This window comes from Mesocricetus auratus, unplaced genomic scaffold (assembly GCF_017639785.1).
Source record: "Mesocricetus auratus isolate SY011 unplaced genomic scaffold, BCM_Maur_2.0 Super-Scaffold_100009, whole genome shotgun sequence".
Classification (NCBI taxonomy): domain Eukaryota; kingdom Metazoa; phylum Chordata; class Mammalia; order Rodentia; family Cricetidae; genus Mesocricetus; species Mesocricetus auratus.
Window position 1 is genome coordinate 51756450 of NW_024429193.1, and position 68268 is coordinate 51824717.

Sequence of the window (68268 nt, forward strand, 5' to 3'; positions counted from 1 at the left end):
TCGATTTCTAGGATGTAAACTTTTCCCTTGCTCCATTTCCCCAACCCTTAGCCTTGATTCTTGCTCACATGGCATTTCCTGTTGCTAAAGCCTGTTACTCCTGGCCTTCATGGTGGTTGGCCTGGGAGGTACAGAGTTAACCCAGCTGGAGCTTGACCCTGTTTGGGGCATTCCCTACACAGGGTTAGACTGTGTGGCCTCCTGTGCGGAACCACTTAGAAGAACAACAGTGGCTTTGATACATGTGTAACTCTGGTACATTCAATATCTTTCTCGCTACCTCATTCTAGTGTGTTTTTTATTTCATTCCAGGGGAAAATAGGTGCAAGGCTTGTTTCGTGTTTGTTGTTATGGTAGCCCCACCCCCTTTAGTTTGTCTAAGCACATTGGTCTTATTCTTTTCCTAATGCTGCTGCTGCTAACCATTTATTGCCTAACATCACTGTACCTTGCTCTCTCGGGGTGCTAATTATATTTTGACGGCTGGGCAACCCTGACGAACCGCTAACAAGCAGTAAAGAGTAGCACAAACTGGAGTGCAGTTAGGTGCCCAAATCCATGGCTCAAGGGCAAGAATCTCCAACCTTGAGATATTGAAGCCTGTGTGCCCCAGAAAGCAAGGTCTAGGTCTTGGCAGAAGCTGTTGTCCCTCTCTCCCACACGTATACACCTTTATCTAGTGAGACACTTACTCGGCCTTCACCCCTCAACTTTGACTCCTGCCGTCCTCTCTGTGTCAGAAAGCCAGAGCAGGGAAATGGGGGAGGGGGCGTGCCGCTGGCTTCCGTACTGGTTTATGTCCCTGGCAGTCTGGGGGAGGTGCTGGACGAGCGGCCCCAGTCCAGCTGCTGCCGACCCATGTCCAGGGCTCTGCCCTTTGCTCTGCAGCTTTTCCCTAAGTCCCGAGGCTCTGGAGAGTGGGCGTGGGAGTAGCCCTAGCCGAGGCTCCAAGGTCCTGCCGGCTGTTTAGGGGGCCCCAGGCGATAGCCACGTTCGGATCCTGGCTAGCAGCCAGGGGAGGGAGCTTGGGGTAAGGGGAGGGCCCTGAGGGAGGGGTCAGACTCCTTAGGAAAGAGTTAATGCGAAGAGGGGGAGGGGATAGGACGAAGAGACCGAAAGGAAGGCTCAGGTAGGAGAGGGACGGAGGAGGGGAGGCTGGCGGGGAGAAGGTGGCTGGCAGGAGCAGACGTCAGAGGTGGGGGGCTTTTCCCCTTTGCACCCTCACCCCAGAGCAGCCAACTCTAAACCGCGGCAGCGACTTTCAGTTTCATTTCCACGGACCCTCCTGCCTGGGCCGCAGCCGCAGCCGCCGCCGCGATGCCCAGCAAGTTCAGCTGCCGAAAGCTCCGGGAGGCGGGCCAGAGGTTCGAGAGTTTCCTGGCCGAACGGGGACTGGACCTGGAGACAGATCGCGAGCGGCTGCGGGCGATTTACAACCGCGACTTCAAGCCCAGGTACGGGCCGGCCCACCATGGGCCCCAAGGCTCGGGGCCAGCGCCGGGGCGTTGGGGCCACCTTCCCGCCGCGGGCGCACAGGGATGCAGCCCCGGGCCGATCGGGCCGGGCCGGTCCTGGCAGTCCTCCTCCCGCTCCTGCCCACGCCCAGCCAGCGCCACCCCGAGCCCGCCCGCTCTGCACAGCCCGGCCCGGCGGGGAGGGGTCGGTGCCCACGCGCGGCTCGCAGCAGCCCGGGCTCAATGGTGGGGGAGGGGAACCCCACAGGGAAGTCGCTGCAGGCGCGGGCTAAGCGGGGATCCCCGCCCCCTCGATGAGGGGCAGCTGCCCTCAGGGTCCACGCTACGGGAGAGCTGAAGAGGCCCAGGGTAGGCAGGACAATCTCAGGAGCTTGGGGGAGAAAAAGAGCACAAACTGCGTAGGCAGTTAAACCTCCATTAGCACCTGTGGCTTCTCCATGGAGACCCAGGGCCAGGGGCTGCCTCCCGGAGGCCCCTTTTCCCCATGGCTGAAGATATTTGGTTTCCCTTTCCTGTTACCACCCAAGTGAAAAATCAAAGAGACTTCTGTCAAACCATAGACGTGTGCTTCGAAACACCTCTATCAACAGGCTGCTGCCTTGAATGGAAGATGAAGAGTTTAACTGGGATGGGCATAAAGAGTTTGTACTAATAAATAGGGAAATGGGATTGGAGCTTAACAGATTTTGAGAGACTTTGAGTTGCAGCTAACCAAAATACCTGTGTGAGTGAGTTGTGTCTGCTGTGATTTGGGACAAATCTTAGATGGAATTAGTAACGGCAGTGTGGCTTGAGGTTAGTGAAGAACATGGGGATTGTCCATATTGACCAGAACATTAGTTATTAATGATCTTACATCTTGAAAGGAACATCAAGAGGGTTGAGCAGCTTCTTGAAGAGAAGGCAAAGATGATGCTGACCCGCTTTATGGTCTACATTGTGCTGGGCGCTGTGGGGACACCAATGAAAGCTACAGTAAACAACAAAGGCTGTGACATGCATACAGCTTATAGTCTGTAGTATGCTGTACAACAGGGCGAAATGATGATGCTTGGAGATAGTAAGGAAAATGTTGACGGGATGTAAAGAGCATTCGCCACTGGATAGTCACATTTCCCCAGCCACGAGTTCACCTCTGTTCACCTATGTCCACAAAGCGCAGTGTGGCTCTGAACACAAGTCAGGTACTGTGGCGGTAGGAGAGAGTGATAGAGCTTAACTCCAAATACGCCGGATTGCTAGGGACTCATAACAGATGGGAGACATCAATGCATTGTTTACTGAATGGAAACATCACACTCCAAGAGCAGTTCTTACTATAGGCAGACCAGAGAGCTAGGTATCAAAGATGGAGGGTGGGAAAGTTGATCAGATCATCAGAGCAGGGGAGTGTCTCGCTAAATTAACTTAGGCTTCTTATTAAAACTGAGGTGGGCAAGCCTAAAGCTAAGGGTGTAGGGAGCCAACCTCAAGGCCCAGCTCAGAGGAGTTGACTCAAGTTTAACCTAGGAGGCTTTGTCAGCTCCAAAGCAGAAGGCAGCTATGTTGGGATGCATACAAAAAACAAAAACTATGTGTGATAGATATAGGGACTGATTTGTTTATTTTAGCCAAGTTTATTAGTGTCTAGGCTAGCCTCAAACTTTTGAACTTCTGCCTCAGGCTCCCAAATCCTAGAATAGCAGATTTGACTTAAACCACCATTCCTGGTTATTATAATGTGTTGGATTTTTATCTTCCTTTTTTTGTTGTTGTTGTTGTTCTTGGGGTGTGATGGTATTTTATTTGTACTGTAACAAAGCTTGCCTGAGGACCAGAACACAGAGCTAAGCCACTGGCTAGCGGCGCACCTAGTTAAGAGCTAAGCCACTAAGCTAGCTATAGAGGACAGGCAGTGGTGGCCACACCTTTAATTCCAGCTCTCAGGAGAGAGAGACAGACAGATGGATCTCTGTGAGTTCAAGGCCACCCTGGGCTACATGAGAGTGAGTGAATCAGTCTAAAAGAGAAACAGAGCTCACACCTTTGATCCCAGCACTTGGGATGACACATCTTTACCCACAGTGCTAGAGAGGAATGTAAGGCAGGAGCTCAGTGCAGTCTAGGCAGTCTGAGGAGTGCAGTTTGGAGATGCAGTCAGAGGCCACGGTCATCTCTTTGGTATGAGCATCGGTAGAGTTGTTGGCGGCTTTGCTTCTCTGATCTCCAGGCAAGCTTTATTTGTTAGATTACCAACATTGGAGTCTGACGTTTTGTTTCAAGATTTATTTTATTTGTGTGTGCCTGTGCACACTGTATGTAAGTGCCCACAGGGATCTAAAGAGGGCATCAGATTCCCTGGAGCTGGGGTTCCAGGCACTTGTGAACTTCTCAACATGGATTCTTTGAGAATCTAACTCCAGTCACAGAGCCATCTCTCCAATCCCATTTGGCTTTTGAAACAGGATTTCATACATGAAAATTACTCTGTCGCCTTGAAACATGATTTCATGTACCCCAGGCTAAACCCAAAATTACTCCGTAGCCAAGGCTGACCTTGAGTTTCTGATTTCTCCTTTCTCCAGCTCTCGTGTGCTAGAATGATCGGCATGTGTCACGGCAGCTAGGGTTTGCTCCTATTTTTTTTTCCCAATTTATTTTGCAGTGCTGGAGATTGAACCCAGGGCCTTGCATTTGCTAGGCAAGCAAACCCTCCACTGAACGGCATCTGTAGCCCTAAGGTAATTTTTACTGTGTGCACTTGTATTTTGCCCAAATAAAACTGGGAGACTGACCTTGGTCTTGGAGGAAAGATAAAGTTTTAGTACAAGAGAAGAAGAAGAAAGCCCTGAGTATGGGTTTGTATCTTATCATGAGACCTACTCGACAAAACTGAGGAGTATCTGACCTGGGTATTTTAGAGATTGTTGTGGTGAGAGTGTTCCCAAGTCACTGGAAAAAGCAGTAGCGGCGGGTTTTTAGCATACGTCCTTCTCTGCCAGCTGCTGGAGATTTCTACTTGGAAGGAAGCGTAAGTCTTCCTCGTGTCCCCCACCCCTTCCTTTTTTTGTGTGTGGTTTTTTTTTCTTTTTTTTTTTTTTTCTGAGACAGGGTTTCTCTGTGGCTTTTGGAGGTTGCCCTGGAACTAGCTCTGGTAGACCAGGCTGGTCTCGAACTCGCAGAGATCCGCCTGCCTCTGCCTCCCGAGTGCTGGGATTAAAGGCATGCCCCACCAACGCCTGGCCACCCCTTCCTTTTTAATAGGGTCTTTTGTATCCCAAACTGGCCTTGATGACCTTGAGCTGCTTCCACTTCTATCCTAGGAGTCTCCCTCTGAGGGCTTTGCGTGCTAGGCAAACACTCTACCACCAACTGAATTACATCCCCAGCCCCTTCCTCCTATGCAGTGTGTGTGTGTGTGTGTGTGTGTGTGTGTGTGTGTGTGTTGAGCTGGGTTCATCGGTTTGCTTGTAAAGCACAATCTCCCCTTCAGCCATCTCATCAACCCTACTATGTGCTCTTTAAAGCCAGACCATGATTAATTGCTTCTTCCTCTAGATCGTCATAGCTTTCTCTTTGTACACTGAGTATAGCCTAATAGCCTATTTACAACCGGATTACGCTGCTTCTCATTAAAACTCTACTGCTGCCCCCCCCCCCACTTTCAGGTCCCCTGCCTTTAGTTGTGTGTCTCAGCTCTCAGCATAGAGTTTGCATATAGTAAATGCCCAGTAAACACTTGCAGAATCCAGTTGACCAAGAGTGAACATAGAAATTCACCCTTCTCAGGAGTTCTTGGGACCTTCCTACTAGGAAAATAACTGCTTTCCAGGTAGGTGACTTTATATTAAGTGAGCAAGAGGCAGGAGTTGAAGCCCACAGAGGTGATGGAAGGAGTTAGTTTTGTTAGTCTTTTTTTTTTTTTTTTGGTAGGGGAGGATGATGAAGCTGGGTCCTTCTAGGCTGTAGGCTGGTCTAAAACTCGTTGTGTAACCCAGATTGACCTCAACAACTTTGAGACAATTCTTTTGTTTCAGCCTTTGGATAATCCTCCTGCCTCAATTGCCTGCATGCTACTGGTATTATAGATGAAAACCTTCACTTCAAAATAAAAGACTGGCAGCCTGGCCTAGTGATGCAGGCCTGTTATACCATCATTTGAGAGATAAGAGATAGGATGATCAGGAGCTTAAGGTTGCCTTTGGCATATAGCAAATTTGAAGCCAGCCTGGGCTATATAAGACCCTATCTTCAAAACCCAAGCACCTCCTACCCTAAGTTCAGGGAACATCTTTGAGGAGGGTGGCTGTGATGTGCTCTCTCTGGCCCTGACAAGACCTTGAACTCACAGCAGCTGTCCTTCCTGCTGCAGAGTTTCTGCATTGGTGGGGAAGGCGGCCCCACCCCCAGCTGAGGACAAGTGCAGGTTGATGGCTACCGGAGAAGGGAGGATTATTTTTCTCCTTGGGGCAATGGTAACTGGTATTTGCCCATGCTCCAATGGTGGCACCACATTGGTGTCCGTATGGGACTTGGTGGATTATATTTTCAAGGCAGGGAGCAGTCTGAGGAGATGGCTCAGCTGGTACAGGTACTTATTACCTAGCCTGACAACTCAAGTTCAAGCCCCAGGACCTATTTAGTCTAAGGAGAGAACCAACTCCCACGAATTGTCCTCTCACCACACACACACACACACACACACACACACACACACACACACACACACTAAAGAAAAGTGAATGCTTAAAAGAAAGATTATTAAAGAAGACATGAAACTGAGAGGAAGATGTATGGATAGAAAATTCAAGGAGTTGGAGGTGGAGTGGGGGGTGTATATGATCAAAATATATAGTATGTATGTATGAAATTCTAAAGGAATAACTAGAATATTATTCAAAAGTAGGGGCTGGAGAGATGGCTCATGGATTAAGAGCACTTGATGCTCTCACAGAAGACCAGGGCTACATTACCAGAGCCCACATGGCACCTCACAATTGTCTATAACTCCAGTTCCAGGACATTGTGACACCCTCTTGTGGCCTCTGCAGGCACCAAGCACACCACAAATGACGCGCAGATGTACATGCCGAACAACACCTATTCACGTAAAATAAAAATCAAAAGCAAATCAACATAGACTGATATAGTTAAGGTTTTAGAAATATCCTTGGCTTTTTGCATGAATGGTGGTTTGGTGTCTTCCCTGAAATCCCCAGTGAAAACTGCACTATACTTGGTAGCCTTGGAGTATACGCACCCTTCATAAGACAGTTTCTGCATAAAACAACAATAGCCATCCATTCTGTCCTCATTGTGACTCTCTAGTGTGTGTGTGTGTGTGTGTGTGTGTGTGTGTGTGTGTGTGTGTGTGTGTAAGAGAGGGAGAAAGGGAGGGGGAGAAAGAAAGAGAGACTAGGTCTATGTAACCTAGTTTGGGTTCAAACTAGCAACAATCCTGGCTCATGTCTATAATTGCAGTGGTTGATTGAGGCAGAAAGCACACAGGTTTAAGGCTAGCCTAGGCTACATAAACTAGGCTTTGTCTCAAAAATCCAAAATAAATAAATAAATTCAAACCCGAGTTTGTAAAACTAATGTCTCTTTAAGATCACTCCAAATCAGATACCAGATTCCTGGTTTGGGCTTTTTTTTTTTTTTTCTTTTTTAATTAGCTGCCATTTGAGCAACAGGCAAATGGCGTGGAGAGGGCAGTGGAGCCTAAGGATGTCTGCAAAGACAAGAAAACCTGCTGAGGAGCAGTGATACAAGTGGCTGGGAAGGGTCGACGTGCCTTCTGGATACGTGACTAGAGTCAGCATGGGTGGTGGCAATGGCTACTGTTGGAAAGAGTTGTGAGATAGGTAAGCCACACACGTGGTACTTAGCATAGGACCCAGTAAGTACTCAGAAAGGTGTTCTGTTGGTAGAAATGATGTTGCTGCACACGCTGTCATTGTAACTGTAAGTGTGACAGGCCGAAGGGTCAGGTGGATTTGTGCACTGTGGAGTTGTTAGTGGGCATGTGGTTAGGTCTGCGTTTGGGAACACTGCCTGTGTACGGGATAGACCATGCATGGAAGGAGAGCTACAAAGCCAGAAGTAGAGTCAGCAGTAACGGAGCCTAGAAATAATGACAGCAGATATGACCAAGCTGGTTTCAGAGGCATTGCAAATGACATGCTAGGCAAGGTTCGTGTGAGATGTAATCTCGTCGCTTGGGAGATAGTAGGAGGAGGATCTATGCCTGTTCAAGGCAAGTCAGAGCTACACAGTGACACCCTGTCATCTATGCCATTGACCAGGGAAGTAAGAATTAAAAAAAAATGGTTTTTAGTTAAAAATTTTTTTAAAGATAGCAAAAACTAACCAGGAGTGTTTCACATACCTGGTAGAGGCAGGAGGATAAGGAGTTTTAGGCCCGCCTGAGCTACAAGAGAGCTTGTCTCAAAATGGAGACTATAAAAACAATGTAAACAATTAGCCAGGTGGTGGTGACAGGGCGCATACCTTTAGTCCAGCAGAGGCAGATGGATCTCTGAGGTTAAGGCCAGTCTGGTCTACAGATCTTTCCAGGACAGCCAGGACTGTTACACAGAGAAACCCTGCCTTGAAAAACTAGGAAAAAAGTAGACAATTGAAAATTTCTGGTGTTAGGGACTGGAAAGGGGGCTTTCTGAAGCTCTTGCTGATGAGAACATAAATTTGTATTACTGGTTTAGGAGAGGCAGTTTTGCAGAAGTTACCAGTTGTGCTGGGTATGGTTGCATAAGCCTGTAAATCCAGTGTCTGAAAATCCAGACAGTAGGATCATGAGTTTGAGGCCAGCTCCTATCTCCAAAAGAAAATCACCTTTTTACTAAAGTTGTAAAAGTTCATTCATTCTTTTTGGCTCACCCCGAAATTCTGTTTCCAAGAGCGTGTCCCACTGGATTTGTTTAAAGTACAAGCTTTTTTTGTGTGTGTGTGAATGATTATTATTATGGCATCAAAAAGCATGAGCAGCCTGCCTCTGTCATTGGAGAATTGACTACCCCATTTAAATTAAAGCTGGGCTACTTTCTGTAGCTGTTCAGAGGAAGAAGATGGCACCATAGAGCACTGTCACAAATCGTGTCTGTCTGTATATGTATAGTTAAGAGGAATGCTTACCAAGTAACAATTGCTGTCCTTCCCATATCAGCAAGAGCTTGGAGTGAAGGCCTTTCACACTGCATGTGCTATGCAGTCTTGCTTAAATGTCTCACGCTTGCTGAATGCCTTCTTCATTTCTCCTTATGCATGCATACTTAAACCTAGGTAAGTTTACCCACAGAGGGCCATTATCTTCTGTCCTTTTCTTTCCTTTTTTTTTTTCTTTTTAGTTTTTTTTTGAGACAGAGTTTCTCTGTGTAGCTCTGACTGTCCTGGCACTCACTCTGTAGGCCAGGCTGGCCTTGAACTCAGAAATCCCTCTGCCTCTGCCTCCCAAGTGCTGGGACTAAAGGTGTGCGCCACCACTGCCCAGCTGTCCTTTTCTATCATTCTTTTCATTGTAAACTCCTCCATACTATCCCATTTTTGTTCCTTTGTAAATTATATTTATTTAGTGTGCGCTTGTGTGGGGGTCAGAGGACAATTTATGGGAGCCGGCTCTTCCTTCCACCATATATATGTAACTGGAAGGTGGACCAGGCACCTTTACCTATTAAGCTGTCTCACCAGCCTTCTGTTTCTTTGGGGTGTTTCGTTTGTTTGTTTTTGAGACAGAGTCTCGATGTGTACCTTTAGCTGGTACGAACTCACTAAGTAGGTCAGGCTGGCCTCAAACTCACAGAGATGCACTTGCCTCTGCCTCACAAGCCTCACACATGCTGGAATTAAAGGTGTGTGCCACCAAGCTCAGCCCAGTTTGTTTTTGAGACAGTATCTTACTGTATAGCCCCAGTTACTCTGCACCCTATTATGCAGACCAGGCTAACATCAGATTTGGGGTGGTCTTCAGCCTCTGCCTTCCAAGTGCTGGGATTATGGGTATGAACCACCATGCCTCTTTCTACCATGCTCTCTTCTGATTCTTCTCCCTCTTGAGGCTTCTTCTGTTTCCTCTTCCTCCCTGGCCTGTGTTGGTCTTGGCTATTCTCAGACTACATCTCCCTGGGGAGGTCCCAAGCACGAGTCCTTGGTTGTTAACTATCACCAGGGGACTCCCTAATATTGACTTTGATGTGAGATCTCAGCTCCTGCCTCACATAACCAGGGCTGCCTTTGGACCACAGGCATCTCAAACCCATCATGTCCAATGCAAATGTGATGGTCCTTCTGGCTACCTACCTCCTGCTTCTTTGGGGACAGTTGCAGAACTAAAGTCCTTGATTTGGGTATTCCAGGTGCTTCTCTCCTTCCACTCTCTATTCTCCCTCCCGTCAGTCACCAAATTCTGCTAATTTGCGTTCTCAATATGATCAGATCCAACCCCTCCTGTTTCTACCACTGCCCCATTCAGGCCTTTGGTATCTCTTAACCAGACAACTGCAGTGGCCTTCTTCTAACTGATCTCCCTGCCTACAGTCTTGCCTCCAGCATATTCATCCTTCAATCCTGATGCCAGAGTGATCTGAAATGCAAATATGATCTTGCCACTCCCCTGCTTAAAACCCACCTGCAGTGGTTCTGTAACTACAGGGTAGCCTCTGACAAGGGCTGAAAGTAAGTTGTTCCTACCCCTGCTGTGATTAGACCTCTTCCCACTAATACAAATACTAACTATAGCAGCTAACATTTACCAAGCATTTCTCACTGTGCTTTCAAATGACTTACCATCCTTTTAAAAGAAACCATAGTCTCTTCAATGTTGTCTGAATCATACTGCTCTCCTTTCTTGGGATGAAGGAGAGAGGCAGAGTTATAGGTATGGGACACAAGATGTTCTGAGCCACAAAGGACCTTACTGTGTCCTCTTTTAAGCAGCCGTGCTGATTTATCCCCAGTGATAGGTTACTAAGAATCACCACACTGTTGCTAGGTTATGCTGTGATAACCCAACAGTCCCAACGACCATTGAGGGAAGTTATCACTCCTCCAGATCTTGACTGTTCATCAGCTATGTCATGTGTTTGGGAGCATCCTCAGGCTCCTGGGTACCAGAAAAGGGAAGTGGAGGACTACTGAAAGTCAGGGTCGGGTCCAGGCTCCTTGCCTGTCATGTAAAACAATCTGGATCTGCCCATCTCTGCCACCTCCTATCATCCCTTCCCTTGAGCCTTTCACTGTAGTACAAATCAATTGTATGTGACACTAACCTCCACTCACCCTTACTGAGGTCTGCTTCGTGCCAAGCACTGGGCTGATGGTTCCCTACAATGTCCTGTCTCAAGTGAGCCTCAGGGTGGCCTTTTAAGCAGGTCTTCAGTTCCCATATTATTTTTTTGTTTTTGTTTTTTGGGTATTGGGGTATTTTGGTTTGTTTGGGATGTTTTGTTTTTGTGTTTTTCTTTTTGTTTTGTGTTTTGTTTTGGGGTTGAACCTCAGGCCTCACACATGCTAGGTAGAATTCTTAACCTCTGCCCTCCGTAGACCCCAATAGCTCAAAAGAGGAAGAAAGCAACGTGCTGGGAGATAGCCCCCTGAAGCCCGCTGAAGCAGCTGGCACGCACAGCCCGTCACCCATACCCATGAGTTTGCCCACTTTGTGTTCCTCTTGCCTGGGGAATGCCCACTCATTCCTCAGAGACCTGTCCCTGCCCCAGACAGTCCTCAGTGCCCAGGCTTAGCCCACTGAGCTGCTCGGGGCAGTCTCAGCAACCCCGCCCCATCACCATGCTGGAACGTCTGGGTTCTCTCTGAGTGGTCCTCAAGGCTGGATCTAGGGTAGGCAGCTTGGAACCAGCCGCAAGTGCAGTGTCGGCACCTAGCATGCCTCCGTAAGTGTGTGGAGTGGACTACACTGAACACCAGGTGCTGAGCCTGAGGTCGCCCTGCTGACCACTCTTCCTGTCTTCACCTCTCTAGGCACAAAGCCAGGCTATTTGATCTCGGGAGAAGGATCCTTTCCCTTCCTGCTTGGGTTCCACCTGCACCCTTTGACTTCCGGTGGAAACTGCTGTCCGATCTGCCACCTTGCCCACACTCTGGACATCTCTGCTCTCTATGACCCCCTTTCTCAGCCCTCCCTACAGCCTGGGACCTGTCCATTCCTATGAGCCATCGTTTTCAAATTCCCTTTAGCCTTAGCTCTTCCCGCTGCACTTTTTTTTTTGATGTCCCAAATAGTCATGTCCCCTCCCCCCTTTTAAAAAAAAATCTGTTTCTCTCTTTGTCTTCCCAGCCAACAGCCCAATATTGGACTTTTCTCCACAGTGCTGTTTAAGCCAGTTATTTTGTGTTGGAAAGCCCCAATGCCTTGCTTTAAGTTGTTAAAAATTCCTCCCATCCCTAGCCGGAGTCTCTGCCTCTGAGCCCCATCCTGTCTTGAAGCAGGGCTGGTGTGTCCCTGCAGAGAGCAAGCAGCCCTTGGGCCTTCCCCAGCACCCTCTCCACAGCCACCCTGCCTTCCCTCACTTCCCAGTGTCCTCTGCTTCTGGCAGCTATGGGACCCCTGCCCCTGGCTTCTCCTCCATGCTGTATGGAATGAAGATTGCAAATCTGGCCTTCGTCACCAAGACTCGGGTCAGGTTCTTCAAACTAGACCGCTGGGCTGATGTGCAGTTACCAGAAAAGAGGCGAATAAAGCCAGGCTCGAATGTCAGCAAACAACACAGGTCATTGTTGGCCAGGATCTTTCATGACAGGTGTGTGAGCGCATGCCCTGTGAGTGGGCAGGGGAGGGCAAGGGAAAGGATGTCTGGCTTGAAAACCAGTGGATTTCCTTGGTAAGCTCCCCCTCCCCCAGGAAGGAAGAGACAGGGAATTAATCCAGGGAGGAGATGGGTTCCCAAGCACTCCTGATACCTTCCCCAGGGCAATTTCCCAGTCCAAGGTCCTCTTGCCCCATACTCCCTTGACTCCCACTCTTCCCCAGGGCTGAATATCTTCATGGGAAGCATGGGGTGGACGTGGAGGTCCAGGGACCCCATGAAGCCCGAGATGGGCAGCTCCTTATCCGCCTGGACTTGAACCGCAAAGAGGTACTGACCCTAAGACTTCGAAACGGAGGAACCAAGCCTGTTACCCTCACTCATCTCTTTCCACTCTGCTGGACACCCCAGTTTGCCTTCTACCATGGCGAACAGGACCTGCCCTGCCCACTGGGCCCAGGTGAGTGGTCTTGTAAGGTGAAGTAGCCCTCGGGTGGTCTAACCCGGAAAAATATTGTCTCTGCTCAGTGGGTTCCTGCCTTGGGATGGGGTTGCTGTGGGTAGGGCCTCTGCCTCACTCAGCTTACCTTGTTGCAGGTGAAAGCTATGAGCTGCATGTCTACTGTAAGACCAGTATTGTGGGCTACTTCCCAGCCACTGTCCTCTGGGAACTGCTGGGACCTGGGGACGCAGGGGCAGAAGGAGCAGAAACTTTCTACATTGCTCGCTTCTTGGCTGCCGTCGCCCACAGCCCCCTGGCTGCACAGTTGAAGCCCACGACTCCCTTCAAGCGCCCCCCTCGGCTTACTAGAAACCCTGTATTGACCAACCGGATAGAGGAAGGAGAGAGGCCTGACCGGTAACTGGATAATGACATCGTGGGCACTTGGGAAGACCCCCGAGCTAGGAGACACAGCCCCCTTTCTGAACTTCAGGTTGTTCCCTCCTGGGTCTCACATTACTTTCGTGTCAGAGAAGCAAGCTACAGGAGGGACAGTGTGAAAATTCTTTTTTTTTAATGCTTCATGAATTTGTGTGTCATCCTTATGCAGGAGCCATGCTAATTTTCTCTGTATCATTCCAATTAATATGTGTGATGCCAAAGGGATCACACGTGGACATTCTTAAGTGTTTACACTATGTAGAGAAATGGTAGCCTATTGTGGACCTTTCTTTTTCCTCTCCCCTCCACTTCCTCCATCCACCTCGTCTTGTTCCATGGTGCTGGGCATTGAACTCAGGGCTTTGTGCATGCCAAGTAATGTTTTCCCCCTGAACTACATCACCTACTCCACCCCCATTTGTTTTTTTTATCATCTTTTTTTTAAAGATTTATTTATTTATTACATATACACCAGATTGAATTGTAGATGGTTGTCAGCCACCGTGTGGTTGCTGGGAATTGAACTCAAGACCTCTGGAAGAGCAGTCAGTGCTCTTAACCTCTGAGCCATCTCTCCAGCCCCCCTCCATTTGTTTTTTAAAGATCTGTGTTATTTTTAATAGTGTGGGTGCCAATTCCCCTGGAGCTGGAGTTGTAGACTGTTGTGAGCCACCTGACCTGGGTGGTGGGAACCAAACTCTGTGTAACAGCTCTGCCTATCCTGGAACTCTCTATGTAGACTAGGTGGGCCTCAAACTCACAGAGATCTGTCTGTCTCTGCCTGACTTAATTTTATTTTTCATGACAGGGTCTCACTGTATTATCCTGGAGGACCTGGAGCTCACTATGCAGACTAAAGTGACCTGGAACTCATTGAGATCCACTCCCTCTGCCTCCCAAGTACTGGAATTAAAGGCGTACGCCACCACACCTGGCACTCACTATTAGATGTCTCCATCTGAGGGAGCTGGCAGAGCAGAAGGCTGGTAGCTGAAGGGCTGCTTGTCCAAAGTGTTCTAAAACTGACGGTGATGATAGTTACACGTATGTGTGAATACAGTAGACCAGTCACAAAACTGGATGTGAGCTTTCCAACAAAGCTATTAAAAGGGCCAGTTGTCGTGGCCCATGCCTTTCATCTCAGCACTCAGGAGGCAAAGGCAAAGGCAGACAGGTCTCTGTGAGTTCAAGATCAGCGTGGTCTACATAGCACTGCAGACCAGCCAGGGCCACATAGTGAAACCTTGTCTAGTAAATAGACAATCAAATCTGAGAGCAAGGCGTGGTAGCGCCTAGCACGTTGGAAGCCAAGGCAGAGTTTCTGTGAGTTACAGTTCAGCTTGTGCTCTGAGAGTTTTAGGCTCAGAGAAAGACCGTCTAAAAACAAAATGAAGGGGTGGAGGGGTGACTCTGCTGCCCTGCAGCAGGCTGAGTTCACTCCCACCACCCAGCTTGAGTGGCTCACAACTGTCTAACTCCTGGTGCCCTCTTCACACACACAATCCACAGAAAGATAAACATTTTAAAATCACGAGTAATACATGCAAACCATGTAATAAGATCTTTATAGTTATATGTTCCTCTTATTACCAATATATATAACCAGACCGTGGTGGCGTACCCCTTTAATCCCAGTACCGGAGAGGCAGAAGCAGATGGATCTCTGTGAGTTTGAGGCCAGCCTGGTCTACAGAGCAAGTTCCAGGACAGCCAGGAATACATAGAGAAAGTCTGTCTCAACACACACACACACACACATACCCCTGCCAAAAAAAGAAAGAAATCGATATTAGGATTGACTGTTCTGGAATGATAGAAATGTTACTTAGTTATTATTTAAAACATATTGCTTTGTTTTTATTGTTTATTTTAGCCAGAGCTGGGCTGGGTAGCTCATTGTACTCACTGCCATTGCTGGGATTATAGACCTGTACCACCACACCCGGCTCACAAAATATGTATTTTTAAATATTTCAAAAATACAGGCTAGAAAGATGGCTCAGAGGTTAAGAGCCCTGACTGAGTTCAAGTCCCAGCAAGGACATGGTGGCTCACAACCGTTCATAATGACATCTGGTGCCCTCTTCTGTCATGCAGTCATATATTTGAGCAGAACAGTGTATACATAATAATTAAATAAGTCTTTAAAAATATTTCAAAAATGCAAATGGTCCAACCTTGGACCAAGCCACTGCGTGAGCAAGGGATCCCTGCATGGCTGCTGACCACACCACAGAAGTCATTGGAGAAATGTTTCTGTGTGCTCCATTTGGCAGTAAGGACACCAAAAAAGTGGAACGATATACGGAGGAATGCCTTCTGCAGACTCCATGGGACATTTCAGAGTCTATGAAGATGAGGGATTTCTGTGTTTGTGACAGGTTTTCTTCCCTCCCACAGCGCCAAGGGCTATGAACTAGAGCTCAGTTTGGCCCTGGGGACCTACTACCCACCCCTCCGCCTCAGGCAACTGCTCCCTACCCTTCTTCAGGGACCAAGTATCTTCACCTCCCCGAAGGAGGTTGCTGAGATCAAGTAGGTACCGGCACTTCGTATCACATGCTGCCTTGTCTTCTGTCTGTGCTCCCTGCTCGGTGCCCACGGCATGTCAGCATGGGGATGAATGAACAGAGAGAGCGGGCGGGAGGGTGAGGGCTGTGTCTGATCCACTCTGTTCCTGCCCCAACTCAACCATCCCTACCAGGGCCCAGCTGGAGACAACCCTGAAGTCCAGGAACTATGAGGTGAAGCTCCGGCTACTGCTGCACCTGGAGGAGCTGCAGATGGAGCACGATATCCGGCACTACGACCTGGAGTCGGTGCCCATGACCTGGGACCCTGTGGATCAGAATCCCAGGCTGCTCACACTGGAGGTTAGGGCTCAAATCTACTGTGGGGAGGGGCGGGCATGCCAGTCAACTTGAAGGATGTAACAGGGCACGATCCCTAACAGGATGAAACAGTTCCTGTTTTAGAAGATATAGACCAAGAGTGGGGTGAGCTTCCTGTCCCCCACAATGTACCAGAATAGGACAATGGTTTTTTTCCACTCATTTATTTTAGGCAGGGTCCCATGTAGCTCAGGCTAGCTTCAGACTTACTTTGTAGCCAAGGGTGATCTTGAACTTCTAACCCTCCTTTGTCTACCACCCCAGTATTGGAGTTATAGGAACAGTCTACCACACCCCGTTCATATTGGTAATGGGATTTTAATGTAGGTTTTTGCTGCCAGCTATGTGATCTTGATGAGTCCCTTGTTTTCTCAGCTTTGTGGATAATTCTGAGACCCTTTTCAAATGTTCACATTTTGATTTTTAAAATTATATATGTGTGAGCCGGGCGTTGGTGGCGCACGCCTTTAATCCCAGCACTCGGGAGGCAGAGGCAGGCGGATCTCTGTGAGTTCGAGGCCAGCCTGGTCTACAGAGCGAGTTCCAGGACAGCCTCCAAAGCCACAGAGAAACCCTGTCTCGAAAAACCAAAAAAAAAAAAATTATATATGTGTGTGTGTGTATGTGTGTGTGTGTAATTTTGTGTGCGTGCAACATGAATACCACACATGTGGAGGCCAGAGGACAATTTGCAGGAGTCTGTTTTCTCTTTCCACCATGTAGGTCCCAGGGATTAAATTCAGGTTGTCAGTTTTGTTTTTTTGTTTTTTTAATTTAAATTAGAAACAAGCTTGCTTCACATGTCAATTCCAGCTCCCTCTCCCTCCCCTCCTTCCCTGTATCCCCACCAGGCTTCCCAGTCCCCCACCCAATCCTCACTCCGTTCCCCAGGGTGGGTGAGGCCCTCTATGGGGGACCTCCAGAGTCTGTCATTTCATTCAGGGCAGGGCGTCCCCCAAGAGTCCTCATTGTTGGATGGCCACCCAAAGTCCATTTGTATGCCAGGGATAAATACTGATCTACTACCCAAGGCCCCATAGGTTGCCCAGGCCTCCTCACTGACACCCACGTTCAGGGGGTCTGGATCAGTCCCATGCTGGCCTCCCAGCCATCAGTCTGGTCAGGTTGTCAGTTTTAGCAGCAGGCACCCTTACCCACTGAGCCACCTCACCAGCCCTCACATTTTGAACATATACACACAAGCTCAGACTTGCTCATGAGAATGGATTAATGCAGAAGAGTGCATACAGATGGGAAGGGCGAGACGTAAGATGTCAGGGAAAGGTCATTTCGAGAAGGGAGTTTGCACCAAGGCTCTAAGGCAAAGCTGGAGCTGAGCTGGCTAAGGAGACACTAACTGGACTGGGACATGGCCACCCCATGTAAAAGTCTTACCCCGGAGGCTCTTAGATACCCAGGCTAGGCACCTCTACAGCCTATGGTCCTTCCCATTCCCGCCCGCCGATTCTTGCTTTGCCTTGTAAGAAAGGAAAACGGGTAAGCTGGGGCTATGAGCCCAGAACCCATGGGATATGGGATAGAAAGACTGTCTTTTTCTTTTTCTTTTCTAATAATTATTTTTATTTAGGTTAGAAACAATCTTGTTTCACATGTCAATCCCAGCTCCCTCTCCCTCCCCTCTTCCCCCGTAGAAAAACTTTAAACCAGGTGGTAGCACACCTTTCATCCCAGCACCTAAGAGGCAGAGGCAGGCAGATCCTGTGAATTTGAGGCCAACTTGATCTACAGAGAGTTCCAGGACAGCCAGCCAGTGCTACACAGAGAAACCCTGTCTCGGGGAAAGAAAAGAGGGGAAGGAAGGAAGGAAGGAAGGAAGGAAGGAAGGAAGGAAGGAAGGAAGGAAGGAAGGAAGGAAGGAAAGTTTCCTTGTGTTCATATCCTATAGGTTCCTGGTGTCACTGAGAGCCGCCCCTCAGTGCTACGGGGTGACCACCTGTTTGCCCTTCTGTCCTCTGAGACCCAACAAGAGGACCCTGTCACTTACAAAGGTTTTGTACACAAGGTGGAACTGGACCGTGTCAAGCTGAGCTTTTCCACAAGGTGAGTGGTGGGAGTACCAAACCACCAAAAGCAACCTTCAGGCTTCTAAGGCCTGTGGTTAGGTCTCGCTTCCAGAGATGACTAGGACCCTGGACACAGGGCAGGGAGTCCCCAAGCTGTGTGAACCACTTCATCTGCTAGAGAACTTTGTAAGGATCTCTTGGGAAGAGGGAGTGGAATGGTGGGAGGTGGAGAGGGTCTGTTCTTTACTGCCCATCCCATGTACCTGGAAATCTCCACTTAATTCTTTGCCCAAAGCCTCCTGAGCCGATTTGTGGATGGGCTGACCTTCAAGGTGAACTTTACCTTCAACCGCCAGCCCCTTCGGGTCCAGCACCGGGCATTGGAGTTGACAGGGCGATGGCTGCTATGGCCCATGCTCTTTCCTGTGGCCTCCCGTGGGGTCCCCCTGCTGCCCTCAGATGTGAAGTTCAAGTGAGACTGGGTCCTGGGGCTGCTTGGGGTGTGGATATTGGGAACGGAGGCCCAGAAGCCTCTGGGATATTGGATGACTTCAAGCTAATATTCCTGGACCCCTCTGCCAGGCTATATGATCGGAGTCTGGAGTCGAACCCCGAGCAGCTGCAGGCCATGAAGCACATTGTGAGGGGCACCACCCGGCCTGCCCCCTACATCATCTTTGGGCCTCCAGGTACTGGCAAGACTGTCACATTAGTGGAGGCCATCAAGCAGGTGAGGCTGGAGCATAATCCCAGGACCTACACTGAGTCGTGCAGCCCCGCATTTGTCTCAATTTTGACTCCCTCTGAATGTTCCTACATGAACATTATGACTGTTGAGTGTTGGTGTGTAAATATGCAGACGTGAATTTGCAGATATTCAATACCAAAGTGTCATCTAGACTAGCGGGTGTCTGGGAGGCAAAGGCAGCCCGAGTCCCCTGTTACAGGAAGCTTCTGCCCATACTGTTGTTTTCTTTGTCTCAGGTAGTGAAGCTCTTGCCCAAAGCCCACATCCTGGCCTGCACGCCATCCAACTCAGGGGCTGACCTCCTCTGTCAGCGGCTCCGGGTCCACCTGCCCAGCTCCATATACCGCCTCCTGGCTCCCAGCAGGGACATCCGGATGGTACCTGAGGACATTAAGGTATGTAGGAAGTGTAGAGGGCCAAGTGATGATGGATGCCTGGGAGGTTCTCAGAGCATCTGAAGACTTGCAGTGTGACTTTGGATGGGTCAGGCCACCTGTGGGGACTGATGTTTTCTTATCCGCAGAGGGAGGGAGGCAGGTACTAAGTGTTAGAGGTCCAGAGCCAGGGTGACAGTAAGAAGGCAAAGAGCCAAGCTGATTTCACATCCTTCCATAACCCACAGACCTGCTGTAACTGGGATCCTAAAAAGGGAGAGTATATATATCCTGCCAAGAAGCATCTCCAGCAATATCGAGTCTTAATTACCACCCTCATCACCGCCAGCAGGTAAGGGATGTCTAGGATTTCTTTCTCACTTGTTAGTAAAAAGTCAAGTGGTATAGGGCTAGGGAAAGAGGAAGGGCTCCTGAGGGCAGGGTGAAATGAAGGGCCAGAGTTCAGGTTTGGAAGTTGGGAGCCTGGGAATGACCCCTGCTTGGCCTGACACTCCCAGGTTGGTGTCAGCCCAGTTTCCCATCGATCACTTCACACACATCTTCATCGATGAGGCTGGCCACTGCATGGAGCCTGAGAGTCTGGTGGCCATAGCAGGTGAGGGGGTTCAGGATGGGCTATAGGTACACCACCCCACACCAACTGGGTAAGTCCCACCGTTTAACCTTTTTCCCCGTGCCTCTCAGGACTGATGGATGTAAAGGAAACGGGCAATCCAGGGGGGCAGCTGGTTCTGGCAGGAGACCCACGGCAGCTGGGGCCTGTGCTCCGTTCACCACTGGCACAGAAGCATGGGCTTGGCTACTCTCTGCTGGAGCGCCTGCTCACCTACAACTCCTTGTACAAGAAGGGCCCCCATGGCTATGACCCCCAGTTCATCACCAAACTGCTCCGCAACTACAGGTATCATTGTCCCTGCCTCTGCTGCTTGTCAGGTAGAAGAGGGGGTCTCCTTGGTAACCCCCTTATGGCTACTTATCTAATGACTTAGCAGGCAGCTGCTTCTCAGACCAGTGGTTTATCTGTGTATTAGAGGTCATCAGACCAGAATATGTCTGGGTGGGTCTAAGTTTCTAGACAATCCAACAAGGGAAGAAAGGCAGGGAGTGTAAGTTTTTCCTTAAAACCATCATTAGTTGAGTTACATACCCAGCTGAGGCCCATGTCCTTTTGGTTTTTATTTTTGTGGGTGCTGGAACTTGAGCCCAGGACCTTGTATGTTGCTTTCAAGTGTTCTGTCACTAATGTACATCCCCAACTCTGTTCTCCCCCTTTTCGACAAAGGCTGCCTGTGTTGCCTAGGCTGATCTTAACTCTTGGCTCAAGCAATCCTGCCTCAACCTCCTGAGTAGCTAGGACAGTAGGTACATGCCACGTGTCACGAATATCTTCTAGTAAGATTAACGTCAGTGCTTAGGTGAGTTCTAGACCATCAATGAGAGTTTGGTAAATCTGGGGCATCCATGTCAGTTGGCTCAAGGTCTCCTCTAACTCTAGCCCCAAGGGAATCTTGACACCTTTGGCCTCCATGGTCACCTGCATACCCCATCCCCCACCCCACATACATAATTTAAAAGAATTAAAAAAAATTTTTTTTTTTTTTTTGGTTTTTGGAGACAGGGTTTCTCTGTGGCTTTGGAGGCTGTCCTGGAACTTGCTTGGTAGTCCAGGCTGGTCTCGAACTCACAGAGATCCGCCTGCCTCTGCCTCCCGAGTGCTGGGATTAAAGGCATGCGCCACCAACGCCCGGCTTTTTTTTTTTGGTTTTTCGAGACAGGGTTTCTCTGTATTGTTTTGGAGCCTGTCCTAGAACTCGAATGGTAGACCAGGCTGGTCTCGAACTCACAGAGACCCGCCTGCCTCTGCCTCCCCAGTGCTGGGATTAAATGCTTGACAAGAATAAAAATCTTTTAAGCTGGGCTGTGGTTGCACATGCTTATAATCCCAGCGTTTAGAGGTTAATTGAGACAGGATTCAGAGTTTAAAGGCTAGCCTGGACTATACAGTCAGACACCATCTCAAAGTGGCAGGGTTGTGATGGCTCAGTGGGTAAAAGTACTTGGTGTACGCACACCTAGCAACCTAAATTGGATGTCCCAAACCTGTGAACCCACTTGTAGGTGGAAGGAGAGAGCTGACGCCACAAAGTTGTCCTCCACACACAGAAGAGCATGATTACCCACACCACACAGTGGTAATTGTAAAAGTTCTGTAAATGCTTTTGTGTCATACTTACATCTTGGGGGTGTAACCTAATTAAATGGTGATGGTAATTTGTTTCTGGACTATTTTTGTTCAGTAAAGTCTGAGAATGGGTCCTAAATTCTTGGTTTTTAAAAGGAACTTGGTGGGTCAGTGAGACCCCTAGCCTGATTGTGGTTTTTTTTATTTTTTATTTATTAGATTTATTATGTATACAGTGTTCTGTCTGCATGTATCCCTGCAGGCCAGAAGAGGGCACCAGATCTCATTACAGATGGTTGTGAGCCATCATGTGGTTGCTGGGAATTAAATTTAGGACCTCTGGAAGAGCAGCCAGTGTTCTTAGCCGCTAAGCCATCTCTCCAGCGCCCCCTAGCCCGATTGTTTATTAGAACCACATTTGGCTCAATTTTGCTGTTTACAGAACCTGACAGCAGCCACTGGTGAATGAGTCATCCGCACGGCTGGAGGGCCAGAGGCTGGGGCTGGGGAACACACGGAGCAGGACTCCCCCAAAGGGCCTTGAACTTGTTCTTTCTCCCAGGTCTCACCCCACCATCCTGGACATCCCTAACCAACTGTACTATGACGGAGAGCTACAGGCCTGTGCAGATGTGGTGGACCGAGAACGTTTCTGCCGCTGGGAGGGGCTGCCCCAACAGGTGAGGCCTAGCAGGGCAGGGCTCCATCCCTGGACCCTGACTCCCTTCTCCTGAAGGCACAGAGCACTCCCTTTGTTTGTCGTTATGGCCTGGAACCCCTGATTCCCTAGCTGGGTTGGAGGGCAGGGAGGCAGGGAGATCAACCTGAGGGTTTCCTCCCATTTTGTGCCCAGGGCTTTCCCATCATCTTTCATGGTGTAATGGGCAAAGATGAGCGAGAGGGCAATAGCCCATCCTTCTTCAACCCTGAAGAGGCCGCCACGGTGACTTCATACTTGAAACAGCTCCTGGCCCCTTCCTCCAAGAAGGGTAAAGCCCGCCTGAGCCCCCGGAGTGTGGGCATCATCTCCCCATACCGGAAGCAGGTCAGGACTCCCCTCTTTGCCCACCAGCACCCTGGCCAGCTGCCTTCCCTCTGTGTGAGGGTGAAGGCATGAGAAAAGGACCCCTCTCCCCTCCCTCCAGGTAGAAAAAATCCGGTACTGCATCACCAAACTTGACCGGGAACTTCGAGGACTGGATGACATCAAGGATCTGAAGGTGACATACATCCCATTCTCTCCCAGCCTTCTACGTGCCTCTGACCTCACCCTTGCCGTGTCCTGTCCCATCCTCTTCCCTCACAATGAAGCTGGGGTTTCCCCAGGTGTCTGAGGTGGAACCTGGGGGCCTGCCTGTGTAACAAGCATCATCTCTTTCTTATCAGTCAGGTGTGTGGCCTCTGCCCTCAGGATGAAGTCCAAACTCTCTAGACCAACCCTGCCTGTCATGTGATGTCGTGCCCTGGCTCCCTCTGTGGCTCAACTCTGACTCAGATAAAAATCACTTGGGAACTTTAATAATGCCACTGCTTGGGTCCCACCCAGCCAATTAGCATAGCTGTCTAGAGAAAAAGCCAGGGTGGGTTTTTTTGTTATTGTTTTATTATATTTTTGCTTTTCAAGACAGGGTTTCTCTGTGTAGGTAGCTGTGGCTGTCCTGGAACTTGCTCTGTAGACCAGGCTGGCCTCAGACTCAGAGATTAGCCTGTCTCCCCCTCCCGGGTGCTGGGATTATAAATGCCATCACCACCCAGCTTCATTTTTTTTATAGCTCCACAGGTGGTTCTGATGTGTGGAGCCAGGGTTGAAAACCACTGCTTTATGATCTACAGGCCTCTCCCTTAGAAATTCTGACCAAATTAGCGATTGTCTCGAGGGACAGGAACTCCGCTTTCCGCTCAGTGCATGCTTCGAAGGGCCTGCCACTTGATTTGCTTTGAACTTTCCAGGCCCCACCCTATGACTGGCTCTGTTCTACAGGCCTCCACAGCGGGGCTGGCCTCCTGCCCTCTTCCTGGCCCTGCACTCTCTGAGCTCCAAGGAAACACAGTGACTTCTCTGCCTTCCTAACAGCTTTGCTCCCTAGAGCGGGTTTGCCCCCGCAGTTGCTCTTAGGCCTGCCTGGTCTTCAGACTGGCCTCTGCTCTCTAGGTGGGCTCTGTGGAAGAATTCCAAGGGCAAGAGCGAAGTGTCATCCTCATCTCCACCGTCCGAAGCAGTCAGAGCTTTGTGCAGCTGGACCTGGACTTCAACCTCGGTTTCCTCAGGAACCCCAAGGTTGGCAGACTTGTGGGTGGCATGAATTCTTCCTCGGAGCCTGTCCCTTCCATGACATAATCACTTCTTCCTTCCAGAGGTTCAACGTGGCTGTGACCCGGGCCAAGGCTTTGCTCATTGTAGTGGGCAACCCCCTCCTCCTAGGCCATGACCCGGACTGGAAAACGTAAGCACTCCCACCCCATAATTGCTCTTGGTCTACGAGCCCCAGGCTAGGACAAATGTCTTTACTAAGCACCCACTTATTCCCCGTTAGTCCTCAGTTCTGTTGGTGTTCACAGTGCCCACCCTGCTGTCTGCCTGTTTCTCACAGCCCCCTATGCCAATGTCCCTGTACCCCACAGATTCCTGGAGTTCTGTAAAGAAAACGGGGGGTATACTGGATGCCCCTTTCCTGCCAAACTGGACCTGCAGCAGGGACAGGACTTACTCCAAGGCCTGAGCAAACTGAGCCCCTCTACCTCAGGTATGCGTGGGCCATGGTGGGCCCGGCAGGGGTGCTGTGGCAAGAAGAGGCAAAAATACCCATGTCTCCTTTTCTTCCTAGGGCCCCGGCGTCACCAAAATCTCCCTCAGGAGCGGGAGGGTGAAGAGGGCCTGCCCTTACAAGTGGAGCCAGAGTGGAGAAATGAGCTTTGAAGACACAGCCGCCCGCCTTCTCACACCAGCCAAGCCTTATTGCTGCCTATCCCTGACCCAGAACCCAGCTCACCTGTCCCTGCCAGAGACAGGAAGGCTGGGAAGTTTACAGCCCAAACGGTTCCACCCCTTCCTCTGCTAGGGAAAATAACCCAAGCTGCTAAAACTTGGAGGAAGGGGGAGGAAGGAAAGCTTTTTTTCTCCCCTCTCCTTTGCAGTACTGGGGGATTGAACCCACAGCCGCGAGTATGCTAGACAAGCGGTCTATCGCTGAGCTGCTTTAAGAAAACAAATGCCGTTCTATGCAAAAGTCTCTTGCTTATGTCTCATCAGCCTGGCCTTGCTTCCTGTGCCCCCAAGCTGACCCTCCAGGAGGGTTATCTGTCCAGAGCCACACCCCTTTATAACTTCGTGGAGGACAGGAAACCCAGCTTACAGGGAAGCCACCCACAGGCTTCTATGTTTAGCCAACGGTACAGACCACTCCCCTCAGGCAATCAGCCAAATATGACCTCATCCTTTACTCTAGACTCCGCCCCCAGCCCTGCCTCTGCAGACAGTCCCGGCCCAGCTGGCAACTTGGGAATGAAGAGAAAAAGATGGAACTCTAGGCTCAGAGCCAAGGTAGGCCAGGAAAGACAGGAAGCTGCCACACATGGTGCAACCTTTGACCTTTATTCATGTCCTGCCCTCCCACCAAGTAAAGTCGGAGACACTACTACCCAAAGCAGAAATCCCCGCCCCTACCCCAGACTCCTCCTGTGAGCCAGAAATATATAAAGTGCTGGTGTGTGATATGGGAAAGGCAGAAGGGACTAAGAGCCCTACCCCTGGACCAACGCAGCAGCAGGGGCCCTGCGCAGGAAGGGCAGGGCACCAGCCTGGTTCCCAGAGGCAGGGAGGAAAGGGCCTACCAGCCCCCACCTGGAGCTGGGGAAACTCATGCAGTCCTGGGCAAGAAGGAACCAAAAAAGAAACTGGCAGCATGGAGTCCTAGAAGGGTGGAGTGGGATGGGGGTAATTTGTATCCCTGTGGAAAGGAGGGAAAACTGGAGAGACCCTGGGAATCTCAGAGAATGGGACAGCCCCTCCGGCGCTTATTCTTGCGGACCTGCAGGCCGGCCCTAGTGGCCATCTCAAATACCTCCCGCACCCCTTCTTTAGTCTTGGCTGAGCACTCAAGGTAGCCAAAGGCACTGATCCTGTTTGCCATGTCCCGGCCTTCCTCAGATCGAACAGGCTCCTGAGAAGACAAGACACGGGGTCAAAAAAAAGGCAGGGGCAGCTAAATACCCTGCGCATCCTGAAGACTCGCCCTGCAGGGCGCAGAGGTCCCAGCTACCATGGGCACTTTCCAGACTGGGGGCCATAAGACCTAAGTTGCCATTTCAGAATTCTGTCTTTTCTCCCACCCAGCCTTACTCCTACAGTGTCCATTTCTCCTCTAAACGAGTACCCACTGCCCAGCTGACCTGCATCTCATTTTCCTCTCTCCAGTCCACTGGTTGTCAGCTTCCACACAGTTCCTCATGCTGTGGTGACTCACGACCACAAAGTTGTTTCATTGCTACTTCATAACTAACTTCGCTACTGTTATGAATTATGATGTAAATGACTGATACGAAACCCCCAAAGGGGTTGCGACTCACTGGTTGAGCACCACTGTTCTAGTCCATTCTACATAGTGACCAGAATATTTTTACTAGCATACAGTCTGGACATCTGTCCCCAGTTAAAACCTTAATTATCCTCCCAAGATAGCCTACCTTGCTTACCTTCCTCTAAATAAAACCATCCTCTGGCTACAGTCATTTAGCAAGTCTTTGTGTGCACATCCCTCTGAGCCTTTCTTCCAGCCCCTAAAAATGCCCCCCCTCCCTAATGACACAGCTGCCCCCTGAGGATGAGGATGGCTCCTCAATCTTAGTTGCCCCAAAGACAGACCAGACCCTAAGCTGGAATAAGACAAAGTCACTTCCCTGACACTTTAGGTTCTTGTGGACCTTCTAGTTCTCCCAACATGCAGACGGGGGACGGCAGGCGGACATCCCAGTTCCCTCTAAGGCTGTCGGCTGTTCCACCGCCGTTTCTGACCCTCAGAGGTCTTTCCTCCCGCTAGAACCGCCCCACGTACCTGTTTCATCTTGGCCAGCTCTCTTCTGGTGTGCTCATCTTGCCTCAGGTCCTTTTTATTCCCCACAAGGATGATGGGCACATTGGGACAAAAGTGCTTCACCTCCGGGGTCCACTTCTCAGGAATGTTTTCTGCAGAGATACGCCAAAAGGTGGAGGTGTACCTACACAGAGCATCAGGAATGCTTTCTGCAGATACCCCAAAAGGTGGAGGTGTCCCCACAGAGCATCAGGAATGTTTTCTGCAGAAATATCCCAAAAGGTAGAGGTGTACCCACAGAGCATCAGGAATATTTTCTGCAGAAATACCCCAAAAGGTGGAGGTGTCCCCACAGAGCATCAGGAATGTTTTCTGCAGAAATATCCCAAAAGGTAGAGGTGTACCCACAGAGCATCAGGAATGTTTTCTGCAGAGGTACCCCAAAAGGTGGAGGTGTACCCACAGAGCATCAGGAATGTTTTCTGCAGAGGTACCCCAAAAGGTGGAGGTGTACCCACAGAGCATCAGGAATGTTTTCTGCAGAGGTACCCCAAAAGGTAGAGGTGTACCCACAGAACATCAGGAATGTTTTCTGCAGAGGTACCCCAAAAGGTGGAGGTGTACCCACAGGGCATCGGGAATGTTTTCTGCAGAGATACCCCAAAAGGTGGAGGTGTCCCCACAGGGCAGCAGAAGCCCTGTCTGCACAGCAGTCGCAGAGACTACTGAACAGGCAGCACCCTCGCACAGCTCAAAGCCCCTTGTAGAGGAACCCTCCCACCTGAAGGGCTGTTTCCATAGCAAAGGAGACCTGCAGAGCTCTCAACACTCCTTCCCCATAGCTCTTAAGATGGCAGGTGCCAAAAGCCTTCAATCCCTCCTCCAAAGCCTTACCCAGGCTGTCAGGACTGTCAATGGAGAAACACATGAGGATGACGTCAGTGTCTGGATAGGACAGAGGCCGCAGGCGATCATAGTCTTCTTGTCCTGCTGTGTCCCATAGAGCCAGCTCCACCTGACACATAGGGATTCCAAACTTAATACCCGGGTCCAATGAAATCACTGGTCCTATAAACTTACTGAGCATCTTTTCAGCACGCACTGTGTGCAGAGTTGTATTGACCAATCACAAAACCAACAATATACTTTAAAAACAATCTAAGGTGGTTTTGATCCTTGGGTAGTATGAGCTGCCACTGTAAGCACCATTTGGTTCTTACAGCAAACCCTTTGGGGTAGGTCATGCCCTCATTCACATTTTGCAGTGGGGAGAGGTTAAGCCCAGAGGCAAATGGACTTGGCTCAGATTCCAGAGCCAGTATGTGGTCGAACCAGATAGGACATGCAGGTTTTCTAGGGCTACAGTTTCTAACTTCCGCTGGTTGCAGCAGGGACATGAAGCAAAGATGCACGTGGGCCCTAAGAAAAGACATACTAGGGCCCTACATGACCCGGGGCAGGGTTCCCAGGCAGGAAGTCCTTCCTGGCCTTCACCTGCTTGCCATCCACTTCAATGTCTGCGATGTAGTTCTCAAAGACAGTAGGGACGTAGACTTCTGGGAACTGGTCCTTACTGAAGACAATGAGAAGGCAGGTCTTCCCACAGGCTCCATCACCCACGATCACCAGCTTCTTTCGGATGGCAGCCATGGCTGAAACTGGCAGTCAAGAGGCAGTGAGAATTTGGAAGAAAAAAATCCAGTAAGTCCAAAAGCACTTCCCTAGGGCCCCCAAGTTTGCCTGAAAACCACAGCATCCAGTAAAGGAAGGGAAGGGGGCTTGCCAAGGCATGTTCTTGCCAAGAACCAATTCTGCAGGCAAAACACTTTGAAATGCTGGTCAGAACAGGCCTTCCTAGATGGGTTAGAACTGATCAGGAGGAGGAAGATGATGACACTTGGGAGCCAGGAGTGCCGGCTTAAATAATATTCATGTGCAAAACTCTGAACACCTGAGAAGTGTTCAGGTGTACCCCCAAAGACCTAGATTTATCTGCCTTGCCTAGCAGCATCGTTTGTTACCAGGATTTCGACTCATTAATAATCACTAAACTGCAAGCTAGAATAGATTGTCCCTCAATAGAAGTCATGCATGCCTGGTCACAAGCCAGCTACAGGTGGTAGGGTAAAGCAAGGAACACTTGTAGAGCCTCAAGGAGTTCGCCTCTCCCTGGACACAGACACTTTGTGGGGCATTTGAGAAGAGTCTTCAATCTCCAGCTGCCTGTTAGGTGGGTTTGAACATCAAAAGACAGCTTGTAGCCAGTTCTCTCCTGGGCTCGAACTCAGGTCCTTGCACTTACATGGCAAGCACCTTTGCCCACTGAGCCATTTCACTGACCCCAGGCCATCCTGCTCTGACAAAAGGAAACTGAGGCTCAGTGAGACTTAGACACTTAAGGGCAGGGTCGGCTCGCAAAGAAGGGCTATGGGACCCAGTCTGTCTAGCCTACACAGCACCCCACAGGTGAGAAGAGGAGCAGAGAAAGTAACCTGGAGGATACTGGGAGCAGCCGGCTGGCTGCCCTGGTCCACCCCATCCCTTCCCCAAAGTCTCAAGTCACACAAAGAAGGCTCAGTCCTGGTAGTTCACAGTCAGGCAGCCTCCCACCCCACCCTGGGCCTGGCAGCAACATTGGGTCACTCAGCCCCTACAGGGGACAATGACCACACTGTGGGGACTCACACATCTATCACAGCACTGCTGTGATGGAGCTAATCCACTTGGGAATCACCTCCACCCACTCTCTGGAACAGCCCCTTCCTCCTAGAGACCGGCTGACCCTCAGGCCCTGCGGACACCTCCCTGTGACTCAAGGCAAGGAGTCAGCTTCTCAGGGTTTGCATGTGTCCTGCACCCCAGCACACAGGAACAATCCAGTCACACCTTCCGGCCGCTTCTCTTCCTTCCCAGCTGAGGGGAGATGACCGGCCCACTGACGTCCCAGACCTACACAATCAGGGAGGGAAGAGTGCCAGCCAGCTCCCAAGTAGAGGGGAGGCAAGGCTGAGGGGGAGGGGGAGGAGGCTAGAGCCTGGGCTGGGAGGAGCCCCGAAGAAAAGACTAAAGAGCAGCAGTCTAAGCTTTGGCCAGGCGGGGAGCAGTTAAGGAGGGACGGTAACCCGATCTCGGCCCCAAACTTGGCTTTTCCTTTCAATCCCATATCCTGTCTGGCTCAGCTGGACTCCCTAAGTACCACCACCTCAGCCCCTGGCCTGTGCCTGCCTTTTAGGAAGCAGAATACTCTAGCCCTAAGCTGGTTCTTTTCAGTGTCAGGTTCCTGGGTGGTTTCTCCTGCCCTGCACACACACACACACACACACACACACACACACACACACACACACACACACACACACTCACTCACAACTGGGAGGTGAGGGAAGAGGACATGAGTCACAGAGAATTTATAGGAGGGTGCCACAGCCACACTTACCACCCACCACCACAAGGGGTTCTCCCTGATACCCCCAGAAGTCTGAGAAGGCATTCACTCCGCTGCTGGTCTCCTTTAAAAGTGAGTGTAATTTAGCTAGTCCAGCTGCACACAGGCTGGATGACAGCGACAGCCCCAACCCAGGGTGGGCATGTTGGTGGAGGATGATGACTACTACCCTAAACACTAGTCACTTCCGCAAGCATGTGCCACTTGCTGTCCCACAGCAGCATGGTTAGCACCAGAAACTTCAGGGCAGGTTACAAGTTCCCAGATCAGAAATTTTTGCATCTAACCTCTTGAGTCAGAATAGTTGAAGACCCTGGCCAAGCCAGGACATTAGGCCCAAGACCAAAATGGCAAGACTAACACTCCCTGTGAAATGCAGTCCCAGAGGAACTGCCCCACTGACCCTAAGAGAGACAAGGAAACCTCAGGCAGGGCCTGAAGACCGGTCTGGAACTTCTGGAGCCTTCCCCGGGACAAAAACACCAGCTCTCCTTATTCTCTGGGTTTCCCGGGTGATCCAACAGGCCTTTGTACTCTGCACCCCTGAGATCTACGCAAGGAATCACTCTTCAGACAACACCTTTTCCTTAACTTTAAAGCCAGAAGTGAAGGAAGAAACAGGCCTCAGCGTTCGGCCCAACCCCCCTAACACTCCCAAACCACCCAACAGGGTGGGAGGCAGAGTCTGGGATTTCGGTGTTCTGTTTTTTTCCTCATTCTCAGACGTACATATACAACACAGGAGCGGGATCTTTCCTAGTCGTCTCAACCTCTTAGCCCAGACTAGCTCCAAAAACGGTCTAGGGAGCGAGCAGACCCGCCAAGCTGTGGCAGCCCCCAGTAGTAACACCCGCCCCTATTCCCGCCATTCCTCTTTCCAGGCCAGAACTCCCCTCGCCGGCCTAAGGCCCTGTTCCTTACGCCCCGCCCGGAACTGGAGTGTGCTGAGTAGGGTCGCTCACAGACAGGCAAGTGAGTCCCTGGCCCGACTAGAGAGATTCAGAAACGCAGGGCTCAGAAAGGGAAGAGGCTCTGGTTCGAGAGCCCCGGAGACTAGAGCGCCTGCCCCGCAGCTCGGGGCGCTCTCCCTTGCGCGGCCCGGGGCCCCCTGCCCCGCCCTTCCCCGAGCGATCAGAAAGCCGGGAAAGTGCTTTCCCCGGAGTCGAGTTCCCACGACGCCTCGCCACCCCCCCAGCTCGGGCCCCGGTACCTTCCGCTCCTCCGCCTCCAGCTGCGCGGCCGGTGCCGGAGGCTGAGACTGACCCGAACCCCGCCCCACTCTTCAGCACCGCTCCGGGGCGGGCCAGTCGGGTGGGGGTGGGGGTCGACGGGGGCGGCCCTTGGCTCGGCCCGCCCCTGCTCCCCGCCCCGGGCGGCTGCGGGTCACTCCGGCTGCGGGCCGGGCTTGGGGCGTGGGGGCTCAGCCGGAGGGACCGCGCCGGGGAGATGTCTGGATTGTTGGGCGGTGAGCGAGCGGGTGGGACCCCAGAGGACTCGGCCCCTCTACTTGCAAGCCTACGGTGGAGGGCGGACCTGAGTAGGGAAAGTTGAGCGGCTCCCAGGGTGGGGTCAGCGAGGGCCGCTGCTGCCCTCGCGTGGCCAAGCAGCCCTCGAGGTTTCTGCCCCTCCTTCGCCCTAGCTGTGACCGAGGGGACCGGTTATGCAGAAGCTGCCCACTCTGCTCCAGGAATCACTGCGTTAAGTGTAACATGACGCTTTCCCGAGCCCTGGAGGCCTTTTGCGATCTGCAGTCCCCAACCACCGTCGCCTTACAAGGCCCTTCCTTCCTTCGCCGGGAATTTCCCTACGTCCTGTTAAGAGCACACTCCTGGAAGTGCTTCCGCGTCGCCAACTGGAACTGAGCTCATACTCCTATTGTATTGTGCTGTTGAGCCCAGTCTGGTGTGTTTCATAGTTACTTACCTGACCCTGTATCTCCTTCCTTATAAAGGGCCCAACAGGTGAGTGCTTGAGGAAGTCTAATATTTTATTTGCTAGTGGTGGAAACACGAAGGTCTCTGGAATAAGTTCGCCCATTCCTTTTTGCCTGTAAAGAAACTGAGGCCCAGCGAAGTGTTTTGGCAAATCATTTGAGACAGCAAAAATTTACAGTGAAGTAAACCATGAAGATACATAAGGAGTAGAGATAGATGGATCTCTTTGAATTACTTCCAGGCCAATCTTGGCTACATGAAACCCTGTTTCAAAACCCAGTCAATCACGCTCAGAGGTTAAAGAGTCCTGGCTGTTCTTCCAAAGGTCCTGAGTTCAATTCCCAGCAACCACAGGGTGGCTCACAACCATTTAGAATGAGATCTGATGCCCTCTTCTGGTGTGCAGGCATACATGCAGGCAGAACACCGAATACATAATAAATCTTTTTTAAAAATGCTGGGTGGTGGCCGTGCACACCTTTAATCCCAGCGCTAGGGAAGCAGAGGCAGGCGGATCTTTGTGAGTTCCAGGACAGCCAGAGCTACACAGAGAAACCCTGTCTCAAAAAACTAATCAATCTGTTTTACAGTCAGACCTGTAGGTCCCCCAGGCAGGTGCTGGCTCCCTGCTGCTTCCCATGCCCCTCCTCCAATCTGTCCTCTGTACCATCTAACCAGTGTTCTGCTCATCACAGCTTTCCACAAAGACTTGCTGAATAAATGCATGTTAGAAGTCATGCAGAGTCTACTGCAGGTACAGCTGGGCTTGTGGCTCATGTCTGTAAGCTCAGCACTCCTGAGGGAGCAGGGTTGCCGAAGATGTCTCAAACACAGGTAGACACATACACAGACATTTGCTCAGGATCCGAAGTGCAAACCACACATTTGGTAAATCAGGCAACTGAGGTGGTGAAAGGCAGTTTGCCCCCCCCCGGCCTCTTAATTCACTAAGCATTGGTTGTCTGTGAACTGAAAGCTGTATGCTAGCCAACTTCTGCCTTCAGATAACTTAGAGTCTAAATGAAGAACATAGGCAACCTAACATAGCTAACACTTATTGAAGCTTTATCACATGACCCTTGCTTACCTAAGCACACTATGTTTACTTCTTATGAGGCAGTACTGTTATCTATATTTTACTGAGATGTGGAGGCTAACAGAAGTTACTGTGGTGTTGTGTCTAAACAGTCAGACTTAAGAGTCCCTGCTCTTCATAGCTACCCTCCATTGGCTTCTCCTGTGGATAGTTATAATCCTGGAGGAAATGCCTTAGTAGCATACAGGGACTGTGGGATACCTAGTCCTGGAAGACAGTGATAGTCAAGAAATGGTAATGTGAGATTTAAAGTAAGTTGGAGCTCTGACAAGCCCATGGAGTTTGGAGGGGGCTGGTGAAGCTGGAGAAAGAAACAGTAGTCAGACCATATTATGAAGTTCCTTATATGCCATGCTCAGAATTAACTTCAGTTCGTTCTAGACACAATAAGGAGTCACTGAAGTTGGAAAGTTGGTGTAATAAAGAGCTAACGTGATGATGGAGGCAGAGATAAAGGCAAATGTGAAATATTTTTAAATAGTCAGCAGAGTCATGCATCCCTTAGTATTAGAGATGTTATGAGAATGTGTTGCTAGGTAATCTCATCGTTGTGTGGATAGCAATGTGAACTTACACAAACTGAGGCGGCACAGCCTAGGACACAGCTGGGTTACATCGCAGACACCAGCATATAGGCAGCTGAGTTCCTGAAACATTCATTACATGGCCTGCACGACTGAAGTAGTTGAGAATGCTAATGAAGATACATAAGCCAGGTGTGAGCACCTGCTGGATTACTGACCTGAGCAGCCATGATGGTGCCCATTAAAGATGAAGCAGAGAAGAATTGTTCATGGGGGAAATTGTGCGTTCAGTTCGAGGTGTGTTGATCGGAAGCACCAGAGTACTATGGAGGAGATGGTTGGGAGATGACTGGAATGCGTGGGTCTGAAGCTTGGCCCAGGTTTGGGCTAGGTACACAGCCTTGGCGGGTATCAGCAGATGGGAGAAGCCACAGATGGATGTGGCAGATGGGGCCATCGGTGGCAAGTACATGGAGTGGGCCAAGGGGCAGCAGAAGTCTCTGGGGAGCCATGTTTTTAGGAATGTTCTAGTGTTCTTTCCATCGATGGCCTGCTTTTCAGGCTCCAGGGACAGCAAATAACGACACACACACCTTTATCCATCCGGTTTATTTGTCAGTTGCTGTGATTCTGGATCTGGCGGGCATCTCTTTGTCAATTAAATGCCACTCGAGTCAGGACACAACTTCAGCATTTGGACTGGGAGGAGGAGGAGTACGGAGAGGCAGAGACGGCAGTAGGAGGGTTGGGGCTGAGCCCATCAGGAGTAACTGCCTGGCCCTCCCAGGGGGATGACGAAGACCGAGATGTCATCCCCGGAACCCAACTTGTTGTTGGGGAGACGCCAGCCACGGTCCCGGGGGGTGCCCCGGGCCCCCAGGACCAGAGCTTGGGCCAGAGCTGTATACCTGCCAGGAGCACATGTGCACACTCATGTACCGCCACGCGTAGCGTATGAGAAGATATGTAGGCCCACATGCGGGTCTCCAGGCTTCGCTCCCCTTTGCCCCTTCCTTCACCAGCGCTACCCCCCAACACCTTGCCGGGCAGCCCCCTACCTGCTGGGATCGTTGGGCTCATAGGTTGACAGCACCCTGTCCACAGTGGCGGCTACCTCCCTGTCATTGGTCACATCCCACAAGCCATCTGTTCCCAGGACTAGCACATCATCTGGACAATGCTCATACTGTGTCAGGTCATACACTCGTACCTAGGTAGGGAAGGAGAGAGGCAAGGACTGAGGTGTGAGGGGCTGGACTGGGAGGTTGAATAAAAGGGAGAAAGCCAGCCTGAGCCTCCTGAAGGGAAGGTGTGCTCACCTCGGGGAAGCAGGAGAGGAAGGGCTTGATGGGCAGAGTGGAACTGCAGACCTTAAGGTTGTGGTCTCCCAAGCCTCGGGTCACCCCAATGGTGGCCATTACCCGGGCCTGAGGGAAATGAGAAAGAACGATGCTATTTAGTTCCTTTTTCAGACTCACCGAAACCACAGAACCCTCCCACACCTACTGTTCGGTGAAACCTCCACCTCCCTGGACAAGCTGTGGTGGGTCTTCCTCCCCCGCCTCTGCCTCGGGGTTTACCTTTTTGCCCTCCCCACAGACCAGAGGAAACCTGAGGTCCTCCAGCTCAATCTTTTTGTAGGCCCTGGGGAGGGAGGAGTAGAGGAGGCATCACCCAGGTGGCAAAGCCCTTCTCCCCTATGAACAGCACACCCCCACCACACAAGGCCTCCCAGGGAACGGCCGTACTCCCCAACTCCCAGCATGAGCCAGTCTGCAGCTGCCGCCTTGCTGCAGGTGAAGACTGGTCGCATTGCTGTGGGAATGGCCCCAGCTCTGAGGGAAGCGTTACCAGCCAGTCATATTCTGGTCCCTGTACAGCATCCTCTGCCCCAGCTCCTTGGGCTGAATTCGTCTGGGGAACTCGAGGTGCGTGAACTCACTGCCTAGCAGTTCTGGTTTCAGGAAGCCCTGAGGTTGGGAGGGGCCGGACAGGAGACAGGGTGTTACACTCACACCACACCCAGATACAACAGATAGCTGTTAAGTTATAGCAGATCCTTAAGTTTACTGCAGGCTACACACCCTTCTAATAGTAACATAAATGAACTCATTCACCCCTCTCAAAGACCCGTGAGGGAAGAACGTTGAATAAGGGGACTTGCCAGAGGTCACATATTTACACGGAGCAGGATTCAACCCCAGGCAATCCCGATGCCCACCTGAGGATGCACTAAGGTAATGCCCTTGTTGGATGGGGTCTTTGTTCTCATCCCCCACCTCTGACTCTACTTCCTTCCTCGGCAGGGGCTACAATGGCGGCTCAGGCTCCTTCCTGCCGCGTCACCCTCCAGTCCACTCAGCACCTTCCCAGGAAGTTCCCAGTAGGAAGCTTTCCATGGTAAGAGGTATAAGAGTAAGACTGGGGTAGTTTGGCCTCTACTTACAAGCAGCTGAAGACGCTGGCGCTCTGTCTCTGGTGTGAACTCCCTGGACATTGGAATGATGTCACCATTCCGGATAATGATGGCCCTGCCCAGAGACAGACAAGGCCCTCCCCGTAATGAACCTGATGATTCTTCACTGGGGTCCCCGCCTTTCCTTCCCCTGCTATTTCCAAGCTTGCCTCAGAGCTGTCACTGCCCCTACCGCATCCCCCAGTCTTTTATACTTGGCCCGCCACCACCTCACTCCCTGCTTTCCCATCATCCTGGAGAATACGGCCCCGGGTGTGGTCACTTTCAAAGCCCTCTCCCCACTCACCTGCTGTCACCGGCATTGGCCACGTACATCTTGCCCAGCAGGTACACCACAACCAGCGCACAGCAGCCCCCCTCCACCTGGTGGCCACGCCGCTCCCGAGCCATCTGCTCATCCTGCCGGGTGAGGAAGGGTCAAAGGGAACAGAAAAACTTCTGATTCAGTCACCTGCCCTCCTCCCTGCCTCTGCAAGCCAGAGTGGACAAGAGGAGGACCACAGAGGGTAACGGGCTCTCAAAGGTGGTTCGGGTTCTGGGGGCCACCCACCCACCGACCCGCACCACAGAGTGCTGACTAGAGTGTCTACATAGCCCAGGCCACACACTCACCATGAGCTGGAAGGCATTCTCGATGGCCCCTACTACCAGGCTCTCGTGGGTTACTTCCTTCTGTGGAGACCAGCAGGACTGAGGGCTGACCAGGTGTGAGGGATCAGAGAAACTTGGGGTTCCTGGAGTGGACGGGAGACAGAGGGGAGGTGGCAAGGGGTCCTGAAGTATTTCTACTAGATCCTTCAGCTGTTCCCGGATGTGGCGATGCAGGAGCCGGGAAGCCATTTCAGCTGCCCCACCGCCAGCATGCCCATCAAACAGGCCCCAGTAGTGGAAGCAGAGTCCCTGGTGAAGGAAAAGTTGGAAGTCAGTGGGGGAGGAGGGTGACAGGGCAGAACAAGCCTGAAAGAACCCATATAAACAACACATAGGTGAGCTGAGTTTGATATTAAAGCAGAGTAGATGTATTCACTTAATTCAGGCACAGCCTACTGTGTAAAGAGAGACGAGCCGAGCCAAATTCAAAACGTGAAGGATCCAAAGATCAGCACTGATGATCAGTTAAGTCATCCATAAATACATGAGCAGCTCTATTTTAAATGGAATGGTAAACATTCATAGTGGAACTAATCTAACGGAAGCCACTTAGGGCTTCTGTGATGGAGGTAGAACCACCACACTTCTTGGATTTAGAACCAGTGCCTGAGATCCCTGGGGAGGGGTGTCACCCCAATCCTGGAGGTTAGGAAGAGGATGGAGTATTACCTGGTTGCGGATAGACTCCCTGGAGGCCCCTGTAACACTACTCCGGCTTTCCACACACACGACCTCACAGCAAGCCTGGTCCTCATTGTGTCTGCTTTTGCCAGCATTGATGACCCTGCCAGGCCAGAGAGTCCCACATCAGGTTAGACACCAGACTAGGTCCTGGAATAACCCCACCTTAGACACACACACACCCTCTCCTGCCTGTTGGCCAAGTTGAAAAAGGTCACAGCTGCCTGGGCTTCAAGCCAGAGGGAAGACAGGACCAGCAAGAAGTACTACTGTCTGGGTGGCCGAATGGACAACCACATAGGAAGGCCCGCGACTGTAACTGCCTCAGTAATTTCATCCTTGGGCAGAGGAGGCTTTCTGGAAGGTGGTGCTGGGGGTGTGGCCACACAGGGGCAGTAAGTTTTACTTTCTTACCAGTCAAAACCTTACATTCCCATCTCTGTTTCCACCAGCTCTGCCAGTGATTCATGGGTACATTCACCCTCACCCTGAAACTTCCCACTGAAAGTCCCGGTCTCTCTTCCAGTGTGGAAGCGCTCCAGTCCAAGTGGGGTAAGAGAAAACGTAGGCCCACCTGGACTGGGCAAGAGTCTCTTGGCTATAAACTCCTCTCACGCGGGAGCTAAGTGAGGTGGTGAGGGTGAGGTGCCACCCACCACCTCCATCCACGACCTCGGTGCCCCCATATCCCTGGTGGCTTGGATCGGTTTTCCCCGAAAATGCATTAAAAATGTACACGTTCTGGGAGCACGCTGCCGTTCGGGCCGTGCGAACCAAGGGCTCTATTTCCTTGCCCCACCAGCACCTGTCTGTCTGCAGACCCGCATCCAAGGGGAATAATCGCGCGCCGCGGGCGGACCCTTCCCCCGCCCCGGGAAGCCGGCGGCCTTCTGGTGTCGCCGGCTATTTCTGGGTGTGGAGGGGGATGGGACCGGTAAGAAGGACAGGGAACTGGGGCGCTGAGGCCAGGAAGCGGGTGAACGACTCTTTCCACCCGTGATCTCCCTGGGAAAAGGAACTGCTCCTTCTCGAACCTCCCCTCCCTTAGCCTGTGAACCGCGGGCAGCGACTGTGAACCGGCCAACTCATCCTCGGGGCGCCGTGCGCTCTCCTTAGAAGGGGACTGTCCTGAGTCGGCCAAGGGGAGATGGGCAAGGTCCTGAAGAAGGTTATTGAGGCTGCACTCCGTCCGAGAGAGGGCTGGAAGGGTGCAGGCTCCTGGGAAGGTTCCCGGAACGTCGTGTTGGGGGAGGGAGGGCAGCGGCCGGGTTGCGTCTCCTGGGAGGGTGGGAGTCCCGTCCTCAACTGGGAGCCCCGGGGGTGCTCACTCGGCATAGCCCGTGCTCCAGGGCAGGCGGCGACCGGTGTCCGGGGGGCTTTGCACAGCCCGGCCTGCGTGATCGTCGGCGCGTCGCAGTCCCCCGGGGCTCAGCTGAAGAAAGGTGGGTCTGGAGAAGCTCGTCCGAGTCTCCGCGGTCTTCGGGGGCGCCCCGACCTCGCTCCCAGGCCTCGCCGGGGGGCTCTTAGGTGTTTCTGCTGCGGCAGGCGGCGCCGAGGTCGCGTTGGGCAGATCGGGGGACTTAGGGCGCTGGGACGAAGTGCCACCGGAGCTCACCAGGTGCGCCACAGCCGAGCGCACCCGGTTTAGCATGCTGCCTCCCTGCCCCGCCCTCGGCCGTGGCCCCGCCCCCGGAGAGGCCCCGCCCCTAGGGCTCCAAGTGGGCGGTGCCCTCTCTTGATCCAGGCCAAACTTCCTCTGGCTCTAGGTCTTGGGAGAACTGCCCCATCAGCTCCCCGCGTCTTATCCGCATCCTGACTTCGTTCCGCCAGAGTGTCACAGGGGAAGGATCTGTTGTGGGAGGAAAGAGGAGAGAAGGAAACATTTCAGTCGTTCTATAAATTAGACATCTGCTAGATTTAATCCGTTAGAATTTACCCATTGTGACAGGGGTGGGGGTGGGGGGCAGCCTTCCCGCGTTCGGTTCGGGTGGCCAGCCAGCATGGAGAGTTATGGAGCTGAGGACTTCAGAACGAAACACCCACTTGGGTGTGAAGCACGTGGTGTGACAACACCTCAGGCTGGGGGTTGCTGAATGAGAGCAGAGAGCCAGCTGGTGCGGGCTGCTGTGCTTATCCAGTCCGGCAGTTGACCTCCCCGGATCGGGGTCCTGGAGCAAATTTCTGCACTCCTGAAGGCACTGTTCTGCCTAAAAGTCACCTTCACGTTCTAGAGAACAATTGCCATCCGACTTTCTCAGAACTGTTCCTCCGTATTTAGACTTCTGCGGCCAGTTAGTAAGGCTAACGGCATAATAAATAGCTACGATTATTGAGGACTTGCTTCACACCAAGCCCTCTACAAAGTACGTTCTATTCCTTAGGCCACTACACCAACAACCCAAGGTGGGTTACACCCATTTTACAGATGAGGCAGTAAACAATCTCCTATTTTACTAGACTTGCCCAAGAGTCACGCAGTCATATGCATGTCAAAACCTGTTTCTGACGCTGGTTTCTCTGGATTAGGAAGAAAGGCATAGAAACGAATGAGAATCCTAAATTCCCACCCTCAGAGACCCCAAGCAGAACGGGGATGCTGAGCAAGTTCTCTGGCTACCGCCAGGGGGAGGCAAAGGCCAGTCTAAAAACTCGTCTGGGCTGCCAGGAAAGCCCATTGGGACTGGACCCAGCAAAGGTGGGCTGTTTTTCAGTTTTCTAGAGAGGAGAGGATCACTGTCCTGCCTCGGAAAGGGTTCTGTCCTTATACTTAGGATTAGAGAGTTGATCACTACCTGGTTCCATTATCCCCAACACATAGTTCAACAGAAGTCAAGGCCCTTGAGGGAACCACAGACTCCGTGCTCATAGCTGGAATTCTACCTGTAGGCACCCACTTGGAGCTTCCTGACCACACCCTGGGGTAACCTGTGCCTCCCCGAAGGCGTGGCTTGCTTGGTCCATTCATTCAAACAAAGTACACAGATTTGCTGTAAATATGCTGAGCTTTTGGGAGGAAGATGAGTGCAAAGAGAAATGAAGTCACCGGGACAGAGTTAGGGTGGACTGATAAAAATTCAGACTCAAATACAGCAGAAAAGGCATCCAGGGACAAAGAACATTCTGCCACTATGCTTGTTTTCTTCCTGTTTGAGAAAAACTGAAGCCAACTGTCTGATAAATGGGGTAGTGTCAGTGGGAAGCCAAAGACTGGAGAAGAAAGAATACCTTTGGTTTTATTATTCAGTGTTTCTGGGACAGTTTAGCTGTCACTCTTCAGAGTCATCCAGCTTCCTTGCTCTTCACAGCATCCGCAGTGTGGCTGTAAAAGTGGGCCATAGAACAGGGACCCCTGAACTCCAGTACCAGATGATGGACAGGGAGGTCAGTTGCTCCCCCAGACTCTGGGACCATTCTGGCTCCCATCCATAACCAACTCAAGGGCTCTTATCTCATGCCTCTGAACACCTCCCCCCACCTATTCCTGGACCATCACACCCCATCCATCCTGACTTCCCCACACCCGGTTAGAGGTCCTCTCGCTGGGACAGTAGAGAGTGAAAAGGGGGCAAAGCAGGATGTGTTCTCTCCTGGGAGCAGAGAGTCACTCCTCAGAGACAGAGAACCAGGTCTGAGCATCCTCAAAGCAGGCCCCCTCTTAGTCAGGCATGGTAGCATACATCTGTAATGCCAGGAGGCAGAGACAAGAGCATCAGAAGTTAGTAGCTAGCCTGGGCTATATACTAAGTCCAAGGCTGGCCAAGGCTATATGAGACTTCGTCTTAAAGAGGCGGGGGGAACGGCTTTAGCAGATACAGGTGATAAGCCTGATGGTCAAGTTCAAACCCCAGGACGTACACAGTGGAAAGAGGGGGAAAGAGAGGGGAGACCCCATCCCTTGTCCCAGGTTGTGTGCTCAGAACCCAGGACCAGCTCATTCTCTGTTTCTCCCTCACACTTTATACCTCCTGAAATCTACCTTACTGTAACAGTTGCATACCACCTCCCATGAAGAGACGGATTCACAAAACACATCTGCCTCAATTGCTTGATGCATCCAAAATACAAACCTGGTGAAATTTTGTAGTTGGAATTATTTACCATTCTTCTGCTGAAGACATTAGGAACCTCAGATTTGGTTCCCAAGATGAGAGTTATGCTCATCATCCACAGGGCCGAACACCAGCCTCTTGACCTCCTCCAGTCTGGTTCTCCACCCTGGAACTGCCCCTGGTCCTCCCAGGGAGGAGGGCAGCACTTCTGTGCTGGAAGTATTTCCTAATCCCTTCTGGGAGTCAACTGGGAAACCCTGTGGTAAAGAAAACTTCATGCACAAAGGAAGCTTCCAATTCAGTGGTCCTAACTCCCCGTGCCTGGAAAACTCCTCAATAACACTAGAGTGTACTGATCTCTCTCTCTCTCTCTCTCTCTCTCTCTCTCTCTCTCTCTCTCTCTCTCTCTCTCTCTCTCTCTCTCTCTCTCTCTCTCTCCTTCAGAGATACTGTCCATACTGTCTGGCTAAGCAGCCCTATCTGGTCTGGAATTCTGTGTTAATCATATAGACTGAGCTGTCCTCAAACTTGCAGGCACCCTCCTGTTTCCTCTGTACCCATCTCTGCTTTTTTTTTTTTTTTTTTTGGAGGGGGGAGGGTAGGGTCTCACACTAATAGCCCAGGCTGTTCCAGAATTTGTAACAATTCTCTTGCCTCAGTCTCCCAAATTCTGGGGTTATAGGTGTATACATGGTCTGAAGAACTGAATTTTAAGACTTAATGAGCTCAGATTTAACTAACAGCCTACTGCTGGTGTAGGTGAAGACTACTTCCAGCCTCAACGCCCATCTCCATCTCAGAACACCACCTGCCTCCCTTTAACCACAAGACTAGGGACCACATTACTGGAGGTTTTAGGGATCTGTTCTAATTGTCGCGTCCTGTCCTAGATAATTGTCTAGGAAAACAGAGCCCACGGGCTTCTGTCCCTGGTCTCTTCCTGCGCCGCCAGAGGCCGCTGCGAGCCAGCTGTGCCCATGCTCCCCGCAGAGAGCCCCCATGCTGTCTCCTATGAGGCAGCGGTGCCGCAAGGGCTGAAAGAGCAGGGACGACTCCCAGCCAAGAGGCTGTGCTCTCCCAAGCCTGAGGGCGGCAAGCTCGGGAGAATTCGGCTGAACTCCGCAGAGCTGGTGGGTCCAGACCCAGAACATCCCGGTACTCAGAACCGGGCTCACTGGGCTAGGATGCCTGCTTAGCCATTGCTCTGCTCTCCTGGGGCACAGAAACTTGATAACGATTGATCGATCACAGAGCTGGGGACCAGACAACACCCCAGCTGATCACTCCTGGAGAAAGCCCGCCTTTGGGAGTCTAGATCCCAAGCTCAGAGGCATCGAGGACTTCAGGCCAGAAGGTTGAACCGGGGCCACTGCTGTGGAGCAGGTGGGTACCAGAATAAGAATGGGCACTGGAGTGGGACACGAGCAAGCAAAGCAAGGTCGAAGGGTCTTGTTGACCCCCTGTTGGGTCGCAGGTTGCTCTCAGCATCACCTGAATTGGGGATTGGGGAAAACGGCCCAAGGAAACTGAGGTAGATGCTGAAGAACAAATCCCAGAAGATGCCTCCAGAACCGACTGAGGAAAAAATAGGAAGCCAGAGATCCTGAGTCCCCCACTCCCCTAAGTTTTCTGAGCATTGGGGTACCTGGGAGAAATGCTCATGCTCGCACGTTGGACACGACGCTGGTAGAGCTCAGCCAGAAATAGAATGTCACCAAGAGAAGAGCAAACCAATGGTCAAAATGAGGGCCCCCAACACAGGCTAGAAGAGGTGACACACTCAGACCCACTCAGAAAAGAGGCACATCTAGAATAGCAGGAACATACTCATCCTCAGCGGGTGGGCAGCAACTCATCCACCCCCCCCCATTCCCCTCTCTAGGCCTTTCCGAAGCTCAGCAGCCTGTGTGTTTCAGTTTTACTTATCACTGGAGACAGTGAGGAGGACAGGACCTTGGGAGAGAAATGGAGAAGCTCCTGCGGGCTGTGCACGGAAGCCGAGACCTGTTGCACTGCTAGGCTAGCCCTCTGTAAGGACGGTGGCAGAATTAAGCCAGCTCCAGAAGTGTCCAGGGAGTGGCTCACGATGGGTTGGAGGTTTGGGAGTCTCCCCCAGGACAAAGCTGGGAGATCCTGCAAACTTCTCTGACTCTAGCTGTGTCCCAAGACCAGAGAGATGACAGTGCTGATTCTTAAGCCCTGTCGCCCCTGCTTCACTCCTAGGAAAAAGAAAACCCAGCCACTCTTCCCAGGCTCACCCCCACCTCAGGTTCCCACAGTCTGGGGGAGAGTGGGAGCAGGGACAGATTCCCAGAGCAGAAATGACTGCCCTTGCCATGGGAACAGCCTAAGCAGGACTTCCTTCAGTGCCCAGCCCATTCCCTTATTCTCTTCTAAGCTTTCTCTTAGCGCCAGCAGGGGTCTGGCCTCTATTCTAAACTACCTCTGAATTGTTCCCTACTTATGCAGGTGGAATGAGTCTGAGACCAGCAGATGAACAGACGGAGCCCTGAAGACTCCAGGAAGGTAAGTGAGACAGCTGGAGATGGAGATGGGAATGGAGGAGTGGACATCCCTCTAAGGGAGCAGCTGTATCATTTGGTTTGGCCCCTGATACTCCTAGTCTGAGCTGGCACTTGCTGGGGCCAGTGATCCAGGCTGACCCTTGACCTCCCGGGGCTCTTCATGTCCCTTCTGTGGATAGTTTCTCCCAGCTTCTTGATGCTTCTGCTTCCCTGGTTTCTCTCTGGTTCTTGTTCACCTCTGGTATAGATGCTGGGGCCCTGTTTGGTTCACAGGAGAAAGGAGGAAGAGAGTAATGGGCCTAAGGCAGGCTTCTGGGTCCTGTTCCAAGGCAGCCAACCTCTGGCAAGACATTTAACTTCTAGCCGAGGTTTGTTCCTCCCTCCCTCCCTCCCTCCCTCCCTCCCTCCCTCCCTCCCTCCCTCCCTCCCTCCCTCCCTCCTTCCTTCCTTTCTTTGTTTTGATGCATGTGCACCCATGTGAAGGCTGGGGAAGCCTCCGGTAGAGGCTTCCTGCTCTATCACTGTCTACTTACTTCCTTGGGACAGGGTCTTTCCCTGAATCCAGCACTAGGCGGTCCAGCAATCCAGTGATCTTACATCATCTATGTTTTCACATCTGAGTTGCTAGTCTCTTGTTTCCTCAACAAGTCCTCCTACTCACTGAGTCATCCCACTCAGTCTTGTGTTTTATTTTTGTTTGTTTGAGATAGGATCTTCCCGTGTAGCTCCCGCCTAACTCGGAACGCACTATGTAAACCAGGCTGGCCTCAAACTACCAATGATCCTTCTTGCTGCTACCTCCGAAGAGCTAGGATCACAAGTATATGCCACTATGACAAGTCTGTCTTCCTTCCTTCCTTCCTTCCTTCCTTCCTTCCTTCCTTTCTAAGAAATTTTTTTTTTAATTTTCAAGACAGGGTTCCTCTGTACTGTTTGGAGGCTATCCTGGAACTCACTCTGTAGACCAGGCTGGCCTCGAACTCACAGAGATCCGCCTGCCTCTGCCTCCCAAGTGCTGGGATTAAAAGTGTGTACCACCCACACCCGGCTCTTTCTAAAATTTAAGTTGTGTTCAGACTGAATTGCACTGCTAATACAGTTCCATGATTTGAAACTCAAACATGTAAAAGAAAGAAATTGGTGGGAAAAAAATCATTCTTCTTTCTGCTTCCATCTTCTAGACAAGCAATAAATTTCCCTTCTTAATGGCAAACAATATACACTTTCCAGACCTGGTGTGTACATATTAAGTAGCACATGTGCCCCTGCCTTGTACACACTGTGTATACACTGTGTATGCACCTCCTGCTTGTTGTTTTCTTTCTCTCCTGTAAGACTGGATTCTCACTAGAGTCTACTGCACACACCACTACAAAGTTCCCGGATGATTTTGATTCTTGTTCTATTCTGTTCTGTTCGGTGTTCCCAGTTATCTGGAGGGAACTGCATTTTCAGACTCTCCACAGTGTACTCAGCTCCTCTACGGATGGCTGCTGGGGTTATACCCAAACTTTGGAGCTTTATTTGTAAAATGGGCAATAATAGCAGACCTTCGTGCCGTGGGCTATAATCAAGAGCATACAAGTGGGGTGCCTGGGTCAAGAGCTCAAAAAATGGGTGTCAGCATCAGTGTCTAACCCATGGCACAGCCCCTTAATTCACTCTGCAAAATCTCTGCAATGTCTCCTCCACAGGCTCTGCCTTCCTGTTCCCTGGCCCTGTATCACTCATCCCTTCCTGCCTGACTGCCAGCTGTGTGGAGACGAGGTATGTGTGCATCCTGCAGCCTTGGGCTTCTAGAGCGTGGCATGGAGAAGCGGCTGCAGCCGAGTGCAGATGAGCATCTGCCCTGAGCTAAGCAGGGCATTACTTCTCTTCCCAGAATGAGTGAGAGGACCGCGAGCAGCTGGAGCCCAGGCAGCTGGGTGCTAGCACTGTGCCTGGCCTGGCTGTGGATACGTCTGGCCTCTGCTTCCTTGCAGCCTCCAATAGCCACAGGTTTGGGGAAGGTGGTAAGACTAGAGAAGGGTTTTGTAGGGCATCTGGAGAGCCAGAAAGCACCCCAACCCATCCCACAAAGCAGGCAGGTCTCTGGGGCAGGGTAAAATTGGCAGAGGTGACTCCTCTTCTGCCGCCCAGTCCAGAGGAGGTCTGGGTAGACACATCGGTACTGTCTTTTCCAGGGGGAAGGTGTCCTGCAGTGAGTGAGAGTGAGAGGCCCTAGGGTGGAGGCTTAAGTCTAGTCTCCTGGCCTAATTCTGGGGTTTTCCTTCTGGGATGGCTAAAGCCTCTGTAAGCGGATGATCCTCCCCCACGCATTGTAAGCTCTGGGGCCCTTGCCCTCACCCTTAGAAAGTGGAAGGTGGGGGCTGGTGTGAGGGTGGCCTCAGTGAGGTCGGGTAACACAAAGGTTGTGTCTGCTCTTTGCTCCCTTGCGATTAGATAGCTCTCTCCCTCTCTCTGTCTCTCTCTCTGTCTCTCTCTCTCTGTCTCTCTCTCCCCCCTCTCTCTGTCTCTCTCTTTCTCGTTGTGTGTGTGTGTGTGTGTTGAAGGTATGAACTGAGCCCTTGACTCTATGCTAGGAAACACTACCACTGAGTTGCAGCCCCATACTCTTAATTGACCTTTCCATGACCAAGGAGGAGGGGTTTGGGGATCTGCAGCAGGGTGGGAGGGAGGAGAGCCGGTTTGGAGCCCTGGGTCTCCTGATCTTATACTGCTGGCCCAATCAGTCCTGGTAAAGCAGGGCACCTGTGAGGTGATTGCTGCGCATCGCTGCTGCAACCGGAATCGCATCGAGGAGCGCTCCCAGACCGTCAAATGCTCCTGCCTTTCCGGCCAGGTGGCTGGCACTACAAGGGCAAAGCCCTCCTGCGTGGATGGTGAGTGAATGGCCAGGCCCTGGTCAGCCAGGTGGGTAGGGAGGCCCAGAGCAGAGATAAGAAAGTCTGTTTTCACCTCACCATCTGCTGAGCATCTAGTTTCATAGCCGTCTCGAGGCTTGCCTTATCAGTCTCAAGTGATGGAGAATCAATTGTCTTGGAGGAGAAGGCAGACATGGCCAGCCCTGTGTCATAGAGGAAGAAAGCTCTTGTTACAGGCCACACGCACACCTGCCACCTGGTCCACACACACAGAGATGCATTCCCTCACACCAACTCCTCTGCCCACACGCTCCTCCAGAGAGGTCCCGTTCTACAAGCCCCCTCTTGTTCTCAGCCTGCCTTCACCTTCTCCTCGTGGACACATGTGATCGCTCCCATCACACACCCACTCTCCCTCCATTCTGCCCACACTTGTGTTCTCACACTCTGGCGGCATCCACATCACCACGCTCACACATCACCATGCTCACACATCACATCACCATGCTCACACATCACATCACCATGCTCACACATTACATCACCATGCTCACACATCACCATGCTCACACATCACATCACCATGCTCACACATCACATCACCATGCTCACACATCACCATGCTCACTAGCGCACATGCCAGCTTGTGCACTCCTGGATGTGGTTTGGATCTCAGCTCATATACACTAAGGACAAAGCGGCCTCAGAGTCAGCTTCACCTGCCTGCCAGCTTGCCGTCCTCCTCCCCTTTGGGTGGGAAGCAGTGCTGAAGCTGACTGGGATGACCCCCAGCCCTCAGCCTAAGTACAATGCTGCCTCCTTGGTCAGTCCAGGGTAAGGGGAAGAGAAGGGAAAGGTGGCGATCAAAGCCCCAGGTATGTGGGAAGGCGCGCCTCACTCATGGACCGGCTGTGGCCAGTGCTATGCCCCCAGAGCTTAGAGCCACGCCTGCCTCCTTCCCCACAGCCTCCATCGTCCTGCAGAAGTGGTGGTGTCAGATGGAGCCCTGCCTGCTGGGGGAGGAGTGTAAGGTGCTCCCCGACTTGTCGGGTTGGAGCTGCAGCAGTGGACACAAGGTCAAAACCACCAAGGTACGGAGTGGATGCTTCACCCTCCCTCCCATTCCCCCTTCTCCTGGGTAGCACATGGGCCGAGCCCTGGAGGGCCAGGATGGCAGTGCCATAGGTGGGCATGTGAACCGTGAGAATGCATCCCGGACAGTCCTCCTGGGCCTGTCTCCACTCTAGGCACTGCTGCTAAGGGTGGGGTTTGCCTTTGTTAGCAAAACTGATGTCCTGCCCGCCTTGGTTTTCTCCTCTTTGCTTAGCATGGGTTTACCGCTAGAAAATATCATGCCCTTAAGAACAAGTGTAGCAGGGCACAGTGGCACATATCTGTAACCCTAGTACTCAGCAGGAAGATCAGGAGTTCAAGGCTAGCCTGGGCTACATAACACCTGTCTCAAAACACACACACACACACACACACACACACACACACACACACACAACCAACCCCCCAAAAAATCTAAGGGGGGGAATGGTGAAGTAGGAAACTACCTAACTCAGAATTTCTCCTAATGTCTGAATTCCAGAAGCAGTAACCACTCTGCCTACCACCTCTGCCACAGACTGTCCCCTGTCACCTACACCACTCCTACAGCCATTAGCTCCCTGTAGTTCCTACCTGCCCTCCTCTAGTCAGATTGATCTCCTCAGTGACAGCACCTAAGAAGACTGTTATCATCATGACTCGCTGCCTGCCCCACAAAACAAGGGCTAATTAATTTTTTATGAAACTCTTTAGCAGTTCCATGTGTGCCTTGGCTAATTGGTTGCATGCTGTGGCTAATTAACTGCATGTCATTGTCATCGCCATCGGTGCAAATGAGTGACAAGCCAAGGCAGCGTCTCTGCCCCCCAGTCACCACCATACGCAGCAAGAAGGCTAGCAATCAGCAGTAAAAACAGGTTCTAGGGTTCTAAGAAAAGTGGGCCACAACACTGGTAGGTAGCTAGCTACAGCAAGGGACAGTTTGGGGGCTGGAGAGATGGCTCACTGGTTGAGAACACTTCTTGGTTTTACAGAGGACCTGTGTCCAATTCCCAGAAGCCACAGCTCCCAACTGTCTACAGCTAAGTCCTAAAGAATCCAGTGTCCTTATGTGGCCTCAGTAGGCACCAAACACACACGTGGTGCACAGACTTTCATGCACCCATGTGTATAACACCCATACACACAAAACGGGAAAAAAAAAAAAAAAGAAAGTGGGCCTGGAAGGATGGCTCAGTGGTTAAGAGCAGTGGCTGCTCTACAGAGTTCCTGAGTTCAATTACCAGCAACTACATGGTGATTCTGCAGTTGGATATGATGCAGCCTGAGTACTCATATACATAAAATTAAAAAATTGAAAGCTTAAAAAAAGGAAGAAAGATGAGGGTTTGGCTGACTAGAAGGCTGTCTGTAGGCAGCAAAGGAAGATAGCCATTCTGAGACTGTTTATCAAGACTTGCAAAGTGGGACCCACCCCAGAGCTTGGGACATTGTTACAAAGTAGGGTTTGTGGCCTAAAAGGTAGATCATGGCCTTTGAAGTTTGTGTAGTGACTCAGAAGCAAACAATGGTGAGGCTTGTCTGACTAATGTCCGCATGGACCACCAGGTCACCACCACCAGCTTGGATGGCTTTAGGAAACTGGCAACAGTTACCTCTAAGTGACTTTTATGATCAGGGCTCTCTGGCAAGCTACAATGACTGGCTCCCTGTTGTTTTCTCTAACCTTTTTCTACCCAATCACTTTCTTTCTAGGTCACACGATAACTCTCGGGGATCATGGCTTAGGCAGCACAGCCTTGACTGCGCTCTGGACTGAAGAATGACTTCTGCCCACCAGCCAGCAGACATGAGGACTCACTTATCTTGACATGTCGTCCCATGTGCCCCCTGTCAAATGTGACATCAGACTTGCCAGGGCCCTGTTAGTCATGCTGCTTAGCAGAAATGCTTAGATCTTCAGCCACATTCTTAGAGACATGTGCTCTCCTACAAACAAAAGTCACACATAATCCTGTCCTTAAGAAATATCTTGTCAAGCTAGGGAGTGGATGGCAGGCAATTTAATCGGTTTGAAGCGTGTGGTATCTTGGCCTCTGAGCTACCTGCAGTGGATGTGGTGGGAATGGGGTGGATGAGAATCTCATAGATCTTCAACCATTCCCTGATCAGTCGCATCAGTACTGCATGAGTCCTGCATCTCTAGCAAGATTCTAAGATGTTCAAGGAGACACTGTCTCCCGATTCCAAGCCAGTGGGATCTCTTTTGACAGTGCTGGAAAGTATAGATGAAACCCAACAGCTCTTCAGCACAGTTCTGCAGAGGCTGGGCATGTGACTCACACTTTTTGCTGTCTATGGATGGATAGACAGGTCCTTGGGATCATCCCCACCCGAACTTCACATGCATTTCCCCCCCCCCTTGGTTTAATGGATGAGAATGCTGAGTCGCAGAGGGATGGGATGGTTTGCCCAAGATCTCACAGTTCAGGCTTCCAAACCATGGATGCTGAGATTGCAGGCTAGGTCTTGCACGGCAATTTTATCGAGAGAGTGGGACCCTGCAAACAATGTCTGGAGAACAGTGTCATGTTTCTTGGGAGATGGGTCTTTGATCACTGGGGCTTTGATTGAGGCCACTGAACTCCCATCCAAACTAATCCAGAATCCTCACACACTGTAGAATGGATCCACTTCTCAGTCCCCCAGATCCAAACAGTACCCACAATAGCCCAGAGGTCACTCAGCACAATTGCAGCTGTAGCACTGAGATCTGGCATCTTCTGAGATCTTCAGCCATCTCCCTAGATAGGTACTTGGAAGGCAGAGTCAGGCCAGAGGACAGCCCAAAGCTGAAGGTTTTTGCAATCAGGCTGGCCTCCTGGGTGGCTTGGGAGGAACATGCTGGTATACTCTCATCACCAAGGCCTTAGGGAGTGGCGTGTGTTAGAGACCAGCCTGGATGATGCCCCACCCATGAGAAGACAAACCAGTGACATGAGCAGTAATCTTAACTTCAGAAGGCAGCCCTCTAACAGTCTCTGCATGTAGCAGGAACACAGCGTCCCCAAACAGAGGTCAAAGGCTGCCATGGCCTCCTTTAACACCGAAGAGTGGAGGTCAGAGGACAGACGCAGGGGTTGGCAAACATCTTCTGGAAAAAGTCAGAGAGTGAATATTCTATATTCTGCAGACCACATTAAGTTTCTGTGACATATTCATTGTTTTGTTTCAAAAACATTTCAGAGCTGCCAATGCCACCTTAGCTCTAGGGTCGAAGAAACACATTGTGACCCATTTCAGGTGATTGTCACCCCTCCCAGGGGACAGTTGAAGGCCTGGAGTGGCCTCGCAGCCTCCTGGCTTGCCCTTTGTGCCATGGAAACCTGAGCACAGGGCTAGGGCTGGCTTTGCTTTTCTCCTAATGCTCAGAGAGAATGGTGAGTGAATTATTTAGGTTACAAATGAGACAGCTTTAGCGGAGCCAGACAGTAAGAGCCTGCTTTCCTGGAGGCCAGAATGTAGGTTCTGCAGGCTGGTGTGGGGCTCAGTGGGAGAATGCGGAGGTGGGCTCCCACTTCCCTCCTTCCTGGACACTGTCACAGGGTTGCTTCAGCTGCCCCCCCCCTGTATCATTCCAATAAGCTGCGTTTGGGACGTAAAGTATGGAAATGATGCCTCACAAACCCTTGAGAACTGCTAGCCTGCACCAGCCCCCAGCAACCTAGTGTCCCAATTCTGCTGGCCTCCACCGGAGTCCTCCAAGCCTCTGTCCCTTCTGACCTGGCCATGAGTTTATTGGGTGAACTCTGAGGGGGTCTCTGTATAAGGCCAGGAGGGCATCACGTAAGACAGTCTGGCAAAGATGAGAAATGTCCAGGCGCCCCAGCTCCAGCTCCCCAAAATTCTGTATCCAACTTAGTCCAAACCTGCCTGCATCTTGTAGCTATCCAAATGACAGTCTAGAAATAAATGGATTTCCTTGGAGCATGGGGTTCCTGGAGTCTTTTGTCTCCCTCCTTGGGGAGGGCGTTTCAGATCCTCTGAAGTTTGCTGGAACTCCCATCCCCTCAACTCTGCAGGTCTTAGAGAAGCTGAAAACTATAAATTTCTGGTGGCCCCCGGCAGTTTCACTAAAGTTTGTGAATGACACCCTCATTAATGACCCCAGACAGCTCCACAGCATTGAGGCTGCAGCTCCATAAAATAACAGAATTACAGTTGCAAGGGGTTTTAGAAGACAGTTAGACAGCACTCATTTGTCAGCGGAGGAGAGAGTAGTTTAGAAAGGTTAAGTAATTTGCCCACAGTCACACAGCAAGCTGATGGCATGCCCTGCCCAGTGACGCAACACAGCGTTCTTTCCACTAATGTATATCCCACTTTAGACCCCAGAACAGATGAGAACTTGGAGGGAAGACAGGTTTTTAGCCATGACTACTGTGGGAGTCTCATTCTAGAATCACCCAATGCTGTAAGGGCACGGAGCAGGGGGGAGAAGAACGGGAAACTTGTAGAGGAAACACACAGAAGGGAGGGGGGTGAGCATCACCTCTTCAGAACTTCAAACTACAGAACAAAATCAGACAAGACTGACGTTACCTGAAGAAGGACTGATCTTTGTCCTTTCCGGAGGAGGCAGCATGGAGCCCTGTCAGTCTTTGGCAAAGCAGGCACAGTGGTGCATACCTGCAGCCCCGGCACTTAGGAAGCTGAGGCAGAAGGATGGGGAGATAGAAGCCAGTCTGGACCACACAGAGACCCTGTCAAAAGAAAAGCAGCAACAACAGAAAAGGAATGGAGCACCTTGCAGAACTGTGAGGCCATCTTGGCAATCCTAGGTTCTTTATGTCCTGTGCAAACTAAAGCACACAGGCTGAAAAATTTTTTTGTTTTGTTTTTCGAGACAGGGTTTTTCTGTGTAGACGTGACTGTCCTGGAACTCACTCTGTAGACCAGACTGGCCTTGAACTCAGAGATCTGCCTGTCTCTGCCTCCAGAGTGCTGAAATTGATGGTATGCGCCACTGACACCAGGCTTATTTTTTGTTTTGCTAATAAATTTTTATTGAAACATATACTATGATGGTTGAAACATATGCTATGTTTATTTGCTTATTATTGACTATGACTATCTTTGCATTATGACAGCATATCTGAGCCATTGTGAAGAGACCACATGGCTCTCAAAACAAAAATAAATTCATCAGAAACTTTTTGCCAGTCTTTGCAATGTGTTTTACAATAGCCTTCTGAATGTGTACACTCGCAATCTAGAAACGGATGGCTGTATTTGATTCCTGTATTTGGGGTGTTTTTCTTTTCCTTTGCCCTGTGGCCGTGTCCCCTTAAATCCTTCCCAGTGCCTCTTGTGATGTCTAACAACAACAAAACCACAGACATAGAGTATAAGACAGAGTCTAAGAGAAAGACTCCAAACAGATGACACAGCTCTTTTCCAAGTTCATGCAACTACTATTTTTGAACTGCAGGAAGATAACTGTATGTGCATCCTGTGTAAGGATAGGATTGTGCATGCATGTGTGTGGCTGGCATTTCTATGTCTGTGGATTTTAGCATCTCTATGCCCTCAAGCAAGGATGAACTTGGAATGCATAGAAATTTGCTCAGCCTCGACACTGACTAATGATTCAGATGGCTAGACCAGGGCACACTGACTGTTCAGGTCATCTCTCCAGTCCCTGAAACCACTCTTGAGGGCATAGATTCCCTTTATCCTTTCCACAACACCAAATCCATTACTATCAAAATCGTTCTTGTTGTCTGACATGACAAATTCAATGTCCCCAGCCAAGCATCCCAGTCCCTCCTAAGCATAGACTGACACATAGTACAACTCTGATTTGTTCCTCTGTTGTTACTGATTCTGGCTTTTGTTTGTTGTTTGTTTTGTTTTGAGACAGGGTTTCTATGTAGCATGAAACTCACTCTGTAAACCAGTCAGGTCTTGAACTCACAGAGATCTGCCTGCCTCCCGTGTGCGGGGACTAATGGCATGCGCCACCACCAACCTGCTTATTCGGCTTATTTTTTAAAGACAGGATCTTACTATGTAGCCCAGACTAACCTTAAACTCATGGCAATCCTCCTGCCTCAGAAACCCCAGGTCAGTGATACTTAGACATGAAACCCTAAAGATGGGCATTCCCAGCAGTTTCTTCTCATCAGATGCACGAGGTCTACACACTCAGTAGAACTTGCTAAGGCTCTGAGAGGAAATCAAACAATGGGAGGGAGCGCTCCAGAGCCGTGTCTCCTGTGCCTACTCAACTTCCCTGTGCTTTTCCTCCGATAGCTACCATATCCACCAATATTCCACAACCAGTTTCCCAAGAGGCAAAAGAATGCTGACCTAAGCTGAGTGGTTTGCAACTGTAATCCCAACAGTGGGGTGGATGCAGGGAAAGGGTGGGACAGGATGATTTCTATGAATTAAAGATTAGCCTGGGCTATGTACTGAGAGTCAATCCAGTGTGTCTCAAAAAACAAACAAACAAACCAAGGAAGCTGAAGAGATGGTTCAGCAGTTAAGAGTTCTAGTGGCTCTTGCAGAGGTTCAAATTCTCAGCACTTACATGGAGTTCACAAACATCTATAACTCTACTTCCAGGGGGATCTGATGCCCTCTTCTGGCCTCCACAAGCACCAGGTATGCATGTGGTGTATATACATATATCAAGGCAAAACATTCATACACGTAAAAGAAAATAAATAACATATAAAAAGTAAACATTTAAAAATAAACAATAAAATAACAATCCCGATCTAGTTTCTGGATGGTTCTGCATAGTTTGGTATTTCTAGATATTACCTGAAGAAAAACAGCTGCATCACTGTTGTTTTATCACAGAGGTTCCTAGAGGAAAACCTCAGGTATATCAAAGTGTGGTAAGACATATCACTGTTAATTTTGCCTGGAAGGAGAGGCTGGAGGTACCTACACGTGTTTTGTTTGATTGCTTTCTTAGTTTATTGATTTGTGTGTGGAACGTGGGCACATGCAGGTCTCAGGTCGACATCAAGTTTCTTGCTCTGCTCATCTCCACCTTCTTTGTTTGAGGCAGGGTCTCTGAACCCAGGGCTTACAAACTGTCTAGACTGTCTGGCCAGTGGTCTCGAGGATCCTCCTGTCTCCATCTTTCAGTGATGGGGTTAAAGGGTGCCACTATGCCCTGCTTTATTAAACCTACATAGGTGCTAGGGATATGGACTCAGGCTGATTGCACAGCGAGCATTTTTCCATTGAGTCACCTCCCCAGCTCCCCTAAGTGTCTATGCATGCTTTAAAAATATATATATATTTTTTTTGGTTTTTACGAGACAGGGTTTCTCTGTATTGTTTTGGAGGCTGTCGGTCCAGCCTGGCCTCGAACTCACAGAGATCTGCCTGCCTCTGCCTCCCGAGTTCTGGGATTAAAGGCGTGCGCCACCACCGCCCAGCTTTAAAAATATTCTTATTGTTCGCTCTCTCTCTCTCTCTCTCTCTCTCTCTCTCTCTGTGTGTGTGTGTAAGGAGGCCGGGAGCATTAGAGCCCAGGGAGCTGGAGTTACAGGCAGTTGTGAGTCACCCAGTGTGGGTGCTGAGAACCAAAATCAGGGTCTTTGGAAGAGTTTCACTAGTACAGACTCTGTTGCTAAACCATCTCTCTTGACCGCCCGCCACACACACACACACACACACACACACACACACACACACAAATACACAGTTTTTTCTTTCTCTTTTCCATTTGTGAAAGCAACCAGGGAATTTTCTTACTTGAAAACAATAACAAACTATGCAGAATTTCATCTAGACCATGAAAATGAGCAACAGTCAGGCTTAAAGCAAAGGTGTGTTGAGAACGGCCTCGTCCCTGAGTCCTGATGACTCTGTGAGCAGGTCACACATACCTTGGTCATTTTGCCCCCATGGGAACCTGTGAAGCAAGGGTTATTAACATCCTCCTACAGATGTATCTGCTCAGAGAAGAAAAAGGAGCCATGGGACCTCACTGGTGGCCATCCTGCCTGGGCGTCTAGAACACAGAAAGAGAACCAAGGAAATGGATAGTTTTCCATGCGAGAGTTAAACCACAAGTTTTGACATAAGCTGGATGTGATATACATACCTGTGGTCTAGGACTTTGAGGATGCTATGTTGGGGACCTTGTCAAAAAAGGAGAAAGAAAAAGAGGAGGAGAAGGGAGAAGATGAGGGGAAGGGAGAAGAGGAGGGAGAAAGGAGGAGAAGAAAAGGGAGAGGGAGAAGAGAAGAAGGGAGAGGAGGAGGAAAAACGGACAATAATCCAGGTAAGACATAAGCTCTCCAACATAAAGGAGTGCTTGGTTGCCGGGGTGTGGCAAGATAGGGAGGAGGAACATGACAGTATTTTCCAATTTTGGGCTTTCTTTTCATTCCCAGCCAAGGCTGTGCTTACTTTCTCCCACAATCACAGAGGCACTAGATCTGTGGAGATCCAGCGTTCCAACAGCCATCCCCAGATCCTGTGGCCTTTCCACCAAAGCCCCTTGTACAGCTGTAGTCACACAAAAAAGAACACTGAGTAGGTCGATGCTTTGGTTAGTGACTTTTGCAAGAGCCACAATTCAGATCTTAAGCCAGGAGAGGAGTGTATTGATGGACTATCAGTTTTGAGGCTTAGATGACCTGGAGTTTCTGAGGCAGAAATGAAGACATACTGCTGAGGGGCACTGGCTTGCTAGAGTGGACCGAGGATCCTTGACTGTAGTTTCTGTCCTTTGGTTTCCAGGAATCTGGGGATCACTTTCTCTCTGGTGCATTATCGAGTTTCTTTTTAGCTTCTGTTATGCACATGGATTCCCAAGCCATGTAGTTTTGCTCCAGCCAAGGCCAGCCCAGGTGGAGACCGCACTTCAGAGAGCATCTCTTCTGGGGTCCCCACAAGAACTGACAGACAGATGTTCACACAAAGTGGTCCACTTAGACTTGAGTGGCCTATCCCACACTCTCAGTGATCCTGGGGCTGATGGGCTCCTAAGACCCACTGCACAGAGTTCCAGAGGGCTTGCTAAGGACAGACATCGGTTGCCAAGAGGATGAGCATACTGAGGGTGAGGGGTTTTATTGTTGTTTTGAGGTGAGGAGCTGCGCACGTGTGTGTGTGTGTGTGTGTGTGTGTGTGTGTGTGTGTGTGTGTATGGTTTATGCTTTTGTACATGCTCCTGTGTCCACGTACATGCAGAGGCCAGAAGTCAATGTCAAGACCCAAAGCTCATGGATACCTCAAGATTATGTGACCTGTGAGCTCCAGGGATTCCCCCCTCTCTGCCTTTCCATCACTAGGACTACAAGGACAGTCTGGGTTTTTGTTTGTTTTTTAATGTGGGTGCCAGAGATTCAAATATTGGTCCTCATGTTTGTGTGGTGAGCACATTAGCCACGGAACCATCTCCCCAGCCAGTGAACTGAGTTTTAATTGCTAGAGGGACCTGGGACAATCTTCAAGGCTAGAGGGTTGTGGTTGTTGATCCTGGGGGCAGGGGGAGCTGTGTCCTTGCCTTCTCCCCTAAAGAACACTGCTGGCTGGTTAGCCATCGACTTTAGTTGTGTCAACTAAAAATATCCAGGAAGAAATAGGACCTGGGGTGGGATGGATACAGGAGGTTGAGAGATGTGTGTGCCAGATGTGGAGAGGAAAATTAGTCTCTGGTGAAGGGAGGGGCACAGCTGTCCCAGGACACGTTCTGTGAAGACTACTGTGCCCTCCTTCCCCCTAGCCTGTGGGGTTAGACAGTCTCTCCCAAGGGATTCCTCTTGCTTTCCTCCCGCGAATGGAGGGTCCCTGTAAACGCACATGCTTTCCGGCCTCCTGCAGCAGGCAGATCATAGGAGGCTGAGCTCGCGATCCTGGGCACCTGGACGTGTAGCGCCCCCTGGCGACGAGACTGACCTGGTGCTGCAATCACAAAAGTCCTGCATGGAGGGGGGGATGCTCAACCCGCAACCCGCACCTCTCCCGCGTCTCAGCATCCAGAACCGCTCCCCGCAGAAAAAGTTAACCTTGATCTCCTCTCAATGCCAGGTTCTGTGGCTGAAGAGAAAGTCTTCAGGCAGGAAGGCCCAGGCCCCTGTGGGTAAAATGGAGAGATACAAGGGTACGGATAATGTCTGTTGATGCACAGTGAAAAGATTTACCTCCTTGATTTTGTTTTTGTTCTAACCAATGTTGAAGTGCATCTTACATGCAGTAAAATGCCGTTATTTGAAGTGGATATTTAATTGAGTTTTCACACACTTGTGCAGTACTTCCATGATCAGGATTTTATGTTGGAGTTAAGGATGTCACTCTGATGACCTAGCTGGTATGGTGGTGCATGTTTGCAATCCCAGCACTCAGGAGACAGAGATACGAAGGTCAGAAGTCCAAGGTCATCATCCGCTACGTTGTGACCCTATCTCAAAAAAATAAAAAATAAAAAGAAATTTCCCCATCTCCTCAAGAGTTAACAAGCTTGCCTATCGGGTTACTAGGCAACCACCAGAATGATGCTCTTCTCACTTCAAGGAAAACTATCAAGATGACTGCCCACAGACATGCCCAGAGACCTTCTCATATGATTCTAGGTTATGTTAAGTCGACATCAACAGAAATGTCCGTCTTTCTTTTGGATAGTGTTGGCTTCAAAAAAAGAAAAGTTTCCATCCCATTTCTACACTCTGGAAGGGATGTGTAAAGTTTGTACTGTTTCGTTTTTTCAGTTGTTAGTAGAATTCACTTTTGGAGTCGTCTGGCTTTTATGCCTTCCTTTACATTTTAAAAAATATTTTATTGAGTGTGTGTGTGTGTGTGTGTGAATACACTACATGCATGGCTGGTACCCTTGTAGGGCGAAAGAGTGTGTGGAATTCCCTGGAACCAGAGAACTGTGAGCCTCCATGTGGGTGCTGTGAGTCAAACAAGGATCCTCTGGAAGTGCGGTAAATACCACTGGGCTGTCTCTCCAGACCCATTTCTTTCTTTTCAAATTTTTATTACTTACTTTATGTGTATGGGTTTTTGTTGTTTTTGCCTGAATGTGTGTCTGTGTACCACATGTAGGCCTGGTGCCTTCAGAACCCAGGAGAAGGCATCCGATCCTTCTGCAACTGGAGTGACAGATGTTGTGAGTCACTCGTTTGGGTGCTGAGACTAACTGGGTCCTCCCAGAGAGCACCAGGCTCTTCACTGCTGAGCGGTTTCTCCAGCTCCCACATTCATTTTTAATTGTTATAAAGTTGAGCGGCTCCCATTTGGCTTGTACTAAAGCTTTACATGCCCACATTTATATTAGCAATCCAAACACACTGAAGACAGAAAACCAGCAATACCTGATTTCTATCACTAATTTTCCACTTGTAATTCTGCGGGTGGAGGCTGGAAGATGCCTCAACACCTAAGGGTGCTTGCTGCCAGGCCTGACAGAATCCACACAATGGAAGGACAGAGCTGATTCCGGCAAGCGTCCCCGTGCCTCCACATGCTGCTGCGTTACCAGACTGTCCCCACCCCGCTCCACCCCCACATACACAACAAAACATGTTAAATAAATATTGAGTGAAAAAAAGAAATAAAAAGGGAAGGGCATGCTGCTCCTAGGCATGGAGGAGAAGGTTTATTGTAGGTAACAGTGAGAGCAGAGGCAGAGGCAGGGACATCTGGGAGAGTCCAGAGTGGTCACAACCCAGAGCCTGGCCGTGTGAGGAGAGGGGTTAGAGGGAAGGAGGCCCAAAAGAGGACAGAGGGGTAACCAAAATGTCTGGATTATACAGGGAAGAGCGTCTGAGGAAGGGCAGCCCGGCCTCCGGGCTGGAGAAGTTTAGGGTAGGGGGACGAAGAAGTATGCTAGCTGGAAGGACCTGTAACAGGTAGGGACTGAGGGATGCTGGGAGAACCCGGAGACCAGGTACACTTTGAAATGTTAAATAAGGCACCTCAGCCATTTGTCCTGGGCTTGAGACCTAACAAATAGTATTAATTATATTATATACTTAAGCACTTTTTAACCCATGGGGTTCAATATCTAATACCCAGAACAACTGGTAACTGAAAAAACAGGGATATTTTGTTTTGAGAATAAAATGTTTCCATCAGCAGAGTATTTATCTATTTATTTTTGGATTTTTGGAGACAGGTTTTTTTTTGTCTGTAACAGCCCTGACTTTCCTGGAACTCACTCTGTAGACCAGAGATCCTCTTGCCTCTGCCTCCCAAGTGCTGGGATTAACGTCGATATCATAGCAGATTTTCAGACATGTTCCCCATGCTGCTGCATGCTAGGGGCATGTTTATAGTTAGCTGTCATATGCTTATTATCAATAGGGCACAGGTTGGTATCTCTAGTATTAACCAGATAGGCCTCACTATGTGAAATCTAGATTGATACATGTACATATATATGACATGAAAAAGAAAAGATAATTAATTTGGGAGAAGGAGGAGGACTTAAGGGAGAGAGAAGTGGGGGCAAGGATAGTGGGGGGGAGACAAATATCACATTTTTTCTCATATGAAATCTATATATTTATGTAACATGAAATATATATTTGTAATGTGATATGACAACAAAAGGAATCTGAGGGGATCTGAGATGCAGTGGGTAAATATGAGTGAAGCATAATGATATTCTGTAGTCGTTTATTTATTTATTTATTACTCTGGGGGCCTGCCAGAAATAAATACAGAGACTTTTCTTACTTATGAATGCTGGGCCTTAGCTAGGCTTGTTTCTAGCCAGCTTTTCTAACTTAAATTATCCCCATCTTTCTTTAACCACGTTTTGCCTCTGGGCTTTTTAGTTTTCTTTATTCTATATACCTTTCTTTCCTTCTTACTCTGTGGCTGGCTGTGTGACTGGGTGGCTGGCCCCTGGTGTCTTCCTCTCCTCCTCCTTTTCTCACTCCTCCCTTCTTCTCCCGAGCCTACATTTCTCCTCCCACTTTATTCTCTCTGCCTGACAGCCCTGCCTGTCCCTCTCTCCTGCCTAGCTGTTGACTGTTCAGCTCTTTATTAGACCAGTCAGGTGTTTAGACAGGCCAAGTAACACAACTTCACTGAGTTAAACAAATGCAACATGAAAGAATGCAACACATCTTTGCATCATTAAACAAATATTCCACAGTATAAATGAATGTCACACATCTTAACTAATATTCTACAACAATAGTCACGTGTGAAACCCATCATTTTGTATGCTAACTGCAACAACAGTAGACAGGAAGGGATGCAGCTTGAAGCTGTCAGCAGTCAAAGGCAAAAGATTCAGCCAAGCTCTTCACAGTTATTTTTCACTGACTATAGCTCAGGGTCTAAAAATTGTTTTTATTTATTGTGTCTGTTTCTCCAGTTATTTTTAGCATGGGGGTAATGGTCATAACAGTTAATCCTTTGTGGAGGAAGCAGAAGTCTGTGTGCTCCATTACTAACTGGGTCTAAGGTGACCTCATCCAGGCCAGGAGACTGGGGACTTCTTTATTCTGATGGGTTGACAGGTAGAGCCTGGAGTAAATGGCAAACCAAACAGCCTGGGTCAGATGGATTGTCTCTGGAGATATCTCTGTCTGGCAGGGAAGGCAAAGGCTTGACAACTCTTTGATGTCCTGACACTATCTGTAGAAAAGGCTTTGCATGAGTCTTGGGGCATGTGGAAAGCACTTGGCCATTGGCCAAGCATCTCTATGTCTCCTGCAGTCTCTATAGTGAGTAGGAGGGAGGATGGCCAGGGAAGGATGACCTCTGACCGAGTCTTAGCTGACAGACAAGTAGAAATAAAGGACAAGGGCCTGACGTGGAAGGAAGGGCAAGATGTCAGCAGAGCTGGTGTCTTATGCTTCAGGATATGGCTTCCTTTGTGGTCTTTGCACTATGTTAACAAAGGAGAGGCTACGAAAATCTGCCGCAGAGCTGGGGAGCCGACTTGAACCCATGAGAACCACAGACTTGGACACAGGGTCCCCACAGATCAGGAATTTCAGATATTCCCGTGTGGCTCTTTCTCTGATCCGTTTCCAGAGCCTCCTGGGTCTACCTCCTCCTGTGGCTCGTGGTTGGTCATTCTAGGTGCTGGCCTGAGTCCCCTCAACACGCCTGTCTGCTTGGTGTCTCAGATCCAGCTGACTCCACCTCCTCCTCACACAGAGTCCTTTTGAGATGTGGTGGCTCGACTTTTATGCCTCTATTGTCCTGAGTCTGTGAGTGTGAGGGGCGAACTGTATCTTCATATGAGGGAAGGACAGACGCCTGGCGTGGGAGGGCAAATGCAGAGTGACTGTGTGCAGATGGAGCTCTGAGGAGCTATGAGACCCTAGTTTCTTGTGGGTTAATAAATCTGGATTCTCAGGCCGGGTGTGGTGTGTGCTCTCAGTCTCAGGTATGAAACACTAAGGGAAGATGGTGCCTTGAGCCCAAACGGTCAACACCAATGTGGGCCATACAATAAAAATCCCCCCCTTTCTTTTCAGCGTTTCAAGACGTGGTTTCTCTGTGTATCCCTGGCTGTCCTGGAACTCATCCTGTACATCAGTCTGGCCCCAACTCAGAGATCCTTCTGCCTCTGACTCTGGAGTGCTGGGATTAAAGGAATATGCCACCAGCATCCAGCTCAAGATCCCTTCTTTTTAAAAAAATGTTATTAATTTTTTTTGGTTTTTTTTTTGAGACAGGGTTTCTCTGTATTGTTTTGGAGGCTGTCCTGGAACTCGCTCTGTAGACCAGACTGGCCTCGAACTCACAGAGATCTGCCTGCCTCTGCCTCCCGAGTGCTGGGATTAAAGGTGTGTGCCACGCCCGGCTATTAATTCTTTGAAAAAATACATTCAATGTATTTTTATTTTGCTCATCCTCACTCATCTCCTTGACTCCTCCCCAACCCCTCCCAGATCCTTTCCTACCTCACCCTATTTGCAACTTCAAATCTCCTTCTTCTTCTTCTTTTTTTTTTAATAAATTAACCAAAGCTCAATTTGTGCTGTCCACAAACTCATGGGTGGGGTCATCCACCAGAGCTTATAGTTGACTTACCAGGGGCCACACCTTTAAAGAGAACTGACCCCACCTCCCAGTCTTCTCTGCCTCCCAGCACTGGGATAACAACTGCACGCCCACCTGGTTTGGTCACTCACGTTTTTAAGACTCATTCTGAAGAACTTGTCCCTTAAAGTTCTTTGCCCTGGGAGAGGGCAAAGAAGGGAAAGAGGAGACAGCCTGACTCACACTCCTCCTGAACAAAAGCACCAGATGCCAAGTAAATGTATGCATACCTGAAGGTATTTTTAAAATAGCAGAAGTTACAAAAGCAATATAAAAATCACCTGTAGTCTGTCTCCTAGTTTCTTCTTTATGTTTTCTTCTCTTTCCCCTTTGGTTTTGAGACAAGGTCTCTTTATGTTCTGCAACTTGATAAATAGACCGGGCAGGTCTCCAGCTCACCAAAAGAGGTCTGCCTCAGCCAGCCACCCTAGTGCTGGGACTAAAGATGTGTGCCGCCATGTTCAGCTGCATCTTTGTGTTTTCTTTATGACTTTAATTACTACAACCAGATGTTCCATTAGGAGCGCTTTCTACTGTAAGAAACAGCTAAATTGACTACCAGCACAAGTGGAAGAATTAACTTCAAAGTAGAGATTTATGCCTAAATGCTGTGTTAATCCCACTGGTTGAAAATAAGACCACTACCAAAATTTAAAGCCAAATTTGAAGCAAGCTTTGATTAAATACTGGCCAGTTGGATGGGCTCTGGCCAGCTCCAACTCTGGTTTCCAGAAAATGGCCCCAGAGTCAAGGTTTACAATGGCTTAAATTTCCTATCAGGTCCAATCAGGGGCAAGCATACATCCTGACATATTTCCTGCATGTGAACCTCCCACCCAAATATGATCAAGCACATCTGGTGCAGATGGGTCAAACAGACTTGTTTAGGGGAGTGAAAGCGTGTGGCTTGTCCTCTCCCAGAAACAATAGACTCTAGCATTTCAGGAACTCTCTGTCCTTGCTGATCAGAGACATTTTTGTTTCATGGATCTCTTAGGCACAGTAATTAAAACTCAAAATGTAACTTCGGCTCTCACAGCTGCTGCTGGGGGCCAGGGAGAAAACTGTTGTCCCAGCCTTCAGAAGGGCACCTGAGATGAAAGCTGTATTCTGTCAGAGGCCTCAGCAAATACATTCATTTCAGTCCTGTAAGGCTGTGTGTGGTTCTCAACCTTCCTAATGCTTCGACTCTCATGTTGTGACAACCTCAACCATAAAATTATTTCGGTGCTACTTCATAACTGTAATTTTGTTACTGTTATGAATCTCAATGTAATATCTAATATGTAACTCCCCTGGGGGTCAAGACCCACAGGTTGAGAACTACTGCTGTAAGGGGTTGGAAAGTGTTCCCCCAATACAACCACGTCCCTCTCATCCACAGTCCAAATTTTTGGAGGTCAGAGGACAACTTGAGGGAATTGAGCCTCTCCTTCCTTTGCGAATTAAGGTTGGCAGGATTCTGCAAGCACGTTTATCCACTGAGCCGTCTCATCGGCTCTATAGGCAGGCCTTTGAAGGTTAAAGCACGGCCTCTAGTTCTGGAACTCTCTGCTTCCTGGCTAGCTGTGATGTGAAGCCCCTCCAATCACATGATCCCGAAGAGCCATTCCACCGTGACGGCCTCAAACCGAGACTCTCTGAAACTGAGCCAAACAAAGCATTCCTCCCTTATTTTGTCAGATATTTTGGTCACAGTGATGCACAGTAAAGAATTTCAGCTATTGTTGGAATTTTTATATTTATTTTTTATTTTATTAATAAGAGTACTTTACCTGCATATGTCTGTCCCATGTGTGTGCAGTGCCCCCAGAGGCCAGAAGAGGGAGTTGGATCTCCTGGAACAGGAGTTAAGAGATGATTGTGAGCCTCAGTGTGGATGCTGGAAACTGAATCCTGGTCATTTGGCAGAGCAGTGAGTGCTCTTAACTGCTGAACCATCTCCACGGCCCCTGAAATTCTTAGATTTATTTATTTTATTTTACATGTATCTGTTTTACATATATGCATGTAAGTTCACCACATGCATGCAGTTTCCACAGAGGCCAGAAATGATGATGGACATCCTAGAATTGGAGTTAAACATGGTTTGACTAGTCATGGGTTCTGAGACCTGAACCCCTGTGCTCTGCAGGAACAAGTGCTGCTCTTAACCTCAGAGCTACCCCTTCAGTCAGGAATGCCTGATATTATTTTAAAAATAATTTTAGTTTATGTGTATGAGTGTTTTCTGTGCATGTATATGTGTGCACCACATGCTCAACTGGTATTCAAGGATGTCAGAGAGGGTATCGAATCCCCAAGAACTGTAACTGCACACAGTTGTGAGCTGCCATGTGGGTGCAGGGAATTGAACCCGGGTCCTCTGGAAGAGCAGTCAGTGCTCGTAACCACTGAGCCATCCAGCTCCAACTTATATTCTTATCTTCATCTCCCAAGTATGGGGATTTCCGTCATGTACCACCACACCCAGGTCTGTGAAAACCACTTCTTTATATTGCAACTATTGACTTTAAGATGTTAGTATTAGGGGGCTGGAGAGATGGCTCAGCGGTTAAGAACACTGACTGTTCTTCCAGAGGTCCTGAGTTCAATTCCTGGCAACCACATGGTGACTCACAACCCCCTTGAATGAGATCTGGTACCCTCTGATGGCATGCAGGCAGAAGATTGTATAAATAAATAAATAAAATATTAAAAAAGATGTTAGTATTAGGAATCTTATCTTACAAAGTATATTTGTTCATTCAAGATACCAGTTTTTTCTTTTTTAAGTAATTTTAGTTTTTTGAGAGAGGTCTCATTATATAGCCCTAGCTGGCCTGGAGATTCTAGTAGAACACAAGGTTGCTCTAAAATTTGTGGAATCCTCCTGTCTCAGCCTGCTAAGTGCTGAGATTACAGGCAAGTACTATCACGCTCACCTAAAATAGTATTTTGGTATGGACAGATTTTTCTTTGGGTCACCAGCTAACAAAAATGATACAGAGACTTACTATGAAAGCTTGGCCTATAGCTTAAGCTTGTCTCACTCGCTCTTTTTTATTATTATTTTTCAATTTTTATTATTTATTTTAAATTTAAATTAGAAACAAGGTTGCTTCACAAGTCAGTTCCAGGTCCCTCTCGGTTTCCCTCCCCTCCTCCCGTGCCTTCCCCCCACCCCCCCAATATCCCCTCATTTCCCCAGGAAGGGTGAGGCCCTCCATGGGGGTGTCCATAGTCTGTCATTTCATCCAGGGCAGGGCCTAGACCCTCCCCCAAGAGTTCAGGGTGAGAGTGCACTCACTAGCTCTTATAACTTAAAGCATTCCATTTCTATTCTTGCCACGTGACTCCTGGCTGTTACCTCTCCTCCTGCAAGTCTTTCTCCCTCTCTGCATCTGGCTGGTGACTCCCCTTTCTTCTTCCCAGAGCTCTCTGTCCAGAAGTGCCTGCTATTACTCCTGCCTAGTTACTGGCCATTTAGCTTTTTATTAAACCAATTACAGTGTAAAGGAATATTCTACAACAGTGGGGTTCTGCAGGAAGGTAGATTTTGAGAAGTTTCATTGATTGCCCTAATCGCATATGATCTCTCAACAACCTTATGTAGCTGGGATATTGCTTTTACTTCCCATTTTACAAACATGGAGACAGAGTCTCAGAAATTAACTGATTTGTCTGAGATAAAAATAAGTAGATTGTAACTTCTCCACGTGCAGCTTCTGACTTCTTGACATACCAGGATGCTATGCGGTCCAGTCCTTGAGCTCCTGGGAGTATGCATGCGAGCACTGATTCCAAACTCAAAGGGCAGACAAGCCAGGAACAAAGATGGCCCCTTCAGTTGGAGGGTAAAAGCTGCAAAAACATCAGTGGCAGCCCCCCAGGTCCAGTAGCTGTTTAGGGGGTATAAACTGATGATGCTTGGCAGAGATAAATCCTTAGGAGTTCCACCCTGCAGGGACCAGAGAAGAAAAGGCGTTGGAAGTAATCCTAAAGAGGCTCTGTGAACACAGCCTAGCCCAGCTTTGCTGGAAGTTGCTGAAGAGAAACTGAAGTGAAGCCTCTTTTCCAGGGTGGGGCATTAATGCGTCCCTTACTTTAGAAGGTTGAGGCAGGAAGTTGTAACGTCAGTCCTCTGAGCTCTTTGGAATTCACACACTATCCTTCTTCCAGGAGAGAGCCATTAGATGCCAGACCCAACCCATTTATGGACATTTGCTTCATCTGGTCATGGGCAGTGCCCATTAGAGGGTTATGGATAAGTGGGTGTGCCATGATGCTCCCTGGCACAGAGCTTTGGAGCCCACGTGGCAGGAAAAGCTGAAGGACGTATCAACCGCCACACACCCACTCCGTCCCTGATAGCTCTCCGGCTGGCTCCAGTCACCTCTCATTCTGTCCCTCCTGTTTCCACCTTTCATGGGATATCTGAATCACTCTGTGAAGTTATTTATTGTTTTTATTTTATGTGCATGTATGTTTGTTTGCCACTTATGACCACTTGCCCTTTGAAGTCAGAAGAGTTCATTGGATCCCTGGAACTGGGAGTTACAGATGGTCAGTGGGCCACCATGTGAATGCTGGGAATTGAACTGGGGTCCTTTGGAAGAGCAGCTAGTGTTCTGAGCCTCTTAACCATTTCTCCAGTCCCTGGGTTAGCATTTTTAAAAGATTTATCTTTATTAGTATATTTATGTGTTTGCATGTGTGTCTGTGTGAGTGAGTGCCATGTGTGTTTGGGTGTGTTTGGGCTTGAAGCTGGAGTTACATGCAATGGTAAGCCACCCCACACAGGGGCTAGGGACTGGGGACTGGGCTTGGGTCCTTCGGGAGAGCAGCAAGCTCTAACTGTTGAGCCATCTGTCCAGTCCCAGGTTTGCATTTTCATACCTTGAATTCTCTGATGGGTGTAGTGTTGCCCACAAGGCAGCTTTCCTATTGTCCCACTGCAAGGTGTGAAGCTTCTCCTTAATGGTGTGAATATCTTTAACAAGTCACTTTGCAGCTTTAACTGATTGCATCCCTTTCCTGGCCAAGATTACCATTTTTCACCTCTTTCAGTTCTGCTTTTCATTTCCTGATTCTCACTGTAAATCTTTCTAAAAGCAGCAGGTGATAACCATTCCCACAGCATGGCTGTTGTGCTGTTGATTAATATCCTCTGCCAGGCAAATTAGCCCTTTAATTTTCAGCCTCCCTTAAGATTTCAAAACATGGGCGGATGCAATCAGTTTCTTTGCCCCAGTATACCACTAAAGGCCCATAGCCTGATTTCCTGATTCCTAGAGTTCTTGTTTCCATCTGAAACCTCACAAGCAGCACCCTCCCCTCACAGCATGTCTTTTTCTTTTGAAAGAGTCTTTGTCATAGCCCTGGCTGGCCTAACATTCCTCATGTAGTTAAACTGGCCTTCGACTCACAGAAACCCTTCCACCCCAGCGTCCCACAAAGCAGCATCACAGGTGTGCAGCATCAGTCTTCACTGCCGGAATTCTGGTCTTCCCATCTCCCACCAGAATCACCTGTTAGGCTTAGCTTACAGCATCCCAGGA

The 68268-nt window shown here is 49.9% G+C and overlaps 4 protein-coding genes and 1 non-coding gene across 7 annotated transcripts; 2 read left to right on the forward strand and 3 right to left on the reverse strand.

Annotated features, from left to right (window-relative positions):
• Positions 1–1070: 1070 nt before the first annotated feature.
• Mov10 (Mov10 RISC complex RNA helicase) lies at positions 1071–26076 on the forward strand. Of its 2 annotated transcripts, none has more exons than XM_021230947.2 (21): positions 1071–1129; positions 1231–1454; positions 12020–12223; positions 12454–12689; positions 12827–13088; positions 15513–15647; positions 15817–15985; positions 17910–18064; positions 18323–18499; positions 18610–18757; positions 19012–19170; positions 19398–19501; positions 19668–19765; positions 19855–20071; positions 21915–22032; positions 22206–22397; positions 22498–22572; positions 23505–23630; positions 23708–23796; positions 23975–24096; positions 24178–26076. In XM_021230947.2, exons 2-21 carry the CDS (start codon positions 1318–1320, stop codon positions 24267–24269), a joined length of 3015 nt encoding a protein of 1004 aa, XP_021086606.1. In that variant the 5' UTR covers positions 1071–1129; positions 1231–1317; the 3' UTR covers positions 24270–26076. The 2 variants fall into 2 exon arrangements, with proteins under 2 accessions (XP_021086606.1, XP_040608043.1); XM_040752109.1 differs by lacking the exon at positions 1071–1129 and adding an exon at positions 4120–4195 and having other exon boundaries at positions 1317–1454.
• On the reverse strand, positions 13231–13339 carry LOC121142560. The gene has a single exon (XR_005879594.1). It is a non-coding gene; the product is annotated as a U6 spliceosomal RNA (small nuclear RNA).
• Positions 24924–31176, reverse strand: Rhoc (ras homolog family member C). Its single transcript, XM_005076563.4, has 5 exons — positions 31038–31176; positions 27877–28040; positions 27277–27397; positions 26404–26534; positions 24924–25512 (listed from the first exon to the last, which is right to left on the reverse strand). The coding sequence occupies exons 2-5, from the start codon at positions 28030–28032 to the stop codon at positions 25339–25341; spliced, it is 582 nt and encodes a 193-aa protein (XP_005076620.1). The 5' UTR covers positions 28033–28040; positions 31038–31176; the 3' UTR covers positions 24924–25338.
• Positions 31177–33975: 2799 nt separating this feature from the next.
• Positions 33976–39036, reverse strand: Ppm1j (protein phosphatase, Mg2+/Mn2+ dependent 1J). The gene is made up of 10 exons (XM_005076562.4): positions 38518–39036; positions 37178–37292; positions 36470–36757; positions 36144–36256; positions 35828–35912; positions 35233–35351; positions 34962–35025; positions 34701–34808; positions 34440–34591; positions 33976–34289 (listed from the first exon to the last, which is right to left on the reverse strand). The coding sequence occupies exons 1-10, from the start codon at positions 38838–38840 to the stop codon at positions 34142–34144; spliced, it is 1515 nt and encodes a 504-aa protein (XP_005076619.1). The 5' UTR covers positions 38841–39036; the 3' UTR covers positions 33976–34141.
• Positions 39037–41841: 2805 nt separating this feature from the next.
• On the forward strand, positions 41842–51667 carry Tafa3 (TAFA chemokine like family member 3). 2 transcript variants are annotated; one of them, XM_040752110.1, is made up of 8 exons: positions 41842–42621; positions 43121–43268; positions 43708–43764; positions 45458–45530; positions 45646–45761; positions 46496–46645; positions 47594–47718; positions 49436–51667. In XM_040752110.1, the coding sequence occupies exons 5-8, from the start codon at positions 45647–45649 to the stop codon at positions 49445–49447; spliced, it is 402 nt and encodes a 133-aa protein (XP_040608044.1). In that variant the 5' UTR covers positions 41842–42621; positions 43121–43268; positions 43708–43764; positions 45458–45530; position 45646; the 3' UTR covers positions 49448–51667. The 2 variants fall into 2 exon arrangements, with proteins under 2 accessions (XP_040608044.1, XP_040608045.1); XM_040752111.1 differs by lacking the exon at positions 43121–43268.
• The last annotated feature ends 16601 nt before the right edge of the window (positions 51668–68268 follow it).

Bases quoted from the DNA above. Each gene is read 5' to 3' on its own strand.
- Rhoc (XM_005076563.4), bottom strand. From the start codon at position 28,032: ATGGCTGCCATCCGAAAGAAGCTGGTGATCGTGGGTGATGGAGCCTGT. The intron at 26,535-27,276 runs GTAAGGCTTTGG...GTATCTCTGCAG, and splicing joins TGACAGTCCTGACAGCCTGG to AAAACATTCCTGAGAAGTGG. The intron at 25,513-26,403 runs GTACGTGGGGCG...TTGTCTTCTCAG, and splicing joins AGCTGGCCAAGATGAAACAG to GAGCCTGTTCGATCTGAGGA.
- Tafa3 (XM_040752110.1), top strand. From the start codon at position 45,647: ATGAGTGAGAGGACCGCGAGCAGCTGGAGCCCAGGCAGCTGGGTGCTA. The intron at 45,762-46,495 runs GTTTGGGGAAGG...TGGCCCAATCAG, and splicing joins GCAGCCTCCAATAGCCACAG to TCCTGGTAAAGCAGGGCACC. The intron at 46,646-47,593 runs GTGAGTGAATGG...CCTTCCCCACAG, and splicing joins AAAGCCCTCCTGCGTGGATG to CCTCCATCGTCCTGCAGAAG.
- Ppm1j (XM_005076562.4), bottom strand. From the start codon at position 38,840: ATGCTAAACCGGGTGCGCTCGGCTGTGGCGCACCTGGTGAGCTCCGGT. The intron at 36,758-37,177 runs GTAATACTCCAT...TTCCTTCACCAG, and splicing joins GGGAGTCTATCCGCAACCAG to GGACTCTGCTTCCACTACTG. The intron at 34,809-34,961 runs GTAAACCCCGAG...CATTTCCCTCAG, and splicing joins TCTGTGGGGAGGGCAAAAAG to GCCCGGGTAATGGCCACCAT.
- Mov10 (XM_021230947.2), top strand. From the start codon at position 1,318: ATGCCCAGCAAGTTCAGCTGCCGAAAGCTCCGGGAGGCGGGCCAGAGG. The intron at 19,171-19,397 runs GTATGTAGGAAG...CATAACCCACAG, and splicing joins TGGTACCTGAGGACATTAAG to ACCTGCTGTAACTGGGATCC. The intron at 19,502-19,667 runs GTAAGGGATGTC...TGACACTCCCAG, and splicing joins ACCCTCATCACCGCCAGCAG to GTTGGTGTCAGCCCAGTTTC.